General features: G+C 59.0%; 1 protein-coding gene across 1 annotated transcript; it reads left to right on the top strand.

The window, feature by feature from the left end:
- The first annotated feature begins 3836 nt into the window (after positions 1-3836).
- Positions 3837-31568, top strand: MAP2K3 (mitogen-activated protein kinase kinase 3). Its single transcript, XM_087440252.1, has 12 exons — positions 3837-4022; positions 17798-17864; positions 18225-18273; positions 19296-19409; positions 19598-19717; positions 21132-21248; positions 22233-22284; positions 23391-23518; positions 24026-24103; positions 28679-28818; positions 29857-29902; positions 30458-31568. The coding sequence occupies exons 1-12, from the start codon at positions 3974-3976 to the stop codon at positions 30539-30541; spliced, it is 1044 nt and encodes a 347-aa protein (XP_087296378.1). The 5' UTR covers positions 3837-3973; the 3' UTR covers positions 30542-31568.
- The last annotated feature ends 31139 nt before the right edge of the window (positions 31569-62707 follow it).

The following is a 62707-nucleotide window of genomic DNA, read 5'->3' as shown; positions in this document are numbered from 1 at the left end:
CGCCTGCAGTGACAGGGCGGTGTGGGCACAGCTGTGCACATGGAGCGTGGCTGTGAACATGCCTGAGACGGCGTGGCCACTCCCTGTGCACATGTGTGCACGTGCTTGTGCACCCTGCTGTGTTCATGAGTGTGTGCGTGTGTATTTGGGGGTATGTGGACTTACACAGATGTGAAAGGGGGCACGTGGGGGTGGGACCATGCAAGGGTGTGAGAGCAAGCAGGTTCAAGGGGCGCATGTAGGTGAGAACAGGGGCCCTCTTACCTCTCACTACTCCAGCTGTGCTCTTACTCACCTACAAACCATCCACCTCGGGGCCCTTGCACATGCTGTTCCCTCTGCTAGGCATGCTCTTCCCCCAGAATCCTCATGACTCCTTCACCTCCTCAGATCTGGGTTACACGTCACCTTCCAGGGAGGCCTCTCCCGACCTTCCTCTTTAAAATTACGGCCCCCACCTCCAGACGCACTCCCTGCTGCGACCCTCCTTGTCCCCATGCACTGATCCTCTGATGGTCTGTAATCTGACTCAGGCATTCTGCTCGTCTGGCTCGCCCACCAGGCGTCACCTCCCGAGGGCAAGTCCTGTTCAACTCTGTGCCCTCAGCTCAAGGCACACAGTGAGTGCTCAATGAGTGGTTGTTGAACGAATGAATGAATGAATGGACATCCCCCGTCCTGGGCTCAGACCGTCTTCTCTCTCCAGCCCTCTGTCGCCCCAGCTCACACTCACATCCCGACTTTGGCCAGCCCCTTTCCACGCTGTGCCTCGCAGTTTCCCTGAGTGTACAGAGGGGCCTGTTTGGGACTTTTCTCCTGGGAGTCAGGGTTGGAGGCAGCCTGTTGTGGTCGTGTCAGACGCCCTCTGGTTTCCGAGGGTCGCGGAGGTCCCCAGCTTCTCAGTGCTCCTTAGAGGCAGAGGGAGGCCGGCAGATGTTGCTGCAGCCAGCTGGGAAGAGAAACAGGCGCTGCGGGGGTGCTCCCCGCCCACAGCAGTGCAGCTCTGCACCCCAGCCCAGCCTCACGCGGGGCCCCTTGCGCACCTCCCACACTCTCTAGGAGACTCGTGCTTGCTTCTCTGCCTGACAACTCCTACTGGTCCTTAAAGACCCAGTCTCAAAGTCACCTCCTCTGAGGAGCCTTCCCTGACCTCACCCAGGTGGAGTCCGGCACCCTCCTCGGACTCTTGCTCATGCATCTATTTATAGCACCCCACACAGAGTTGTGTGACTCTCGGGCTGTCTGTCAGGCTCCCTGACTAACCGTCAGCTCCTCCGACTGGAGGGCCTCGTCTGAGTCAGGCGGGCGCCTGGGAGGCTGGCCCGGAACCAGAGTCATTTCGTAGATGTCTGTGGCATGCTTTCCGTCCTCCCTTTGTTCATTCCTCAAATATTTACTAGGCGCCTACTATGTGCCAGGCCCTGGGCTGTGCATCAGGAATGCAGCAGAGAAGGAGTTGGCAAGATTCCTGCCCCGGAGGGGCCGCTGGTCTAGAGGGAGAGCTGGGTTAAAAGCAGAGTCAACAGGAAAGGCACCGGCGGCACCAGTGCTGTGCAGAGAGTTAGAATGGATTCGGGGCTTGACGGAAAGGCCTCAGAGGGGAGTTCACTGAAGAGGAGACCTTCAGGATGAAAGGGAACCAGCCCCAGAAATCACGGTGGTGGCGGGGGAAGATGTTCCAGGCAGAGGGAACAGCAAGGGCAAAGGCCCTGAGGCAGGACCAGTATTGGTATGTCCAATGGGCAGCACTAAGACTTTTGAACATAGTGAGGAGCAGAGAGGACGAGGGGAGGATGGGAGGAGCAGAAGTCCCCGAGGTTGGCGGGGGCCGGAACCCAGACCACCCGCCGGATCAGGCCTGCAGTCCTGGTAGAGAGGCAGCTGCTGCCGGGTGCCCATTTGACACAAGGACGGGCAGCAGGTCTTGGGGTGAAATGACTGGCCTAAGGTCACACGGCCCATTTTGTACAGAGTGCTCTGGGCCACTCCAGACACCCAGGAGCGGTAAGGTTGCAAGGGCTTCCTGTAGGAGGTGGCCCACAGTGTGTTTACAAACATTTCCTGGGCACCTAGTGAGTGCCAGGCCCTGACCCAGCCACTGCCAAGCCTGACCTCATGAACCAGTTTCAGAGAGGCCTCATTGTCCCCACGGGCCAGGTGAGTAACCCGGGCAGGGAGCTGCTCAGTGACCCTGTGCAGTGGCAGAGTTGGCACTGGAAACCATACCTGAGTCCACAGCTCATGACTTCCTGCCCACTGCCTGGAAAGGGTGAGCGGGGGATGCAGGAAGAGAATAATGGTAATTATGAGGTCCCCTCTTATCTCATCTGGCCCTCCCCATCACTGTGTGGGCAGGTCCCGCGGGGAAACCCCCTGTTTTGTAAACACACAAGCAGAGGTCATCCCCCTGCTCTAAGCATTTCTGGCAGGTGGTTGCACCTGCTTCCCACAGGTGAGCACTGGAGTAGGACACACACTCATGCCTGCTGGAGGTGAGGGACTGACCCCTTGACCTTTGCCAGGCACTTCCTGTCCTCACTAGCCCGTGGCTTTCCAACCGAGTCACCTGGTCTCACTGCCAGATTGGTCAGTAGCTCCTGAAATCCCTGGAGGCCTGGCCCGGTCTGGCCACTGTATGGATGAGACGACTGAGGCCCCACGAGGGAAGGAGAGAACCTACGGAGGGAGCCGGGATGAGACAGTGGTCAAGGCTTGCCAAGTGGAGGAAAATGCATTGAAATACCATTTTCCTCCCTCCGAGACTCAGTTTCCCCATGGGTAGAATGGAGGGCAGTGACGACACAACCATTAAAACTACCTTTACTGACTTCTCCCGGGGTACCCCACGTTCACAACTGTATCCCCACCCGCAGCGCGGCGCCGACACTGGGTGGGCGCTCGCTGGCTGTTTGCTGAAGCGCACAGCCGGGCATTGTGCTAAGCCCTTTGCGACATTCAGTCAACAAACGTTTACCGAGTGTCCGCGAAAGCCCGGGCCCCTTCTCACCGGCGCGCCAGGCTGCAGGGCTATGATGGTCACTCTTACAGGGGCGAAAACGGGGGCTCGGGGGTTACCTGACCTGCCCAAGGTCATCCCGCTAGCAAGCAGACAGTCGGGGTCTGAACCCAGGTCTCACCCCGGCGGGGCCCTTTTAACCCCTCCGCAGGCCCCGTCTGCACACACTTCTCGCAGTGGGTGGCCCTGGGGCCACCCGAGAGGATCTGTGGCTTCTCCGGATGAGGCACCGGCGAGGCTCGCGCGGGCTCTGCGCGCCGGGGGCCGGGGGGCGCGGAGGCGCGGGGCGCGGGGCCGAAGGCGGGGCGCGGGATCGGGCAGGGGCGCGGGGCGCAGTGCCGGACGCAGGGCGCGGGGGTGGGGGCCGGACAGGGGCGCGGGGCGCGGGGCCAGGCAAGGGCGCGCGGCGCGGGGTCGAAGGCAGGGCGCGGGGCCGAGCAGGGGCGCGGGGCGCGGGGCGCGGGGCGCGGGGCCGGGCAAGGGCGCCGGGCCGGGCAAGGGCGCGGAGCCGCAGGCAGGGCGTGGGGCCGAAGGCAGGGCGCGGGGCGCGGGGCCGGAGGCCGGGGGACACCGGGCTCTCCCGGGAGGGGCGGAGCCCGGCCGGCCCCGGTTTCCCGGGTGGAGGCGGGCTTGACAGGCAGCGGGAGGAGCCGGATCCGGGCCCGCGGGGGCGGGGCTCGCGCTTGACGGGCATGGCCAGGCCGGCGTCTGATAGGCGGGGGACGGGCCCGGAGACGGGCGGACCAATGGGCGCCCGGAGGCGGGACCTACGTCGGCGCCGTCCGGCCGGGCCCCACGGCGCTGCCCAGTCCGGCCCGGCGCCGCCCGTGGGAGCGCGTCTCCGCTGCCTCTGCCCGCCGCGCCCGGGCCGTCTGCCCGCGGCCATGAGCTCGCTCCGCCCGGGCCGAGCCCGCCACCCTCTGGAGTAGCCCCCGCCGCCGCGGACCCGCCCGCACCATGGAGTCGCCCGCCTCGAGCCAGCCCGCCGGCCTGCCCGCGGCCAAAGGTAGGCGCGCCGGCCGGGCCCGCGCCGCGAACCCCGGCCTCCGGGTGGTCCCGGGCAGCGCCGCGGCCCAGAACCTCTTCCGATTCGGGGGCCGCTCCCAGCCGGGTACCTCACCTGGACCCGCGGCTTAGGCCTGGGGACTGCGCCCAGGCCCGCACCCAGGCGAGGATCTCGTTCTGATCTCCCCGCTCCGGGTCGGGAACCTCACTCTGACCTCCTCATTTAGGCCTTAACTGCACCCTGGACAGGAACTCTCCCAGTCTGGGGCCCTCAGCTGGACCCAGGTGGGATTCACTCTGATCCTGCACCCGGCGCCCTTCACTCCTGGGGCTGGATTTAACGGACTCCCCATCCGGGCCCCAGTGATGCTCCGTGGCAGGGGATCCCACTGTAACCCCCCCATGTGGGTGCCCTGGCTACACTCCAGCTCAGAACTCCCTGTTCTTCCCCAACTCTGCATCCTTGCAGGCCCCACATTGCCCCATCCTGGCCCCGCCTGCACCCCATCCTGCAGCCCCCTGGCCTCTCTTGGCTCTCACCCACCCTAATGCACAGCCCCCCTCCATCAGCTTCTCCTGTCTTCACTTGCAAGCCTCCCTCTGCACTTGGGGAGCTCACCCCCTCCTGTGCCCCAGTGTCTCCAGGGTTGATTGCTACCAGGCCTGTGTCTGTTGCCCATGGGTCCTGGGCCAACTGCCAGGCCGGGTGCTGGCTGGGCAATGGGCTTGCTCTTGTCTTCTCCAAGTAGCCGGCCTTCCTGGAAATTTCTGTGAGGTGGCGGCTGCGGCAGCAGGATTTGTCATGCAGAGGGGGGAGGCCGAGACTTGGAGGGTGAGAGGGGGATTTTTTGCAGGAAGAGGAAAGGATGTTTTTGGCCTGCCGAAGTCACAGCAGGCTGGGTTGTGGGAGCGATTTCCACACCAGACATAGCTGCAGTGAATGGGCTGCCTCCTGGCTCTCTCAGCCTGCTGCTGCCTCACCCCAGTGACACGAGTGTCTGTGGCCTCAGTCTCCCTGTCTGTGAAGTGGGGGTAGTCACGCCTCCTTTCTGTGGACTTCTGGAGTATGATGTGAGGTAGTGAATACTAAGGAGTTGTAAGCAAGTGAGGGTGGTGAGAGGAAGAGCTCAGCGTGGCTCCTGGCGCATAGTAGGTGCTTAGGAAGGGACAGGTACCAGGCATCTTGTTCTTGTTACCATTTTCCTTACTGGAAAGGCCTCAGCCATGCATGGTCAAGGTCTTGCCTCTGTTTGGGTTGCAGCTGCAGAGTGAGGGGGAGAAAGGTAACAGCTGGCACTTAGTGGGCCCCTAATCAGGGGTTGTCCCTACCTCTCTTTCTCTAGAGGCGCCCAGGCAGTGGGAGGGCATGTGGGGGCCGGGGGAGGGTGTGGGTCCTTCCCTGCCCCTGCTGTGGGCTGTGGGCCAGAGCCCAGCCGGCCGGCGGGTGGGCAGGATAATTATGTCTTACATAAGTGGGAGGCCTGGGAGGCCGGATCCCTGACCATTGCCCAACCACCGTGAGTAACTCGGGAGGCACTCACGGGGGGAGGTGGCTGGGGAGGGACTTGTCCTGCGCAGACCTCGTGGAGCCTGGGAACCGGGAAGTCGCAAGCTTCTCCACTGTGCAGAACTGTGAAATCAGACACTTCTCCTCCTCTCCAGCTTGGGGTTTACTCGTGGCTCGGTCAGTGCTGTGGGACTTAGGGCAGGTCCCTCAGCCTCTCTGGGCCACAGTGTTTTCATGGATGGAAGGAAGAGGTTGGAAGCAGTGTTTGTTTTTGAAGGCCCTTTTAGCTCTTCCAGGCAGGGAATGCTTCATCCAAATAAAAGTTCAAGTTGCAGGGTTGTGAAGGGAGGGTGATCATGGATGTGAAGGGAAAAAGCACTTTGGGGAGACGCTGCTTGATCCCCGTATGCTCTGTGACTTGAGTCCTGGCATTGCCCTTTCTGAGCCTCTCTGCAAAGAGAGGACCAAGATGAATTTCCAGTTTGTGGGTCCAGGTAACACATGACCCACAAACTGGAAATTGGGTGGGCTGGATGGAGGGTCAGGGGCCTCCCCAGGACCCAGGGACCCTCTCAGCCTCTTTGTGGTCTGCGGAAGGATGTGGTGGGGAACCACAATGTCCCCTTGCCCAGAATCCCAAGAGCTCTACTTACCAAGTTGTTTTCCATGTGTCGTGCGCTCTCCCGATTATTCCTTGCAGCCCCATTTACGATGAGGAAACTGCGGCTCAGAGGCGTTCAGTGCCGTGCCTGAGGTCACACAGCTGTGACAGATGGAGCTAGGGTTCCATCCAGGGCTGTGTGTCTCCGGAGGTCTCCCCAGTGCTCCTCTGTGTCCCATTACCGGGCTGGGTACTTGAGTTGGATGGATGGGACACTCCCCTGCACCCTATTACCCCTCGGTCCAGTCAGTGTCCCTCCAGGCCCTGCCGGACCTGGAGGATGGACTGAGCCAGAGGTGATGCCTCTTGGGTGCACAGCCCTGTACGGTTGGCACATGTCATACTTGTTTCGGTCTGACCCATTTGACAGATGACAAAACTGAGGTCAGACAGAGGCAGTGGTGGGACCGAGTCCACAGAGCCAAGGCTCATCTTTGTCCTCCCCACCCTGGCCTGGGCCCCGGCCTCGTGCTCTCTCTGCCTTCTCAGAAGAATTTGAACAAAGCCGGGCGTGGTTGGCACTTTACCTTTGAGCTTCCTGCCTGGCAGCAGGGGCCCTGCCCGTCCCGTCCGGGGCCATGGGCCCGTGGAGTTTTCCGTGAGTGCACAAGGCCGCAGGCCCCAGAGCCCGGCGGGTTTCCCCGGCCTCCTCACCCACATGTCGTCTTTGGCTGGGGTTGGAGGCCAAGGGCAGCTGGCGCGGGGCCAGGGGCAGGGGCACATTGGTTGGCGTGGTTTGGGTCTGCCGCCTCCAGCACGTTTGTCCCTGGGGGCCACACACGTCCTGTCGCTGCCCCGCTGCAGGGTGAGCGCTGCCACGCCGCACTTCATGGTTGATCCTCACGTGGCTCCTGGCTGCCGGACAGGGACACCGAGGCTGCAGGGAGTGAGCGCCGTCTGTGTCCTAACCCTGCGCCCCCGCCTGTCCTGGCTGTCGGAAAGACTGGAGGGTGGCACCTTGGGGACTTCCCCCACCCCTGGCGTGACGCACAGGAAACTCTCTATCAGCCAGCCCGTGGCTCGGGGCCTGAAGGGAGCAGAGTTCTCCTCGGCCCGTGTGGGGAGAGGGCCGGGGCAGCGGGAGGCTTCCGGCGGTGACTCAGCGGGCACTGGGCGCTGACTCACCCACCGGGCACGCCGGCTGCTGCTGCTGCTGCTGCTGCTGCAGGGGCGAAGCTGCTGGCGGGTGGGGGAGGGTCTGTGAGCCCGGCCTGCAGGTTGCCATCTGGCCCCGAGCTGGGCACCGGAGGTGGCCCCCTTCCTGGACCCCGGACTGGGCCGGGACCCCCAGGCAGGCCCTCCTGGCCCCGTGCCCGCCCCGCCCAGGAACTTCCTCTGTTAGGCAAGGGCCCTGCTTCCTCTTGCTGGTGGAGCAGCGGCAGGCGGCAGTGGCTGTTCACTGCCCCTGGCCCAGGCGCGATGCGCTGCTGGGGGCTGGGGGAGGCGGAGGAGCGGAGGGGGTGCGGGGTCCACCTGAGCTCCCGGGAGAGGGGTGGAGAGGTGAAGCCTGTCTGTGGTCGGACCCCAGCTCAGCCCCTTCTGCTGTGTGCTGGTGGACGCTCCCTGCACTCTGTAAATGGCTTCAGGCCCCTGGGCATGGCCCAGCTCTCAGATGAGAGGCCTTGGTTTTCTCACCCGCAGAAAGGGAATGGGGCCCCTGCCTACCTGTCTTGCTTGCAGCCACAAGGATAGATGGAGACAGCCTCACTCTGCTCTTGCTAAGTGTCAGGTACTGGGCACAGCAAGACTGCTCTCTCTCCACAAAGAACCTTGGCAAGACAGGAAGTGGGGGCAGAGCCTGGGCTTGGGGGCTGGATGGGCCTGCGTTTGAATTCTGACTCACTCCACTGCTTGCTGACTTCCTCACGTGCCCTCTCTGACCCTTGGGCTCCTCTTCTGTAAAGTGGGAGTAAACACCCTCCCTTGCTTGGCGGTGGTAAAGATTGGAGATAGTGTTTGTCAAACGACTGGCATCCGTTATTATTTTTTATTGTTATGGTCATGGCGGTTGTTCATTGGTGGACCGGGACCTCTGATGACGGACTTGTAGGCTCTCTGACATGAGGACTCTCTGGCTGCGGTCCTGTAAGGCCAGCCAGTGTGTACCAGGCTCTTTCCCACTGGTCCCCAGGCGGGAGCTGGGGGCTCCCAGAGCCTCTTGTGCCTTCCTGGGGAGGGCCCTTGGGGACAGAGAGGACTGAGTGCCTGCCTCTTCCTGCAGGTTTGCCTCCCCCGAAGCATGGGGAGGTGTGGGGCAGGGGTTCAGGAGGATGGCCCTCCTCGGCCAGCCTGGTGGGACTTCATAGTGCCGGGCCCGGTGCTGGCTGTGGGGCTGGGGTGAGCGAGCAGTGCCCTGGCTGTTGGGGAGCTCTGCCTGGGGAGCAGAAGGAGGCTCCTCTTGGGAGTCATGGTTCTGAGAGTCCAGATGCAAGGTCAGGTGCGTTGGTGGACGGCAGGGCCGAGCTGAGGGGGAGCCGCTGGGACGCAGGGCCTGGCTGGGTACAGGCGGCCAGGGGAGCGTTGTCAGTGTCTCAGGAGGGGTGCAGTGTGTCATGCTGGGTCCCAGAGGAAGAATGCTGGGGAGCAGCATGGAGGACCCACACCAAGAGCCCCGTCCTGGCCAGATGGGGTGGTGAGGCAGGTTCACAGCCCCCAGCGACCGTCCATGCCTCCCCCTCTGGGTGTTGCCCACGTAGGTCAGGCCTGCCTGCCCTGCTGCTTCTGTAGATGCGCCCCCACCAATGGCCATGGAAACCCCAAAAAGCTTCGTAGGAAGGGCATGAAGAGCAGACAGGGCTGGGCAGGCCCCTCTGCAGCTTACAGATGCCAAGCCTGGACCTGCACCCGACTGCAGAGAGGGTCACCAGGCTCACCCCTAAGTGCTTTCCTCCCCTAACCCCAGCCACAGGTCCATGTCACCCTCCCCCTGCCCTGAGGGTCCCTCTCTGGGGTGTCCCGGCTGAGCTGGCATTCCAGGGCCTGCCTGGCTTCTCTGGGGAGGCCATGTCCAGCTGCGCCCCCAGCTGATGCCCTGTCCTGGCCGCACTGCATGGACCCCCTGCCATGTGTGGGCTGGGCCTGCGCCCTGCTCCGCTGACGCCTCCTGGCTGAGCCCTGCCCGGGAGGTGCGGCCTTCCATTCCTTTTTAAGTTTTTAGTTGAGAATATATCACAGACATCAAAAGCACATATAGAATGTACCTCTGTAGTTTAAAGAACAAAAGTAAAATGAATTCTGTTTACCCAATACCCAGCTAAAGAAGTTGAGCATTACCATGCCCTCCAAGTCCCCGCAGAATCGCATCTCCCTAACAGCCGTCCTGACTTCTGTATTAATCGTTTCTTTATTATGTTTTTAATTGAGCTCTGACGCATGTGTGGTGTATTCAAGCTCAGTCTCCTGCAGAGTCAAGTCCGCCGTGGTCCGTGGGGCCAGCACTGTGGCGGTGCGGGAGGCTCCAGCCAGCTGCCGGGCTCAGGCCTGTCTCCTGCACTCATGAGCTGTGTGGCCTCGGTTTCTTCCTCGGCGTCCTGGTTGATACTGGGACCTAAGTGGCGGGGTTGTGAGGAGGACCCCGCGTGTTAGCGTGGGAAGTGTGAGTGTGGGGCCGGCACAGGGAGCGTGTGTACGAGTTCCTGTAGACATCCTCCCGCTACATCCTGGACGGGGTGAACTCTGCGTGCGCTCTCTCTCTGCTCTCTGGGGGCCCACCCTATGGTCTGGGGGCCCACCTGGTGACTGGGGGTCTGGGGGCCAGGGCAGCCGCTGATCCGACCTGTTTGTGCCCGGTGTCTCCAGTGCCTGTCTTGTTTTGCCGTCTTCATGCCAAAGCCCGTGTGCAGCTACTGTCGTTGTTGCTTTAAGTGCGTCTCAGATCCCCAGGCCCGAACTGCAGTGCCCGGCCTGCGCGGCTGCACTGGCAACCCTGACTTTTCTCATCTGCAGCACTGTGCTAATGCTGCCAGCTTCAAAGCTTTCTCCCAAGGATTGCCTGAGCCGGTGGCTGTGAAGTGACATGTGAAGGGCCTTGGATGTCAGCGGAGGTGTTGGGGCACAGTCAGGAGTATACAGGGAGCTGAGAAGCATTGCTGTGCACCCAGCAAGCAGGTGCTTCATCAGTGGTGGCAGTCGGTGGCTGCTGAGGCGTGGGATGGACAATGTTCCTTACCCTCTTTGTCCTTCTGCGAGTCTGTGACTTGGCCTTCTGGTCTAGGTGCCCTCCTGCTACTGGCACGGTTCGCCCCATCCCGGGTTGCCTGGGGCAGACCCCAGGATGGGGCAGTTGGATCCTCCAGGGTGAGCCTGTAGGGACTTCCAGCTGGGAGGGGCTGGTTCTAGGCCCTGCTCTGCCCCAACTCCCTTTGTGACACCTCCCCACCCCGACCCCCCAGGGCCTCAGTGTTCTCGTCCAAACAGAGAATGAAAACGCCCATCTCTCAGGGCTGCTGTCGAGGGAGAGAAGCTGTGAGACCGGCAAGGCCAGGGGGATGGTAGGTGCCCAGTCAGTGCTGAACTTGAACCTAAGCTACGTATCAGCGTTTTTACCACCAAGAATACCTTTTTAGATGTTTCTGCCCATCAATCCCATTTTTATAAGATTTTGTTTCGATACTAATGATAATAAAAAGAAGAACGGCATTTGTTAAGGAAAGGTGCTTTTACTGTTTTCTCGCGCAGGAGCACGGGGCCCATCCGTGCCCCTGGGGGCCTGGGGTGGCCTGAGTGGAGGCCCGTGGGAATTCAGCCCCAGCCTAAGCGCAAGGAGTGCCCGCTTCCCCGAGGGCCTGGGAACATCGGGCGTCACTCAGGGACCATCCCTCCACTCGCAGCCTCTCGAAGCCTGGAGGTTGGGCTCCGTGGTCTGGGGCCCACCCTGCCCTCTGGGGGCCCACCCTGTGGTCTGGGGGCCCACCTGGTGACTGGGGGCCCACCCTGCCCTCTGGGGACCCACCCTGTAGTCTGGGGCCCACTCTGCCCTCTGGGTGCCCACCTGGTGACTGGGGGCCTCTGGGCCGGGGCAGCCGCCCATCTGACCCGTTGGTGCCTGGCGTCTGCAGTGCCCGCTCTCGTTTGCGCCACGGTTACCCAGCAGCGTGCTGTGTTGTCGTCACTGGGTTTCACGAGGGAGCACGTGGCCTAGAGTGGGTGTTACTTGCCTGAGGTCCACGTCCTGGAGCATGGTTTTCGCTTGACAACCCTGACGCCTCCTCGTCCTCTCCTGGACGTCAAGGCCGTTGCACTCTCTGATTGTCAAGGGAGGAAATTGAGGCTCAGGGAGGGGGTGTGGCTGGCTCACAGCCACAGAGCAGCTCAGGTCTCTTGATGCCAAAGCCCGTACTTCCCCACTCAGTTTCTGTCGGCTTCTGCCAGAGTGGCTTGGGGGACACTGCCGTGGCCGTGGCTGAGGCGTGGGGAGCCAGGATCTGGTGGCCCCAGGAAGAAGGTCGGGGCCTGTGCTGGAGTCCTGGCTCTGCCGCTGTCCTGGCGTGTGACCTGGGTGAGTCCCCGGGCCCTTGGCCTCAGTGTCTGCACTGGACAGTCTCTGGGGCACCATCCAGTTCTAAGCAGGCCTGCTGCTGGGAGCCCGTGGGAGGGACGCCCAGCCACCTTTAGACAGAGGAGGACATGAGGCCCAGGCCCGCAGCAGCCCAGGGCACGGGGTCAGCAGGGCTTCTTCCTTTCTTATTTATTTTACTTGAGTTACTTACATTTAGGCGGCTGATAGTGCGTGTAGTTAGGAATCCCAAAGGTACAGAAAGGTAGTTTCTTGCTTCTCCTTGGAATCCTCGGTGAAGAGCCAGCCTTCGCTCTCGCAGATCCTGACCTCCCCTGCCTGCTCCTGCTGTGCGTGCCTGTGGGGCCTCGACTCCGTCACCGCAGAGCGCTCGCCCGCCGCCCTCGCTGCTTCCCTGGGCCCCTCTCGGATTTTCCCAGCCCCGGGCCTCAGTGTCCTCCCCAGTGGAACGGGGATCCCGCTCGTCCGGCCTCTGGGGGTTGCCGAGGGGTCGAGAGAGACGTGAGACACGCCAGCGCAGGCCTGGCGCTTGGTGTGCTCGGCCCTGTCGGCAGCTCTTGCCTCCTTCTGTCCTGTGGGAGCTGGATCTTGGGGATGGGTTCTGCGAGGGTGACTTCGGGACCTGGTGAGCTCGCCCCTCCAGTGCCGAGGGGGCCCTGGGCTGCCCTCTGCACCCGCCCTCCCTGCCTGTACCCCACTCCGGCCCCTCTCGTCCTCTCCCTCCCTCTGAGCCTCTGCTCAGCCTCTCCTCATATCTCGCCTCAGAAAGGGCCGTGTCCCCGCTGCCGTATTCTCTAGAGCACTGAGCATGCAGGGAACTCTTGGGGACGTCTGGCCTCCCACATCTCCACAGTGGCGTGCAGTTCCTTGCCTGACTGGCATGGACACTCGGGGCCCAGGACCTCTCTAGTGGAGTCGGAAATCACGAGAAGCACTCGAAATACCCAAAAGTAGGGGGCGGGAATAATAAATTGGGAAACCATGGGCTGTGATTGGCTGTGTGTGGTGGGGGGGTTCCCTTGTTGAGCGGAGGCCCCGCAGGGTCCGTGGTGAGGGCTTGTTCCGCCCCTGCCTCCCGCCCCTGGACGGGCCTGAGAAGAGAGGGGCCCAGTCCAGTCCAGGTGGCTCTCCCCAGGGCCCTGGGGCGGGGTGGTGGCAGGGGGCGGGGAGGCCCCTCTCTCAGGCTCTGTCCGTGTTTGATCATTAGAGCAAACAGACCTGTATTCTCGTCTGCTCCCTACAGACACTCACTCTGTGACCTCTGTCAAGCGCCTCTCCCCTCTGACCCCCTGGGTACAGCAGGCCCATGAACACACTGCCCTTGTGGGGCTGCTGAGAGTGTTAACAGAGTGGCTGTTTGGGGCAAGATACTGCGGGTTTCCAGATGGCTCAGTCTAATCTTCCTCGGTCAGACCTGCTAAGGCATGGCGCTGATAACCTCATTGGACATGCCCGATAACCCTGGGAGGTTGGTCCGTTGTCCCCATTTCACAGTTGAGACCATGATGTGCAGAGAGGTTAAGTCACTTACCTGAGGGCACACAGCTAGGAAGTGCTTGAGTTGCAGTTTGAGCTCAGGCTGCCTGGCTCCAGAGTCAGTGCTCATAAGCATTTTGCTAGCTCCCTCTGAGATAGTAACTACAGAATGGTGACTTGTGAGAAGTGACAGGAGAGAAGCCGGCTGGACACAGGGAGAGCCAGTAACAGGGGCTTGGCTGGAGCCATCAGGAGAGCCTCTCTGAGTAGGCGACAGGTGAGGATCGTGTGCCGGCCAGGACAGAGTCGCAGGAAGAGCATTCTAGGCAGAGGGAGCCTGAGGTGGGAAAGAAGGTGACTTATTCGAGGAGCGTGAGTGGGAGGAGAAGGGCAGGGCTGCCCCTGCGGTGGGACGGGTCGTGGCCGGCTCCTCTCTTTACCGTCTGTCCTGAAGGTCGGTGGTGAATTCCTTGCTCCCTGCCCGTGGTGCTGCGGGGAGAATGGAGCCACCGAGGACACAGGGATGCCTGGCGCTGTGCCCGGAGCCCCGCGAACTGAAGCTGGCGGGCTTGTTGTGATTTGCTGGTGGCGGCCTGCGCACCTCTGTTTGCTGTGGTGATGGTCGCCGTGGTGGCCCCACCTGGGTGGCCTGGCCGGCTGGGCGGGCGCTGACGTCCTGGGCGGACAGTGGCAGTGGCAGGTGGCCTCCGGCCTGTCTCTGGGCCATCTGCAGGGCGGCCTCGCCCCTCCCTCTGACAGTGGGTGCAGCTGCCCCCTGGAGTCCATGTCACTCCAGATGCAGGTCTGGTGACCCTGATGGGCAGGTGGGCAGGAAGGCCGGGACCACTCTCTTGCCACCTGCCCAGCCCCTGTGCTCGCAGCAGCCTCTGTCCTTCCCCAGCCTGGGAGGAGGCCGGCTGGGGGCCCACCTCGACTGCGCGCCTCGGTCCCCCTCACACACTCCTCGCCCACCTGGCCCAGCTGTGGGCGCAGAAGCTCCCTTGGCAGATGAGGAAACTGAGGCTTGGTGAGGGGGCACATCTTACGATGTTCCCAAATCCCAGGGTGGGAGAAGGGCGTGAGGCCAGAGCCAGAGAACAGTGAGAATGGGGCCAAGAGCAGGGAGAGTGCGAGGGCGCGGCTGCGAGTGGATTGCTAATTTTTACATAAAATGTTTTACTTTCTGGTTACAAAAAGCATCAAGTCAAAAATAAAAGCTACTCGTAATTCTCATTACTTAGGAAGGATGTTTTCCCCTCTGTGGAGAGCTGATAATAACTGTGATGACCATTTATGGGCCATTATAGGGCCACCTACTGTGTGCTAAGCCCCGCACCTCATGCCTGGCAGGGGATACCTCGCCGTGTAGGGCAGGCGGGCAATTCTCCGCACCCCTATTCGCAGGTGTGGAACCTGAGGGGCAGAGAGAGGGGTGCCATGCCGGGTCTCGGCTGGTGCAGAGCTGCACTTCCTCAGGCTGCTGCCCACCAAACGCAGTGTTGGCAGCACCGGCTTGGCCAGTGGCCTGTGCAAGCCTTGGGGCCCCTGCCCTCCCCAGAGGTGGGTGGTGACCTCTAACGCAGGGGCAGCCCCGACGTGGCCTCAGGAACTGATGGCCTGGCGCGGCTCGGCGTTCCTCAGCATTCCTCTTGCTGTGTGGAATGTCTGGGCCCAGGGGGCCGGGGAGGCCTGGGTGCCTGTTCTGCATGAGACCCCCGGTCCTGCCCGTTGGGGAGAGCAGCAGGCCTGTCCCCGCGGCTGTGAGGAGAAGCTCCTGCAGGAGGGCTGCTGTGAGCTGCTGCCCAGCCTGTGGGGTCTCCGAGTCAGCAAATCCAGGGCTGACTCCCGGGGGGACCCCGGACTCACTGTGCAGTGACTTCACCTCGCAGCCTCGAGTAAAGCGAGGCTAAGAGCTCCCCTCTGGGTGCCGGGCACCTGAGATGGACGGGAAGGGCCGTGGGTGGGCCGCAGGCTGCTGCTTTGGTGGGTGAAGGAGCTTTGGAGTGCGACCTGCTGGCCCCTGACGACCAGCTGCATTGTCTCTTCTGTAAAGTGGGATGAGGTGCGTCCCACGTGAGGCCATCGTTAGGCGACTGGGCCTCCCCAGGGCCAGGGGAGCAGATGGTGGGCGCCCAGTGGTGCTGCTGCTGCTGCCGCCAGTGTTTGTGGAAGCTGGTTTCCTAAGGCCTTGGGCCGGGCCGGACAGGCGTGGGCTGGGTTCAGAGACGGGCAGTAGCTGGTGCAGGCGAGCGCCGTTCGAGCCCTGTACATGATGACTCGCCAAGGTTGCTGCTGTGTCCTTCCCCGTTGTGTGGACGAGGACACTGAGGCTCAGAGAGGCTCAGAGAGGGCCTTGCCCAAGGTCACCCAGCCTGTAAGGGGCCAAGGTGGGATTTGAACTTGGGGAGAGACAGCCCACGCTTTTGGCTACAGAGTTGCACCAAGAGCCGAACGGGGTCCCCACCTGGCTCTGGGACCGTGGATGCGCCATTGGGCATGGGGGCCGCCAGGGTCAGGGCCTTTTGCTGGGACTTTGGTTTTGCTGTGGCCGCCAGAGCACAGGTGGACACACCTCGGGGGCCTGGCGTCTGGTGGTCCCTGGGGTGGCTGTTGTGGAGAGGCTACAGGTGTCTGCCTGCATCACCCCCTGCAGACACTGGGACCCCGTGCCCGCCGGGGTTGTTCCGTTTCCTGGTCGTTCATGCAGCCCTGAGGACAGTTGGGTCTGGGCCTCGTCTTCCCAGTGGCAGTAACAACCCCACCCCTCACTCGACGTCAGTGCCTGGCACCACCCACGTGGGCCCCCAAGCTGGGTTCGCATGTGGGGCACTGAGGCTGCATGGGGGTCATGGCAGAGGCTGGGTCTGAACCCAGTTCAGAGGTGGCTGCAGAGGCTGGGGTCTCCCAGTGCTCTGTGCACACCCGTGGCAGGTGGCGTGGGGCCTTGGGCAGTTCCCAGTCCCCAGGTGGCCAGAGCACGGCGGGGTGGGGAGGTGGGTGAGGAGGTCAGAGCGAGTGGCAGGGCCATGCCCAGAGGCGGGAAGGATCCTCCTGCAGGGCATGCATGGAGGTGGCAGCATTTCTGCTCTGGGTGGTTTCGAGGAGTCCAGGTCCAGTCCCAGCTGTGCCACCCACGTGCTTGATGACCGGGCCAGTCACTTTCTTCCTCTGGAGCAGGGAGCCCCTTGCCCAGCGCCTCGGAGCAGGTGCTCCAGACTCAAGCCCGCCCACCGCACTCCTCACCACCAGGCTCCCTGGTCTCCAAGCCTTGCTCTCCCACCTGTAAGATGACCCCATGCCTTCTTCAAAGGGAGGCTCCAATGGAAGCCCTCTCCATGAGGCCCAGCCCGGCTGTGTCCAGTGCCCTGTATGCTGATTCCCTTTTAGCGCCGGCTGCATGCTGGGCGCCAGGCCACGCTCTCTCAGCTAGTGCAAGAGGTGTGGACTCTGGGGCTTGGAGACGTGATGCCCCTCGCCTGTCCTCAGGGGTCAGGGTGAGGGAGGTGCTGCCTTGAGGCTCAGGCCCGCCCGGCACCCTGGGAAGGGAGCAGTCTTCCTGGGGCGCCCTCGGAGAGGGTGGCAAAGGCAGGAACTTCTTGGGGGTGGGAGAGAAATGGGCACCAGACTTCAGCCAGGGGCTCTCCAGCCTGTGTCTACTCCAAGCCTCCCAGCCACCCCTGAGGTGGGCATCCGTTCCAAGGTGACAGATGGGGAAGTCAGGGCTCAGAGAAGTGGTGGGCAGCACAGCTGGGACCTGAGTAGAGCTCTGTCCACCTAAGATGCCCCCCACCAAGGTGAGCACCACGGGGGGATGAAGGTCGTACCAGTTTCCTAGGGCCGCCAGGACAAAGCACCACAGACCAGGGGGCTTGACAGAAGCTTCCTGTCCCCCAGTCCTGGGGGCTGGGGGTCCCGTCCAGGTGTGGGCAGGGCCGTGGGGGAAAGAGCTGCTGCAGGCCCCTCTCCTTGGCTGGCAGATGGCCGTCTTCTCCCTGTGACTCTTCACATCGTCTTCCCTCTGTGTGTGCCTATCTCTGTGCCCACATTTCCCCTTTTTATGAGGACACTGGTCATGTTGGATTAGGCCCACCCTGGTGACCTCATTGTGACTTGGTCACCTCTGTGGTGACCCCATCTCTATTAGGGTCACACTCTGAAGTACTGGGGCTTAGGACTTCAACAGGTGAATTTTCAGGGGGCACAATCCAGCCCTTAACAGAAACTCAGGACATAGGACTTCTGCGTGGGCTGGGAGCCTGGGGGCCTGCCGAAAACCTCGGCTGCTCAGACTCGGCCCTGCTGCCTGGGATGGGCTCCGTGGCGGCCTGCGTGTGCCTGTGGGGGCAGATCCGTGGTGGGGGCGTCTCCTTGAGTGCGGCTTGAGGTTCCGTCCCTCCTCAGGCGGCGGTGGGGGGACCACGCGCGCCGGCTTCCAGGAGGGCTCCGGGGCCCCTCCCGGCACTGGCCACACCGACCTCAGCCTCTGTCTCTGTGCCTGGGGCCCCTTGAGGGCAGGGGGCCCGACATCTCTGTCCCCAGCTTTGTCCAGCCCAGGGGAGCCCAGGGACGTGGACTGACTGAGCACTGACCCGAAGCTTCGCCTTCGCTCCCTTCTAGGAAAACCCAAGAGGAAGAGGGACCTGAGGATATCCTGCGTGTCCAGGCCGCCTCTGCCGAACCCCACGTGAGTTGGCTCAGTTTCTCCCCGGGCTCAGCCTGGAGAGGCTTCCTGAAGGGGCCAGCGGAGGGGAGCAGCAGCAGGTGCCTGTCCCAGTGGGGCGGCTGAGGGGCTCGCGGGTGTCGCGTGTCTGCCCTGTGCCCCTTCTCGCCATCTCAGGGGGAGGGTGAGGCTGCGCCCGTGTCCCTGTGGCCACACCTTGTCCTGGTGCAGGCAGGTGCTCAGCGGTGGGGGAGGTGAGGTGCCCTGAGGAGAACGACCTCCCGAGACAGCATGTGCCTCAGCCCCCTGCCCGGCCTGGTCACTCCTCCTGGGGAGTGGGTATGGTTCCCTTGGAGGCTCACGGGGTCTGCCCTCTCCCTGCAGCCCCCCCCGGAACCTGGACTCCCGGACCTTCATCACCATTGGAGATAGGGTAGGTGATGGCTGTGCACCTGGGGTGGGGCCTTGATGTCTTTGAGCCTCAGTGTCTTCATCTGACAGGTGGGCCCAGGCTGACCCCATAGGGCCACTGGGGGTGGCTGTGGGTGACAGACAGAGCTGGGCTTTGGAGAGGAGCCTTGCTCCCTGGACGCTGGCTGTGTGGCCCTAGGCCACCCACTCACTGGCCCTCCCGTCTGGAACGGGGCTGCCTCCTGGGGCCCTGGTGAGCCAGAGCTGGCGTGGTTTCCTGACCTCAGAGTTTGGGTTGCGGGCCACTTGTGCCCATGTCACCTGTGGGAACAGTGTGTTGAACCTGCATTCCTGGCTGTACCCTCAGGGCCCCCTGCCTGGGAGCCTGCATTTCACATGCACCTCCTGATGGCTTGGCATCGGCGATTGAGGCCCTGGCTCAGGGACCGTGCGTCCCCACAGGATGTGCCAAGGGTCTCCAGGCAGAGACCCCACCCTGGGCCTCTCCTCAGCTGACAGCCCCTCCTTGGCTTATTTCTCCCCTTGACACTTGTCACTGTCTGGTGTCCTGTTCATCTACTTGCTTATTCCTTTTTTGTTTGCCTCTAGCAAGAGCGAGTGGGCGGCCCAGGGCCACACGGCCCCTGTGAGGGCAGGACCTTTGTTTTGTTACCTTTGCATCCCCAGTGCCTAAAACAGGGGCTCGCGCATGGTGGGTGCTTCATAAGGAGTGTTTGAATGCAGGACTGATTCTAACCACCTGAGTGGTGTGGGGCGAGAGGGAGGGGCACCCCAGGGCTCCCTGTGCCGCTGGGAATGTTGCACACACTGTCTGATTTATGCCTAGCAACGGCCTCTGGACATCTTTGATGTGAGGCTCAGAGAGGTGAAGGTCACACAGTGGGAAGTGGTTGGTGCAAGCTTTGGGGACAGACCTGACTGTCTGTCTTCTCTTTCTGCTGCCCCAGCTGTCTTCACTGGGCCAGGTGTGCGGGCTGGCTCCTGGCCTGGCCGCCACCAACCCTCTCTTTTCTGTCTTCCAAGAACTTTGAGGTGGAGGCGGATGACCTGGTGACCATCTCGGAGCTGGGCCGCGGCGCCTACGGGGTGGTGGAGAAGGTGCGGCATGCCCAGAGTGGCACCATCATGGCTGTTAAGGTAGGCAGAGCCCCTCCGCCCCCACCCAGCCCTGCCAGGGCTAGGGGGCACCTGGGAGGCTGCCTGGAGGAGGCATAGGGGCTGGGCCTGCCTGTGGGTGCCCCTCGGAGCTCCTGGCCTTCAGATAAGGGACAATAGGGTGCTCGCCCCGTCACGTGGCCCCTGAACCACAGCCCTCTCCCCTGCAGCGGATCCGGGCCACCGTGAACTCGCAGGAGCAGAAGCGTCTGCTCATGGACTTGGACGTCAACATGCGCACGGTCGACTGCTTCTACACCGTCACCTTCTACGGGGCCCTTTTCAGAGAGGTGCGGGCCTGGGGGGGGTGGGAGGTGGTGCTGGGTGGGGACTGGGAGCTCAGGCCGCCCTCCACCCGCCTTCCGTCCACGCACTAGCCCGCAGCCCACCATCGCTCTTCTGCGCCCCCAGCAGACGCCTGCTGAGCGCTCCGTGTGCCAGTGCTGGCGCAGGGGAGAGGGAAGCGGAGGCCTGGCCTGCTCGAGACGGCGGAGCTGGGCTCTTGGGAGCCAGACCACCTGCTCCCAGCTTCCCGCTGTCACGGCCCCGCCCTGTGCCGCGTTTCCTTGTTTATGAAGTGAGGCCAGTGATCGTACCCATTTCACTAAGTCGTCGTGAAGGTGAAGTGAGGGGCCCGGGGCGAGGCACTCAGCAAGCGTGCCACATGGCCCTGCCTGCGTGACCACCTGCTTCCCCAGTGTCCAGGCTGGTGGGGTGGGGACCAGGGGCAGCCGTGGAGGTGGGCGAGGGTCCGCTTCTGGTCTACTGGAAAGATCCCCGGGTGTGGGATGAGAGAGGAATTGAGGGCTAGGCCAGGGAGTGTGAGGGATGGGCTCATGCCGGGGCGGTGTGAGGCTGTCGTGGGTGTGGACGGAGACCTGGGGTCCAGATTGGACGTGCTGTTTGTGGTGGTGATTCACCTCCTAGAGTTGAGGGCTGAGGTCAGGGCTTCCCTGCCCAGCTTTGCTCCCTGAGCACCTGCGGGTCCCGGAGCTTGCTGGGTGCAGTGGACACGGGTGGGTCAGCCCCTCATCATCCACTCGTCTGATTGGCTAAGCACCCGTGGTGTGCCAGGCACAGATGTCTGTCCCTGGGCCGCTGGGGGACAGACACACACCCAGGCCTCACCACATGCCAGCTCAGAGCTGCCAGGGAGGCCCAGGGGCCTGCGGGTACCCCAAGGAGGTGCTGCACCCGGCATCCTCAGAAGGTGTCCTGAAAGATATGTGGGAGTTTGCTGGGGGACTAGGGTGGGGGTGGGGGGGCAGGGCATCATGGGTGGAGAGGGACCCGTCCGCCAAGGTCAGAGCTGGACGAGCCGTGTGTGCTAGGGGTGGTGGGGCTGGGTCATGGAGCTGAGCTGGCCCATCAGGGTCCCAGAAGCCCCTGTTGGAGGGACGTAATCAGGCGTGTGTTTTAGTCACTTCTCCCTGGAAACTTCCATGGAGCTGGGGATCAGGTGGGGGACACTGGGCAGACCAGAGGTGACAGAGCTGGGCGAGGCTGGCGTGTGGACCTAGCAGTGTAGGCACACCTGGAGGGTGGAGAAGCGGGCGGGTTGAGAGACTTCAGCAGGCAGTGGGAGGAGCTGGGGGCTGAGTGAGTCCCTGCGGGCTGAGGGGCGGGCGTGCGCGGGCGCCGGGCAGCCTGTCCCGTCGCAAGTGCAGCCCTGGCGGCCCGGCTGACCTCTGGTGTCCACCCCAGGGAGATGTGTGGATCTGCATGGAGCTCATGGACACGTCTCTGGACAAGTTCTACCGGAAGGTGCTGGACAAACACATGACCATCCCAGAGGACATTCTGGGGAAGATCGCTGTGTCCGTGAGTGCCCTTCGGCCGGGTGTGTGGGGGTCACGGTACACGGCCAGAGACCCCAGCCCTGCCCAGCAGGTGCAGAGTCCGGCCTGATGGTGTGTCTTGGGCATAGCTGGGCCCCCAGCATGGCTCCCAGCTGTGGCCCTGAGCCTGAGCACCTGTCCCACCCTGCACCAGAGCCTTCCCGCTGAGGAGAGCCTGGAGCCCGGGGCTCCCAGAGCCATATAGATTTGGCAGATGCCGCATCTCTAGGTCTTTGTATGCAACTCCGGAGCTTCCTAGGCCCTTGAAAAAGGGACTTAGCATTTACAACTCCCTCCTACTAAAAATGCCCTGAGGAGCTCGCAGAGGTAGCAGCTAAGCTGGGGGAAAGAAAGGTTATCATTCCAAATGTCTGCCTTTTGAGGCTGCATGTTCCTAGAGGAGGGCAGCAGCCCTGGACTTGAGCATCCCGGCAGCCAAAGCACAGAAGGAAGTGGGATCAGTTATTGCGGGGTTCCCAGTCCTGACTGCCTCTGGGGACGTTTGAAACACACCTGGCCCGAGTACTGAATCGGAGTCTGTGGGGTGGTTCCTGAGAAGAGTGGTTCTAAGCACTGGCTCTGCTGAGGGTAGGGAGGAGGCAGGGAGGCTGCAGAAGGGCTGGATTTTACCCAGGAGGCCGGTAGGGGGTGGTGACAGCCCCCAGGGGGGGTCACAAGTCTAGACTCTGCAGGGGTGTGGGGTAGCTCCTTTCCCTGGTGAGGGCCTGGGCCTGAGACCCTGGCCCACTCGGAGCAGAGTAGGAGGCCAGCATGTCTGCACCCGGATCGCCAGGACGGCAGGGCAGTGCTGGATGCGGGCAGGAGCCAGGGTCATGAGGGGCTGGGGTGTGTATGTGGGAGGAGGAGACAGATGGGCACGGCTGGGGGGCCTCACAGCTCTGTCACTGTTGATGCAACTGGGACTAATGTCGGTCCTGTCCCCCCTCGGCCCTTTCCGGAATGCCAGATCGTGAGGGCGCTGGAGCATTTGCACAGCAAGCTGTCCGTGATCCACAGAGGTCAGTACCCAGCCCCAGGGAGGGGCCCCCGGCTCCTCACACAGTCTCGCGCAGCCTGCAGGGCGACTGGGCCTCTCCCTGCTCTCGGGGGTGCCGGGTTGGGACATGCCTGTGGGGTCGGGAGCCGAGCCTGTTCAGTCCAGGCCACTCTCCCCCTCTTCAAGCCCTTTTCCTTGCCCCCACCCCCCAGCCCCTTAGGGCTGCTGGTACTCAGAGCAAGGATTGCATGGATCTTGTCCTGGGGAAGGCTGGCTGGTTTTGTGTTGACCTATCGTCTGCGTGTCGTGAAATGCACAGACTGTAGTTAGCCCTCGCTGGGTCTGATCGGACTTCACCCCCAGTGGCCCCCGCCCTGTTGAGATGCAGTGTTTCCCCCTCCACCCCACCCTAGAACGTTCTCTCGGCCCTTCCTGGTCAGTCCCTGCCCTCACCTCCCCCATGCCCCTCGTCTGATTTTTCCCATCCCAGCCCCACCCCACATCATCACTGTTGGCAGTTGGTCATGGAGCCTTCTGGCCCTTTTTCTGTGCATGTCTGTCCTCGTGCACATCCCCTGGCGAGTAGCTGGGGTGCGTGTGTGTCGTGTGTGTGCCTTTGCCGGGAGGTCCCTGCTGTGCACTGGCACCTGCTCTGTGTCGGCCTCGTGTCCTGAGGGGCTCGTGTGCACAGGCCGGCCTCCTGTGCTTTACCTGCTGCCCTGAGCTTCCTGGCCGGACCTGCTGACCCTTTGGTGTGGACATTTGAGTGGTTTCTGGGTTCTCACCCTGTCACTGATGCCCCTCCAAGCCCAGGAGGACCCCAGAGCTAGAGGCTGTGCTGGGAAGCAGAGGCCGAGTCCCGGCTGTGGGGCAGCAGAGCTGGGATGGGCCTCTGCCTCTAGACCTCGTGTCCAGAGCGCCGGTGGTCGCACGGGGGGGCGTGTCCTGTCTGCACCACCACCCGCTGTGTGACCTTGGGCTGGGGCAGTGCTTCTTGGAGCTTCAGCCCTCCGTCCGCTCCCTGGGCCCCAGCGGCCTCTGTCCAGGGCAGGGGCCTGGGAGGAGCCCGCCGGCCTGCCGTCAGGGCCCCACAATAGGAGCTGACTAGGGGTGTCCTGTCCCTGGCAGACGTGAAGCCGTCCAATGTCCTCATCAATAAGGAGGGCCATGTCAAAATGTGCGACTTCGGCATCAGCGGCTACTTGGTGGACTCTGTGGCCAAGACCATGGATGCTGGCTGCAAGCCCTACATGGCTGTGAGTGGTTCCCGCACCCCGTGCCCTGGCTGAGGTTCAGGAGAGGGCACACCTGGAGAAAGCCTCCGGGTCTCAGCCCTCCGGCCGCGTCCTCTGTCCCTCACCTGCCCTAGACTCCACGTGTCCTGCCACAGAGGGGCAGCCTGCCGCCCGCCTGCCCAAGCGGCTCCTTTTTATCCCTGTTATTAACTGTGCTCCCAAGTGCCCGTTTGGATGATAAGTTTCCTGGACACCCACACGGAGGTGGCTCGTGGGGTCTGTGCAGGTCCCGCCCCTCCCCCAGTGTCCTGCAGGTGGGACCTCCCCGGGGGGTGGCTGGGAGGCCAGGCTTGGGTCTTCACTGCAGGACCCTGGGCCTCGCTGGCCTCGGTTTCCTCATCTGTTCCATGGGGGTGTGGGACGGGATGAGCACTGACCCCTCAGTTTGGGGCGGGGGGGCCAGACTTAGCTGAGGGAGGCTTGGGCGGCCCTGGGGTGGGTGTTCACACCTTCCTGTCCCTCTCACAGCCCGAGAGGATCAACCCGGAGCTGAACCAGAAGGGCTACAATGTGAAGTCGGATGTCTGGAGCCTCGGCATCACCATGGTACCGTGGGGGTGGGGTGTGCGGGCGCCGTGCCCGGCCGTGAGCTTTGGGAGGCCCATGAAATGGTTTAGGCCTCGGACAGAAGTGTCGGCTTCACAGGCTGAGAAGCACGCGTGCCGTCAGAGGCGACGGCATCTTTAGGGAGGGCCTGCAGGTGACGTTATGGCCCTGCCTGGCAGCAAGCCGTCCCTTCCACGAGAGGTCTTGACGTCTGTGGGAACTCGTCCACTGGACTCTCCTCAGAGTCCGTGGTGCTTGTTGAGAAATCACAGTAATCCCAAATTAAGGGAGCCTCTGGTCCGCACATCATTTCAAAAGCAAAATGGTAAAAATCTTAAAAAATGTTTTTCTCAGTGAGAAGCATGTTGCCTGGGGTCCTGGTGCGTTTCCACGGGCGTGGCGGGGTGGGTGGGGTGGGTGGGCTCTCAGTCCTAGGCCTGTGGGGACTTGGGTGAGGCGGGAGCAGGTGCCCGGCCCTCAGCTTGGGTGGCTGCGTCTGAGGTCCAGGGCAGGGCTGGGCCCGTGTGCCTCTTGTTCTTTTTAGAGCTGCCTGGCAGGACCCCCGCTGGCCTGAGTCGGGGCACGGCCCCAGTGTGGGGCGAGGTTTAGTTAGTGAGCGAAAGCCCACTCTAGCACCCACATGGAGAAGGGGCTGGGGGGATAGGGTGCCAAGTCCCCCTGCCAGTGCTGGGAGTTTGGCCTGAGACCGGGGTGCATGAGAACCTCGGCCGTCACGGGCCTGGCATTGGGAGTCAGTCCCTGATGGGGCAGCCTGTGTGCTCATCGGCCCCCACCCCATCCAGCCTCTGGAATTCCTGGGGAGTGCCCGGCTGTGGATTTGCCCCTGAGGTCCCCGTGGTGTCAGCGCCCTCCCTGCCCCAGTCCCTCTGGCTTCCCACTGTGGGGGCGGGGAACAGTCGATCATCAAACCAGTCAGGAAAATGTGGGGGGGGTGTGGAAAGGAGCCAGGGGTGGGGGGGCAGGGACTCTGGGACAAGGCCCTGGGGGAGTGTGCCTGAGGGGCCAGATCCAGGGGAGGTCAGGGTCGGCGTGGTGTTCTGGGTTTACTGCCACTGCGGTTGTCATCGTGGTCCTGTCACGGTCACATGACTGACTTGAGCTGTTTCTGTGCACGGGGACACGGAAAGGACAGAATCACAATCATTCTCTCAGAGACGCGGAATTGGGTGATATCTTCCATTTTCCTTAATACTGCTGACACGTTATTTTCAATTAAAGTTTTTTCTTTAAACCAGAGAGGCATATCCAAAGTCTGAAGGTGGACACTACCCCTGCAGATAAGAGTTTTCCAGCTCCTGAGTTAAAAAATAATAGGGGGCTGGCCCCGTGGCTTAGCGGTTAAGTGCGCGCTCTGCTACTGGCGGCCCGGATCCCGGGCGCGCACCGATGCACCGCTTGTGCGGCCATGCTGAGGCCGCATCCCACATACAGCAACTAGAAGGATGTGCAACTATGACATACAACTATCTACTGGGGCTTTGGGGAGAAAAAGGGAAAAAAGGAGGAGGATTGGCAATAGATGTTAGCCCAGGGCCGGTCTTCCTCAGCAAAAAGAGGAGGATTGGCATGGATGTTAGCTCAGGGCTGATCTTCCTCACAAAAAAAAGAAAAAAAAAATAATAGGAACAAGTTCTTGCTGTAACTGCAGCCTCTCCAGACCTGGCTGGGTGTCAGAGGCCACGCTCGTGACCTCTGCACTCATGCGTTCACCCTGCCCCTCCCTCCGCCTGTCGTCCGCTGTCGTCGCCGGGGACCTTCCCATGTCTCTGGTGGAACGTGGACACGTGTGTGCTCCTTTCAGTTACCACGTGCTGCGTGACAGACCACTCCAGAACCTTGTGACCGAAACCAACAACTTGTTGTTTCTCGTGTTTCTGCAGCCGGGGCTGGACTCAGCTGGCCGGTTCTTCCACTCCACCTGGCTCCCACTGGGGTCACAGCTGAGGTCAGGGCTTGGCTGCTGGAAGGTTCAAGAAGGCTTTACAGACGTGGGGCCTCCACACCGCCGGGCTTCCTCCTGGCGGCGGGGCGGGCAGGGGAGGCTTTCGTGGTGGCTGGCTTCTGCAAGGGCAGTGCCCTTGCGTGCTCAGCCTGGACTGGCCCAGTGTCACTTCTGCCTCATTGTGTTAGTCAGAGCAGGTCACAGGCCAGCCCAGGTTCCAGGGGAGATAGACTGCAGTGTGGGTGGGGCCTGGCGGGTGCACCCTGGAGGAGGGCTGTGGTGGCCCCAAGGGAGACGAGCTGCGTGCTGCGGGTTAGGTTTTTCCCCACAAACTGCACAAGGAATAGAAACGCTCTGCAAACATAGAGAGGAAACGTCAGAGGGAGAAACATGTCACATGCTGTCGCACTCAGACACAGCCCTGCTCCCCAGTGTCAGCTGCCAGCACAAGGCGTTTCCTTCTAGACATTTTGGCTTTTTTTTGTGAGGAAGATTAGCCCTGAGCTAACATCTGTTGCCAATCCTCGTCTTTTTGCTGAGGAAGATTGGCCCTGAGCTAACATCCATGCCTATCTTCCTCTGCTTTATATGGGACGCCACCTCAGCATGGCTTGATAAGTGGTGCGCCGGTGCACGCGTGGGATCCGAACCTGTGAACCCCGGGCCGCTAAAGTGGAGCGCGAGCACTTAACCACTGTGCCACCGGGCTGGCCTCCCCATTTTGGCTCTTTTTTAAAAAACATATGCAGTTTTTATTTTGCTTTTTCCTATTTCTCTGGATTGCTGTAACCCTGCAGGCCTCTCTTCCTGCGACCACACCGCTCTCTGCCGCCGTCTGCTCACCGGCCCCTGATGCGGTGGGTCACTGTTTTCCCATGTTTTCTGTCCTTTGGAAATCACAGCCGTCCTGCAGGTGACCAGTGAGGGGCCGTGTGCCAGGCACACCCTTGGTGGTCTCCCCCTGGTCCTCATGGACCACCCCCCCACCCCGAGTCGCTCTCTGGGCACCTGAGCGCAGCCACGGGACGGAGGGGCCCAGCAGGTGGACGGGGGTGGTGCTTGGGGAGGCTCCCACCCTCACACACTGGCCGTGCTGAGCATCCTGGTGCCTCCAGGTCACGGCCACACCCCCTGCCCAGTGGCGGGCTGGTCCCTGGTGCTGGATGCTTAGGCTGCATCTCACATCTGCTGTTACAGGTGGCGCCACATCGTGCAGCTTTGTGCTCAGAGGCTGTTTGTTTTTTCATTTTAGAGCTTTTTAGAAAAAATTACCAGGAAAGGGATTCCTAGGTCAGAGTCTGGACACTTCTGTTTCCTGATTATGAACTCGGGCAGGCTGCTGGGGTGCTCACTTGTGCTTGTTGGCGTCAGGAGGCCGCCCTGGCGCCTGTCCTGTGAAGAAGCACACAGACAGGGCCACAGCCCGCCCTGCTCAGGCGCGTCCTCCATTGGGTGTTGACATCTCGGCTGGAGAGGGGCCTTTAGCCTTGTGGGAACGCCCTTTCTCAGCACGATAATTAGTGATCTGTTCGGGTGCCACCTGCCCACACAAAGTGTTTGAGCTGAGGCCTCTCTGGGTCACATGGTGACCATGGTGACCACGGCCGCCGATGAGGAGCCTCTGCGCTGTTCCAGGCAGGGCCTGGCTGACCCGATGTGTCCTTTTCACCTCGACCTCAAGATCAGAACCCAGATTCTGTCGTAAGCTAGCCAGTCCTTTCCACAAATGACTTCCCGCCAGCTGCAGGCATGGCACGGGGCTAGATGCCTGGCGAATGTGTGGAGGCTGGGTGGTCCTGATGGTGCCCGCAGGGAAGTCCAGGTCTGGCAGGATTGACGAGGCCCCGGGCACCACGTGTCCAGGCGGTCAGGGAGGAACAGTGATGGGGGCTGAGAGGGGACGGCTTCCTGGAGGAGGCAGCACTGGAGACGGGCCTTACCGGATACCAGTGGGTGGGCAGATGGGGGCTCTGCAGAGAAGGAGGGGCTGCGAACTTCAATTCCTGGTGGGCCTGGCGGGTCGTCACAGTAAGGAGCTGATCACATGCGGCCTCACGGTCTGACGTTCCTCTGCAGCCTTGGGGAGAGACAGGCGGAGGAGAATCATGTCATTTCCCGTCTGCTCCTCTGTACGAGCAACAACGGCCCGGATAAACGGCAGCAGACACTAAGATACTGCGGAGACATTAGGGAAGGGAGTGGCCTGCGGTCAACAGGGAAGCTGGTGCCTGCCCAGTTTCTTTGCCGACTGCTGCCTTGTGGGAAGGGGGCCCAAGGTTGCCAGCTCCTTTGATTTTTCCAGATTAGCTAGAACCTGGGTTTTTATGTAAAATCTTCTGAATTCAGATTGAAAACCTGACCGTCGTCAAACCAGTCACAGTCCAGGGCTGGATTTGCTCCATGAGCTGTAGTCTCTGCCAGTGGGGTCAGAGGAGCCAACTACTTGTGTCCCCCTGCCTTTCGTCTTTGGCCTGATGTCACATGTCAGGCCCTTGACCTGCCTCGTGGCCCAGCTGCAGGCACTGGGCCAGGACAGGCAGGTTCCGAACACGCCCTCCTTCTGGGCACAGAGTGTGGGTGCGTCTGACCTGCTGCCACTGTCCCCACTGCAGATCGAGATGGCCATTCTGCGGTTTCCCTACGAGTCGTGGGGGACCCCGTTCCAGCAGCTGAAGCAGGTCGTGGAGGAGCCATCCCCCCAGCTCCCAGCTGACCGTTTCTCCCCCGACTTTGTGGACTTCACTGCACAGTGGTGAGTCTCTGGCCCTGCGGGGCCTCTGGGCCTCCCCGGCCCCAGTCAGCACTGCTGCCGGCCCTGGCCGGATCCCAGCTCCTCCTGGTCTGGTGGCCTCCTCCTCTAGCACATAAACCCCAAACAACGCAGCATCACAACATACAAGGCAGAAATAGAGCATAAGGAGAAGTTGACAAACTGGTCTGTGGGGAGATTTTAATATAGTCCTTCTAGAAATGGACAGACCAGGTAGACTGAAAAAGCAAACAGAAAGCACGTAGAGGATCTGAATAGCATAAACAAATGTGCTTTTATTGATGTTTAGAACTTTGTGCCAAATTAAAGAATGCCCTGGGAGCCTTATGAAAATTAATTGTATTTGAGGTTACAAAGGAAATAGGGAAAAAAGAAAAAGGCAAAGACATGTTCTCTGTGCATAATTAAATAAAACAAGAAGTCCATAACAAAGAGGGAAAAGCTCCATGGAAAGTCAAAGTAAATTCTTCTAAATAACTCCTGGGTTATGAAAAAGATTTGAAAAATAAAATTACAAACTATTTAGCAGTGAAAGACAATGAGAACAGAACATAGCAACATCTGTGTGTTGTGGGCAAAGACACACTCAGAGGACAATTTGTAGCCTTTGTTTCTTTTATTGGAAAATTAGAAAGACTGAAAACAGATGAGCCTGGCAGACAGGGTCATTGGTCACCTCAACCCCTTTTGATCGGGACCTCCCCTCTCCCCGAGGAATTTCCCCTGAGATATGATTGTTAACTGCAGTGTTTTGGTATCATTTTGTTGTCGGCATCTTTGGGAATTCCCTAGATCACTATGGAGACAAGAAAGCAACAACCCAAGAGGCAAAGAAACTGGGTCCTGGTCTCTGTAGTTTGCACCCACGGATCCCACTCCACCCTTGGTAGCTCCCCAGAACAGCCCCAGCCTTTCCTCCTCGAGCCCCGAGCACGTGTGTCCCCTCACTGCCCGGGCGGGTGGGGGCTGGACTCACCTCCTCCTGCCGCCCTGGCCCCAGCCTGCCCTGTTCTCTCCTAGCCTGAGGAAGAACCCTGCGGAGCGCATGAGCTACCTGGAGCTGATGGTGAGTGTGGGGCTCTCTGGGGAGGGAGCTGCATCTCCCTGCACAGAGGTGGGCAGCGTCTCTGGCTTACCCCTGCATTAATTCATTTAGGAACTCAGTCACTGATTCATTCCATGCCAGGCCCCATGGAGGGGCACACAGGCAGTGCTGTGACTGATGGTGCAGAGGGATGGGGAGGTGGCGGGCAGGTGGACCATTTTATCCAAAGACATCAGGAAAGGCTTCACAGAGGAGGTGCCATTTGAACTGGGCCTGGGAGGATGAATAAGGATTTACCCACTGATGGAGAGGGCGGATAGGGCATTCCAAGTGGAAGGCCCAGCATGGGCAGGGGCCTGGCATGTGTGGGGAAAAGGCAGTTCAGTGTGACCAGAAGATGGCTGCAGAGGGCCAAGGAGGAAGCCGTTAACGCTGTCTCTAAGAAGGAGGGCTTCCTGGAGGCAGAGTCCTAGAGGGATGAGTAGGAGTTTGCCAGGCAGGAGGAGCACTCAGGCTGGGGCTGGTTTGAGGAGGGGGAGGCACTTCCACCTCACCCCTTCTCCTGTCCCCCACCAGGAGCACCCTTTCTTCACCTTGCACAAAACCAAGAAGACGGACATTGCTGCCTTTGTGAAGGAGATCCTGGGAGAGGACTCGTAGGGGCAGGGCCTTGGACCCCACTCTGGCCCCCCAGCGCCCCCCAGCCCCCTCTGGGGGAGCAGTGCTTGCTCACACCCATAAGCTGCCGCCCTGGCCTGAGACGTTCCAGGAGGAATCGAGGGGGTTGCTCCCACCTGGCTCGGCAACAGGCCATTGGTCCCAAGTGCCAAAGAACCAGACCACTGGGGCCCCCAGCTGGGCCTGCGAGGGCCCCATCAGTGCCTCTGCCCCTGCTGCTCCAAGGACCCCAAGTCTCTAGCCCCCAAGACCCCGGACTTGGAGGGGCTGGGATGCCCCCCGCCAGACGCTGCTGCCCCTCACAGAGAAGGCAGCTGGTGCCGTGTGCAGGCCGCTGCTCCGGCCCAGGCCTGGAGGCCACCCAAGTTGTATATTTTTTTATCTCTTGACTGAATGGACTTTGCACACTTTGGCCCAGGGTGGCCACACCTCTGTCCCAGCATCGGTGGGGGATGCACAGGTGGATGAGCCACGTGAATCCTTCTGAGCCCCCACAAGGGAGATGCCAGAGCTGCCCAAGGCCTCTACCCCAGCACTGGCACACAGGGCCTCCGGGGCACCGGGGCCGCCGGGCCACCTGCCACCTCTAGGGCGTCGTTTCACTTTTTTTTTTAATTTATCCTCTTGAGTTTTTCTTCCGCTTTGTGGGTTTGGCTTGTGTTTCTTGCATGGTTTGGAGCCCATCACTTTTCTGCCACCCCCCGGGAACCAGCAGGCCAAGACCTGCCCTGTCTGCTCAGGCGGTTGTCTAGGGGGATGGACCCAAGGTCTCTGCTCAGAGAGGTGCTAGGGGAACCATCCAGCTCATTCTCCTTGGGGACTGGCTCGACGGGAGCTGTGGATTTGCTTTTGGTGTTGTTTAAAAAAAAAGAAAATATATTTTTTTGAAGAAAGGACTGCCCGTCCTGGGTCCTATCCCTGATGGCTTAGGGCAGTTACCTGATTGCTGTTTTAATTAAAAACAAAAAACAAAAAAAAGAGGTGGCACAAAAGGTTGTGTGTAACTGTGTCACAGCGGCGATCCCCACTCCTTGGGGAAGGTCTGTGGCCCCAGAAGGGCCGCCTGCCCCTGGGACAGGCCAGTGCAGTGTGATAAAGGGAGCAGGGCCTGCCCACTCTCCCTTCACACACGAGGACACCAGAGCTCCCAGAGGGCTGTGACCAGGCGCCAGGCCCTGTCTGGGTGCTGGACAGAGCAGTGGCACAGGCCCAGTCCACTGGTGGGGCCGCCTGTCCCACTGTCATTGAAGGTGCACTGCCAGATGCACCGAGTGAGGAGCACAGGCCAGGCGCTGCACCAGGGCCGACACTGTCACCTCATTGAGAAGACAGGCCCAGAGGGCTGAAGTGACTTGCCCTGAGCCTTACAACTTGTATGAGAGAGAAACTGAGGCTTGGGGACAGGGAGCATCCTCCTGGGAGAGGGCTCTGAGGGGAGTGAGCGCAGCCTTGCCAGGGTCCAATCTGGCTCTGTGATCCTTGAGGCCTGGGCTGGGGCAGAAACCCTCCTCCATCAGAAGGGAATTTACGGTATTCGCTCATGTAAGCAGAACTCATCTGGCTTCAGGCACAGTTGCATCCAGGAGCCCGGTTAATATCCTGAAGAACTTGTGTCCATGTTAGCTCAGTTTTCTCCGTCTCAGTTTCACACTCCCTTCTTGGGGACAAGTCAGGACCCAGTAACTCCGACGAGCTTAGCAAAGGGGCCCAGAGCTTCAGCAGGAGTCCCAGGACTGGCTCCTACTGGCTGGGAAGGGTCACGTGCTCATCTACAAGCTAATCACAGGCCAGGAGGCTCAAACCTGGGAGAGTCAGCCGCCCACACGTCGAGGTCTGAGAGCAGGACCCCCCACGGTCCTCCAGGGGAAATGGGGTCATGTTCCCAGAAGGAGGGCATGGATGCCCTGGGGGTCCGTCTCTCCTCTGCTTTGTCCTCCACTTCTCCCATCCTCAGTTCAGCCTGTCCCCAAATAGCCCCCAGCCTGGGACAGGCCTCTGTCCACCAAGCCTTCCCTGGCGCAGATTTAACAGCTTCAAGGCGCTTCGTGCCTCCCTCCATCACGAAGGCTTGTTCTCACCTCGGGGCCTTTGCACCGACTGTGCCGTCTGCCCGGAACCCCCACCCCCATTGCTGGTCTCCTGTGTCACCTGCTGGCCAGGCAGCCCCGCTAGCCTGTCCGCCTTACCTGGGCAGCTGTGACCTGCAGCTGTCGTGGCCCCGGTGCCGGCTCTGCGAGTGCTCAGCCAGCCTTCGTGGAATGAGAACACGAACGAATGAATGAACACGGAAGGATGAGGGAGCGAATGAATCCCGAAGCCTGTGGGTGGATGCGCACGTGGACGCGTGCGCGTGCGCGGATCGGCCGGCATGCCAGTGTGCGCGCACGCGTGTACATGCGCGCGCACGTGTCCTCCCGCGGGCGCGCTGGACCGGCGGACCCGGTCCCGGGGCGCGGCCCGAGTCGTTCCTGCTGCGGCCGCCAGGAGGCCGCAGAGCCCCGGCTGTGGCCCGTGTCCCCGGAGGCCCGCCCCCGCGCTGGCGGCCCGGGCCGGGCGGGGTCTCAGGGGGCCGCCGCCTGCGCCCCGGCTCCGCCCCTGCGCCTCCCGCCTCCCGCGCCCTCCTTCCCGTGCGGAGGCCCCGCTGGGAGCCCTGGGGCTGATGCTGGGAGACGGGCGCTGGTCTGACTCATCCACAGGTTCTCAGGTGCACAGCCCTCTACAGCTGGCAAAGCACTCGACAGTTTACAGAGCGCTCTACAGTTTACAAAGGACTTTGTAGTGTGCAAAGCTTGGGGCTGTTTACAAAACAGCCTACGAAGGAATTTACAGTTTGCAAAGCCTCCTACAGGACTACCACGCGAGTTACAGTTTACCAAGTAGATTACAGTTGCCAAGCACTGGCCAGAGTAGAAAGCACTTTAAAGTTTGCATGTTCCTCTACACGTTAATGCCAACACCGTTGTTTCCAGGCTCCATTTCTATTTACGGAACCCTACAGCGTTTACAAAGGGTGTCCAGGCATCCAAGCCAGGGGAGCCAGTGTGCTGATCACTGACATTTATGAAGTAAGTGCCCAGTGCCCGGGCCCTTAACAGTTTATACAGCCCATGACCTCAGTGAAGGAGCCCCACTTGGAGTGGCAGTGCCCCCTCCTCCCTGTCGTCTGTGATGCTTCGAGGCACTGGACCGGGCCCCTTTGCTGGGGTGTTGTCTCTGGTTCCCTCCAGGCAGCAGGGTCTGGGCAGGCGCCTATCCCAGACCTGGGCCGGACGGTCTCTGGACCTACAGCCGGACGGGGGAGGCGCACGGACTTCCTGTTCCAGGCACAGCTGTGAGAGCCTCCTCCTCAGGCAGGTTCCAGATGCAGCATTTGGGCCTGGTGGGGAGTGGGGAGGCAGCCTCCCTCTTAAATATCAGTTCAGCCTCCTCTCCTCAGAAGCCTGCTGTGGCTCCCACCTGCCCCAGTCCAAGCCTCTCAATGGCCCACAGGGCCCACACCCGCCGGCCCTCCCAGACCTCCTCTCCCACCACTTTCCCACTTGCTCCCTGAGCTTCAGCCACATGGTGCTCAAACACACCAAGCCTGGACCTGCTTCAGGGCCCTTGCACTTGCTGTCCTCTCTGCCCAGAAGGCTCTCCCTCAAGACGTCCTCCTGGCTGGCTCAGATGTCTCTGCTCAGATGCCACCTCCTCACAGAGGCCTCCCTGATCACCCTGTCACTCTGTCCCCTCACCCGGCTGTACTTGCCTTGTATTTATTTATTTATATTCTTGTCCACTGACTGCCTCCCCACTGGACTGGGAGCTCTTCTGGGGCCGGGATGGGTCTGTCTTGCTCAGAGCCTGGCAAGGGGGGGTTTGGCAATGACAGGGGAAATGGCAGGTGCAGGGAAGATGCCCCCAGCCCCAAGGCTGATCCCAAACCAAGGCAGGGGGGCCCACAGAGCTGGGCCCCACCACAGCTGGGCCAAGGTTTGGGCCGAGGGTGGGGGTGGGGGCTGCAGTTCTATTTATTCTGGGCCATCAGTCCTGGGAGGCTCTCTAGGGACAAAGCAACCCCCTTGTTGTACTGACTGGGGACTCGGTGCCTCAGAGAAGGAAAGCAATGAGCTCCAGGCTACATAGCAAGCAACACCAAAGCTGGGGACTGAAGGCCCGCCTTGCGATGTCCCCGACATCGGCCGCCTCGCTCCGCGTCTAGGGATGGGGCTCCTGGTGCTGCTGCGGACTTGAGCAGTCTCAGGAACCACAATGAAGGTTTCTCTCTCCTCCGGCCAGTGTTTTTAAGCCTGTCCAGGAAACTCGGGCCCAGGGAGGGGGAAGGGGCCAGTCGGTGCTCAGCCTTACCTCTGGTTGTGTCCCCGGCTGCTTTGAGGGCAGGGCGGTGACTGAGCGAGCAGGGCTGGTGTCCTCTGTCTCCCTGCAGGGATTTAACAGCCGCTGGCCAAGATCTGTCCCCAGCCATACCCCCACCAGGGGCTGTGGCCTCTGCTTGCGCAGCCCCCCAGTGGGGAGCTCATTCCTATTCAGACGTGCTTCCTGGAGGGATCAGAGGTTCTCCTTGTCCTGGTTCCACTCCGGAGGCCTGTGACGTGAGGGCCTCGTGTACAAACCCTGGCACTCTCTGAGTGCCCATTTCTCTGCCTCTTGCGGAGGCCACTGGAGTCCTTCTGGGAGCCAGGTGGGAGGGTCTATATATACACCAGCTGGGCTATGTTTGTCTCCTTGCCGTTCGTCCTCACGCCCGGGCAGTCGGGTTCTCTTGGAGGTTGCAAAGGCTCGGTGAGGGTCCAGCCCTTCCCAAGGCCCCCAGAGGGTGAGGCAGAGCTGGGTGACCCAGAAACCCAGGAGTCCTGCTCGCCCTCTCCCCAACCCGGGCTCCGCCCCCAGGGAGCCACCTGCCAAGCTAGTCTAGCTGCAGAGGCCGCAGCCCTCTGCTCCTGTCCTGGGCTGGCCTCCTAGAGGGACCCGATGGCAGGAGGCTTGGGAGGCCTTGTGTTCTCCGGGTGGGGATGTACCAGCCCAGGAGGTTCTTCCCTTCCCGGCTCCCAAACCTTCCATGGCTCCCCACTGTCCAGGGATCCAGGGAAAGGAGGTCCAGTGTGGACTCTCTACAGCAGAGCCTTGTCTGGGTTGTTCTCTGCAGGGCTTGGCACGTGGAAGGTGTCACCTGAGCACCTACTGTGTGCCAGGCAGCGTTCTAGAATGGGGGTTTCGGCAGGACCAAGCAGACCTAGGCCCACCCTCGGTGCTCGGTGAGGGAGTCAGACGCTGCAGAAGCAGACTGACGAAGGCTTAAAGCGGCATTTCCCACATCTTTTCCATGATCGCTCCCTAAGGAGAAACAGTGAATTAAATTCAAATCAATTAATTAAATCATTTAAATTAATTAAACTTAATTACAATTAAGTAATTAAATTTGATTAATTAAGTAAATTACTTAAATTTATTTTCTCGCTACTGAGAGATACAGTACTAAGGAATAAGATTTTGTCATGTAGGGCCACAAATAATTGTAACACCTAAGTTTTTTTCACTCTCCCAAGAACCAACTTTTGCCTCCCTTGAAGATGCGTGACTGAGAGGGTTATAACCCGTGCTCAGGGCCATGAAAGAAAAGGGGGCACGTGAGAGGGGACCCTTAGTGAGTGTGTCATGGCAGATAACCCACAGCCTCAGAGGACTCCATGGAAGGGGAGCAGGGAGGGGGATGGGAGTGAGGTGGGTGAGGACTGGAGAGAGCATGCCAGGAACAGCCTGTGCAAAGGCCCTGAGGCAGGAGGGCACTTGGTGCCACTGAAGAGACTTAGGGCTTGGAGGCAGATCACACGGGGCCCTGCAGGCCGTGGCAGAGGCTCTAGACTTTCTTTTCAAGGCATGAGGGAAGTCACGGGGGGAGTTTGAGCAGGGGAGAGATGGATTGGATTTACACGAAGAACAACTGTAACAACAGGACCGCCTTTCTGAAATGTCCTCGTCTCTGCCCAGCCCATGCCTTTTTGCCTTTGCAGCCCCGCTCCAGGCCCCCACCCACATAAAGGTTTATCCACAACCCCCACCCCCCAGCTCATGGGACAGAGAGCCCTGACTTGACTCTGTCACCCTGGGCTGTGTGACCTGAAGATGTCACAGAACCTCTCTGAGACTCAGTTTCCTCATCTGTGAACTGGTAGGATTCGCACTGATCTTGCAGGACAGCGGGTGGCTTCAATGAAACCCTGGAGGGCGCAGAGGCCCGTCACAGGCCGGCACACAGCAGGGGCTCAGTTAAGGAGCCTGTGCCTCTGGTTCCCGCCTCCACCATCCCATCTCGGGCATCTTTGGGCCCAGAGGGTGAGTGATGCTCACCAGGCTCTGTTCCTCGGGCTCTAAATTCCTTCTTCTCAGAGTTGCGTGTAAACCAAAACCTCATTCCCTGTGGTCCCCTCAGGACACGGTGGCGTGGCCAAGATGGGCTTGCCTTTTAAACTTCGGTCTCAGCGTCTGTCCTGGGACTGTGACATTCCACAGGCTGCTGTGGCAAGTGGGGACAGAGCTGCCCATCTTGTCTCCAGGGACCCTGACTGGAGTGAGGGCAGAGCCCGGCCGGGTGTCTGCCCCCTGCGGGAGCCCACGTGGTCCCCTCTGTCTCAGGGCTCAGTTTTGCGGTTGTGAGCTAGAGTGGAGAGCCACCCCCCGCCTCCCTGGGATCTTTGTGTGAACACGTGGGGAGGGCAGGGCCTGGGGGCAGAGCCAGGATGACCCGAGCAGTTGCTCCCTCCATCTCCTGCTCATTCCGGTCTTTCTGCCAGGAATTCCCATCAGGATTTTTGGTTGCAAGCGACAGAGAAGTGACTCTGTCTACCCTCGGTAAAGGAGTCCTTGGCTCAATCTTAGGACTTACGGAGTGGGCGGGAGAACTCCCAGGGGCTAGGGAGGCTGCAGGGGCCTGGGCAGGACTCCGCTGTGGCCCTGGCCCCAGATGTTGAGCTTCAGAGTCCCAGGCAGGAGTGGCCTGTTGACCCCACCACAGTCTGGTCCTTCAGCTTCTGCAGTGAAACAGGACGCTGCCCCCCGGGACTCTACCTGGCCTCCCTCCCCAATAGGAAGGGGTGTGAATGCTGGACAGCTAACCCCCCCAACACACAGAGTCACTGCACCTCCCTTTTCTGCCTGTGATCTACACATCCCGCAAAGCTCACTTCCACTGGCTCTGCCTTTGTGAGGTTTTCCTGGATTAGTCACTCCCTTTTCGGGGTTCCCACAGCCCCTTGTTTCCCTCTGTCCAGCCCCATCACCCTGGTGGCCGTGTCTGTGTCCAAGTCTGCTTCTACACCAGACTCTGCACATCCAGCATTTATTAAGCGCTTGCTGTGTGCCTGGCACTGCTCCATGCACTTGGCGCAGGTTAGCGCATTGAGTTCTCTCAATGGTCCTGGGAGGCAGGCTCTGTTGCCTTTCCCATTTTACAGATGATGAAATTGAGGCGCAGAGACGCTAGGCGATCTGTCCAAGATCACACAGCTGGTGAGGGGCAGACCTGGCTCTAAGGGCAGTGAGTGAGGCGGCGCCCAGCCTTCCCGGAGCCATCTCCATCCAGGGCGGGGTCTGGCCACTTATCTGGTCTTCTTGTCTCAGTTGTCTGAAGACAGTGACCTTCTTCGGCTGAGAGTGGGTTCATGGAGCGGAGTAAATAAATTGCCAGTCTCTGAATGGAAAGCTCTGCGTCATTTGAATCCTGAAGTTGTTAAAATAAAGAAAGCACACAGGTCTCAAAACACTGGCAAATGCTATTTTCAGAGCTGAAAGGGAGGCCGAGCTGGAAAGAGTGAAAAGATCTTGTGCCCGGGTCAGACAGGCCTGGGAGGCCCTGCTTCATAGCCACGTGGCCGAGGGCGACTTCTTGCCTCCGTGTGGGGGAATGGAGGTGACCACTGCCCCCCAGGCCCCACCCTGCCCGGGCGCCCCAGGGGAACCGCGTTGAGAACACACCCTTCGTTGGCCCCTTCCTGCCCGTCTCTCTTCCCTGTGGTGTTTCCCGGGGTTTCCTTGACCCAGATCCTTCTCTCAGAGTCTGTGATGGCAGAACTTAAGGAGACGGTGCCTCCAAGACCGCGGTAGGGACGGAGGAGCTCACAGAGGTGGAGGTGCAGCCCGTAGACGTGCTCAGGACACGGGATCCTCCCTGCCCACTGGGGCCGCCCAGCTCCCATGAGCTCTCCTGTCTCCCCACAGAGTCGCGGTCTACTTCTCTCAGGTTCTGTCACAGCTTTAGGTTTTTCTGTAATGTTGCTCCGCCCCCTGCCCCCCCACCTCAGTCCCTCCACTTTAGCTGCGTGGTCTTGGGCAAGTTGCTACACCTCTCTGATTCTCCATATTCTCAGCCCCATGCACTGGGACCTGTTGCCTTCTCAGAGCAAATGCCACCGTGGTTTACTGGGCAACCGACTCCCAGGTCCCATGGCATCTGCCAGCACTCTTGGCTAAGGGTCCTGGGGGGTATCTTTGGGGCTGTGGTTATTCATCTCATCCGGGGCCACTGTGTGAGGTGGGTGGGCGGAGGCTGGTGGAAGAGGTTGACAGGGTGGGAGGCACAAAAGGCCTAGAAGGCTCCCCCATCCTGTGTGTGGAGCACTGTTGGCGCCTTGCCCAGGGCCAGCAGACCTTCTGGGGACCTCATACTTAATCCCCCTGCTCTGTGCTCTGCAGCTGACCACTCACATCTTGGTCCTGATTCAGAGAGTTATCCTTGGGCCTGCTTCCCCTCGTACTGCAGAGTTGGAGTGTCTGGGAGATGACCCCCACATCTCTGGGCACCTCCAGCCCATCAACTGTCGCAGGCAAGCCCCGTCCCTTGCTGTGGGACAGCCGTCTCCACTCCAGGGCTCAATCGAGGCCTGGCCGGAAATGCACCTTATTTGGCCGCTGCTCTCTCCTGTTTCCCTCGGTCCCTTACTGGTTTCTGCCGGGAGAACTTCCTTCATGAAGCCCTCGCACCTGGATCCGTACCTCAGGCTCTGCCTCTGGGGGGCCTGACATAAGACAACTTGCTAGCACTGGGCACCAAGGGTGCGTTTTAATGGAGAAGTTTACAAGTCAGGATCTAGGTTTGGCTTCTTATTAAAAACAACAACAACGACAAAGCCAAGTTGACGATGGCCTAAACCAGGGAGGTGATTTTTCTCTCTCCCGTGATGGTGTGAGGGTCAGTGGTCTGCAGCAACTAGGGCGGCTTCACGGTGCCAGGGCCTAGGTCCCTTCTGTCTTGTTGCTCTTCCTAGAGTGTTTGACGCCTGGTCCACATGACCCAGGAGGGTTCCCTGGTGCCAAGCCCACGTTCTGGGCAACAGGAGGGGGACGAGATGAAGAGGCGGCACACCCTCCCCTTGAAGGGCAGACCCAGAAGTGGGTCGGCATTGCTCCACACCCTGTTGGCCGTGCTTCAGCCCCATGGTTATCCGTAGCTGCCGGGGACGCTGGGAAATGGAGCCTTTATACAGGTGGCCCATGCCATTTAGACCCCAGGGCTCCATGGCTGTAGGAGGAGGGGAGGAGAAATGGGGGAGTCTAGCAGTGGCCCCCGCAAATGAGGAGGACAAAATATTACTTTAAAGCTGGAACAAGATTCTTCCAGAAAGAACGGTCTTTGTTTAAGAAAACATGCTGAGGATCCTGTGGGTGTGTCATGGGGGCTCCTGCCAGGGAGGGGTGGCGTGGCACCGGGAGCTGTGGGAGCCAGGGCGACGCTGGAGATGTTTGGCGCTCCAGGGCATCCTGGGGCAAGGAGTTGGAGGGAGAGACAAGGAGTGGCCAGGTGGAGACCCTCCTGTGAACCTCGACTTCTCCATGTTTCGGTTCAAGTCTGGCGCCCGCAGCAGCCTGGGAGGGGTTGCCGGTCCAGGAAACGGAGCCGGGGTCGGCGGGCGTCCCGCGCAGCCAGGGGAGCGGTTGTAGAAGCCCAGGCCGAGCTGAGAGAGACACAGGCGCAGAGCACGTGGGGCCTCGGGCCAGCAGCCACCCTGGGTCTCCCGGGAGCTGTGAGAGAGCCCAGGTCCCCCTGGGGGCAGAGCATGTTAATTTGAAATATTAACGGAGTGGCCCATGAGGCTGAAAACTGGGTTCCATTCATTGTCATTCACGTTTGCAAAACCGGAATCATGTCAGACGCGTGGATGTGCATCCTCGGCTCACATGGTGGCGAGTCTGAGGCCTTCTGTACAGTAGGCACCATTTTGGTGGCTGCTTAGCATTCCATCGCATGATGTGCCGTCCTTCACCGAGGCGGCCCCCGGTAGCTGGACGTGGCCTCTGACTCCAGCTTTCACTCCCAGAGCTGAGCTGGGTGGATGGCCTTGAGCAGTCAGCTTGGGGTGTTTCAGAGTTTAGACAGTTTCCCTGGGCACGGTGCCCAGAGAAGTGGGGCCAAGGGCAGCACATTTGCCTGCAAGGGCCACAGTTTGTGCCACCAAGTGGCTTCCTGGCCCCCTTGTGCCAAGTTCCCCGTCCACCTGCGGAGCCCGAGAGAAACCTTCGCTCCCTGGGAAGCGGGGGCTAGTTTGGCTGAATCTTTCTTTCCCAGATTTTTAAAGTGCTATGTGTTCATTAGAAATTTTAGAAGATGTTGAGTAATTTAAAAAGAAAACTTACCTATAATCTCATCTGCCAGAATTATTTATGGCTAGCATTTTTTAAAATTTATTTTTGTTGAGATATAATTGACATACCACATTGTGCGAGCGTAAGATGTCCAGCTGGCATTTTGATTTCCATCCTTCCATCCTTTTTTCCTCTACATAAATTTTTTATTGTGCAAAAATTTACATACATAAGCCTTCTATTATGAAAGATTCAAACATATACACAATTAGAGCCAGTAATGAGCCCTCAGGTACCCGGCAGCCCATTTCAACAGTGACCAATACGTGCCGTCGTTGCCCTCATGTCATCTCTACCCTCACCCACTTTCCCTCCCAAATTATTGGGACATTCATCTCACTCATCCCAGACATCATACAATTTCATCCACGAATGTTCAGAAAGATTAGGACTTAAAAAACCATGACAAAATCATTCTTTAATGCATTACATATAACGATCATTTCTTAATATCGATAAATATCCAGTCTCTGTTCAAATTTAGAATTGTCTCATAAATGTTAAAATGAACAAAAAAAGGTTTGAATCACGGACTGAATAAGGGTCCCACGTCGCCCTGGCTGGTGTTTCTCCCCGGTGTCTTTCCTCTCGAGGCTGCCCCTCCGTGTGGTCTGCCTTCTACTTTATCTGTTGAGGAAACTGGGTTGTCAGACCTGTGGAGCTGCCCACAGCGTCTGTATTTCTGTGACTGGGAGCTGGGTCCAGAGACTTGAGCAGATTCAGGTTGGATTTTTTTTGGCAAGAACACTTGGCAGAGAGTTCTGTGCTCCCCCGGTGGGAGGTGCGGTGTCCTGCCGTCTCTGCAGTGTCAGCAGCTGCTGATGCCCAGGGCCTGGGTGCGCTCATTCCTCGTGGTTGCAGACGGTTGGTGTCCCGGCTCTATTATCAGCTGAGACGTTTCCATGGAGAGATGTCCCCTCCTCTACGATTTGGCCCCCTGGTGGTCCGGTTTGTAAAGGAAAGGCAGGATATATGTTTGCCTTGGTCCCTTTAGCAGTTCTCTAAGTTAAACTGGTCTTCCAGTGATGACCAAGTAGGGATTAAACAAATAATTATGAACTCAGATTCAAAGATATTTTATTTGTTTCAATCGATTGTGGTAATCATCCTTATTGAATGTCTCTCCCCAGTATGTAACCAGTAAAAATATACGTGGTTTATCTTTGGTGGCAGTTGTAAAACATGGCCCCAAATTCTTGGACGTTCATGCCATTGAGAGCTGTGGTCTCTGTCCCCCCGACTCTGGGGGACTTGTGACTGCTCCAGCCACCACAGAGTGTGGCACAAGTGACGCTCAGGGACTGCCAGGCGAGGCTTTGCAGGGCCACAGAGCCTCCACGCGGCCTGCTCGGAGCTCTGACTCTCAGGCCCCGCGGGAGAGGCCACGTGCAGGCACGCCGGCCCACAGGCCCCGCGAAGCCCGCCACACACCAGTTATGTGAGTGGAGCCAGGCTGGACCCCCCAGACCAGCCGCCTCTGACTGGACGCCAGTGAGCGGCCTCCATCAACGTCAACGTTGTGTGGGGAAGACAAACCCAGCCGGCCAGCCCCGCCTGAGTTCCTGACCCAGAGAATCGTTGAATAATAAAGCGACTGTTTTAAGGCAACCCCTGGAGGAGTTTGTCAGGCTGCAACAGGTAATCAGAACACTCTTCCTTTCATGTTTCTCGTACAAAGCGGCTCCTGGCCGTGGGGCTCCTCCTCCAGCAGAGCCGGCAGCCGGCCGGCGCGGTCCCCGCTCTCCCCTCACGCCCTCCGCTGGGCCGTGTGCCCTGGCCGCCAATCCGGAGAGCTGCAGAGCGTGGTGCTGGAGTTTCCTTTCTTAGCCAACCTGAAAATCTTTTTTCTATTAATAGGTGAGTAAAGACCATGGAATCAATATGTGTGGCCTCAGCTCTGTCACGGTGTTTGATGTCACGTTGTGTCTATGTAAGTCCTTCAGGCAAACTCTCTCTCAGTATGGTTCTTGTTTTCTCTCTGACTCTGTCTTTTTGGTATTTAGGAAAGGGTCGTACTTCTGCCCTAATCGCTACCTTTCTGCTCATATCTGTGCACCGGACTTTTCGTCTTCCCTCTCTGTCTGTTGGTTCTACTATGAGCAATATTGAAACTTGATACCGTCCTCTCCCCACAGCATCTGATTTGAATGAATGTCCTTTTGATCCCAGACATGAACTACGAGGCAGTCAGCACACTTGTTCTATTTTCATGTGCTCTCCCACTTTCCCTCAGATACTTGATGGTCGTAGTGCACCCTTCTATACTACTGTCCGTTATAACCGTTACTTGATCTGAACTGTACTGGTGACTGTGTTCTCTGTCTCTACTCACCATCAGCCCTCACGTGTGTGTCTCCGGTCATTTTGGCTGGAGCTTTCTCTGGGCTTGTCTTCTGGTAGGATCCTCAGAGGCCCGCACAGGAACATGAGTTGTGGAGTTCTTACGTGTTGATAATGTTTGTCTATCACCTTTACACTTGAAAGGCAGTCTGGCTTACGCCTTAATATTGTCCGTGTGCACCTGCGCTTCTGGCCCGAAGGGCTGGTGTCGGTAAGTCTGGTGACGACCTGACTGTCCTGCTAGGTGACTTCATCTCTTTCGCCTGGATTCCCAAAGGCATCCACAGAACGTGTGGTAGAACGTGTCTCTCGCTGGACATTCTGCGTCAGTGTTCCCAGGCACTTGATGTTGTTTCAGGTTATTTATTTCAGGAAAGTGTCTTTTGAGGTACGGTGTTGGCCTCTGCTGAGCCTCCAGCACTGGCCTCCTCCACAGTGACCTCTGCTCTACGTACGTTAGATCCTCCCGCCTGCACCTGCTTCTTTTGAAGCTTATTTATCTCTTCCTTTTTTGTTTGTTTGTAAAAATTACCCACCACGTCATCTTCCGGTCCTCTCCGGCATTGTCTGTGGCCTTTATTCGCTCTTGTGTTCCTTCTAGTGTGGTCTTCACTCTCCAGTGAGTTTTCTGCTTTATTTCTAATTCTTTCCTCAGTTCTAGTACATCTTTTCTGAAGTCTTCTCATTTTGTCTTGTTATTCTTTTGCATCTTTTATTACTTTCTTAATTTCTGTTGACTTATTTTAAAATATGTGGAGACAGTTTCTGTGTTTTGGGCGCGTGTTCTGTGGGCATGCGTTTCCGGAATGCCCTCACTATCTGTAGGGACGTTGCTCATTATTCTCGTTTTCTGTATAATCACTTTGTGTAGGATTTAACTACAGTCTTTTTCTGATGCTAATTTTTATACGGAAGGAGTTTTCTGAACTTCCAAGCGGGGCAGCGGGGCAGAACCTCCTCTCCTGCGTCTTCCCTCTAGCCTTTCCTCTTCTGCTGCTTTCATGAAATGTTAAAGAAAGGGCCCTGCGGCCCCTCTTCCCCTTCACCCCGACCTTCTCTTCCTTTGTTTCTTTCTCTCTCTCCCTCTCTCCTTTCTCTCTTTGTTCTCTGATTTTTGGTCCCTGCTGTCTCCGTTCTGGCCGGTTTGGCTTCTCCTCTCTACAGAGCCTTCTCAGTGCGAGGCCCTGGCCTGGAAGGGAGGTTTAGTTGATTAGCACCAGGACTTCCTAGGGCCTGCCCTGCTGCAGCCCCTTCGGACCCTCTGTGGACCCTTGCGACCACCCACCCCTGGGAGTGGGGAGTGAGTCCTTCCAGGTTCCGCACTGCGTGTCACCTCCTGGCAGACGCGGCTAGGACCTGGTGCACCTCCTCCCCCGTCTCTCTCACTGCTGTAACCGTCTTGGAAGACAGCGCTGCACTGAAGAAGGAGGGGCCTGGACCCCTGACTCCTGGATCCCCGTCAGCCCACATCAGACCGTGCGTGAGCAAATAGTCACCTTTCACAGCGGTGAGCCATCGAACTTCTGGGGCTTATTAATACAGCCTGTCCTATTCCGACTCATACAGAAGTTGATGTGGAGGAGAAAGGCTGCCATTGCAAACTCTGAAAGAGGTGGCACTGGCGCAGCAGTGTAGGCGCAGATGGCAAAGAAACTGACATCAGAGACTGGAAAGACAGAGAGCCCTGTTACACAGAGGCAAACCATTTCGCACCCCATCTCCTGTGAGAATTTGGAGGCGTGCTGAGCGACTCCTGAGTTGATAGGCCTAGGGAAAGAGGTTGGAAAAGAGGATGTCGGTCATGTTTCTTTGCTGCTGTTGGCTGCGTTTGGCAAGGATTACAAGAAAGAAACCAGCTCCAGAAGAATGAAAAGGAGTTGGGATAAGTCAGAAGCTCAGGACAGAGCAGGGCTGACACACGCAGTTGCTTCTCGACCCCCAACGGTCAGAGACGGTATTAGACGGCTTTCGGCCAGAGCTGGGCAACGCCTCTCACTGGATTCAGGTGCCTGGGGGTCAACATTAGATGAGGCTGTGGCCTTCGCACCTGTTGTTTCAGGCAGATTCAAGGTTGGACTGAGAGAGAGGCCCAGAGGTGATAAAGCAAAGGCGCACGGACGAGAACCATTTCTTGTCAAGAAGGGTAGGTGTGGTACCTGGCACACAGAACAGACCTGGGGCAGGGAGATCCGACGCCTGCCGGTCCTCAAAGGGAAGAACATCACTCCAGCGAAATCCCTGATCTACAAAAGCCTTTGACAATCGGAAATGTCAAAGGGGATGAAATGACGTTTGGCCTTCGTCCTCCTAGGAGACAGGAAGTGGGCCGAGAAGGGGAGCAGCTCACTCCAGATGTGGCCAAGAAGGAAAATGAAATGGGAAAAAGAAGGGCACCTCCAGAGGCAGAGTGAGGGGCCGCGGGGGACACCGGACTGGTTTCTCTCAGGGAGGACTGGGGGCAAATTCCAGAGCCTTCTCCCCTCAAGGTGGGGTCTGTGCAGTGTGCTGGTGGGTTCTCAAGATTGCTATGATTCCTGAAGTTCTAGATGCTTTTATTAGAAATTCTAGATGAGTTTTGACATGTCTTGGTGGGCTCCCGATGAGAATGCTTACTGTGGTGTCTGACCCCTGTTCCACTGGGGTGTGTTGGGTGAGTGTGGACAGGGTAGCTAACTCGTGGTTTCAGTTCCAAGGCTCTGAACTAAGAGGAGCCACCCACAGATGGTGACCGCTGCACGTGGCCCAGAGACCCCGAGCTCTTGGGACACCTGTTCTTTGCTGAGTAATACTCCACAGTGTGGGCCCCTCACATTTGTCCACCTACTCGCCAGCTGGTAGACACTGGGATTATTTCCAGTTTTTGATTATTGTGAATACAGCTGCCATGAACATTTGTGTTCAAGTTTTGTGTGGTCAGGCTTTCATTTCTCTTGTGTAGACATCTAAGGGTAGAATTCCTGGGTTGTGTGGTCAATGGTGGTTTGACTTTAGCGGAAACGGCCAAACTGTTCCCAAGTGGCCGGACCGTCTTGTAGTCCAATCCAGCGTCTGTCGGAGAGGAACCCGCTCTCTCGTTTAGCTTGTGTATTGCCGCTCCTTCTCTGCTGGGGTGAACGTTTTTCTGAAGCACGGTCTCGGTGGTTTTGGTCGTTCACACTGGCCCCTGCGCTGTAGTGTTTCGGTAGCGTGCGTTGTTTCCTAACGTAGACGCGGCTGTGAAGGGCTTCTTATACGTGGACGTGGGTGTGCGTCTCTGGTTAGTGCCTAAGGCAAACTTCCTGACGGCGGACTACCACTGCAGAGGGTGTGCGCTTTTCTTGAGACTTTTGAGAGACGTGCGTGTATAGTCAGTGCCTTCTTCAGCTCCGGTACCCGCTGCGTCGGGACCAGCCGTGTGGACTCAGGTCTGCCCTCTCCGTGTCTGGCGTGGAGACCCCTTCGTGTAGCAGGGACGGCAAGTTTTTCTGGTCTTGCACGTTGTTAATTCTCGTCACAGTTTGTGCCTTGCCTATTTAACTCTGCTTAGGGCTCTTTTTATCCACAGACAGTTTAAACTGTTTTGTCATCCAACACGTCAGCCTATTCTTGTGTGACTTCTGTCTTTGGTGTTTTGCTTGGAAAGGACTTCCTCATCTGAAGATTCTAAAAGCAGTCACCTAGATTTCTTTATCTTTTTAAGAACTTCAATCTTTACATTTAGCACTTTATGTATTTATTTTTTTAACTGTGAAATTTATAAGATGTACCAAAGAGTCTATGACACGTATGCAAGTTTAACAATAATAATGCGCACCCCAAAATAATCAGGGAAAAAAGAAGTCACAGAAGAGATACAGAGTTTGCTTTACTTATTTCATTGACGTGGAGGCTACGACTGAGCAAGACTGGACTAGATAGCGTCTCAGAATATACCTGGCAAAACTGCAAAGGAAAGCGACACCGTGACGGACGCCGCGCTCCAAAGGGGAGCTGCCTCTGTGGGGAGGCGGGGGACCAGGCACACCCGGGGCTGCGAACGTCCAGTGACGCACTGCTTCTTCAGACGGGCCACTGGCGCTCCTGTTATCACTCTGGTTTAAACTGGACACAGGCATTTATGTCTGCCTTTGTATATGTATATTCCACGAAGCAGTTAAACATTTTTTAATTTTGGTAAAATACACAATATAAAATTTACCATTTTTGGGTGTACAGTTCATTATTGTCACGCATATTCACACTGTTGTGCAGCCATCACCACCATCCGTCTCCAGAACTCTTTTCATCTTGCAAAACTGAAACTCTGTCTCCGTTAAACAACTCCCCATGCCCCTCCCCCAGCCCCTGGCAGCCGTCACTCCACCTTCTGTCTCTATGAATTTGACGACTCCAGGGGCCTCATACGAATGGAATCATATAATATTTGTATTTTTGTGACTGGCTTATTTCAATTAGCATAATGTTCTCAAGGTTCACCTATGTTGTAGTGTATGTCAGAATTTGCTTCCTTTTTAAGGCTAAATAACAGTCTATTGTATGCATATACCACATTTTGTTTATCCATTCATCCATCGATGGACTACACATGGAATTTTAAAGAAATAAATAAAAATGTCAACTCTGCTTCTGCATTTGACTCTTTAATTTACTAGGAACGTGTTGGGTTATGCTGTGAGGTAGGGGTGGGCAGCCCACTTTGAATTTCTCCACTTCTGAGAACTGTGAGAGATTCACTCCTTCACTTCACAAGCTTTAGCGTAAACTTAGGCCATGTGTAGGGCATGGTGGGGATGCTGAAATAACGTATCGACAGTATTCTTTTATTCACCAAATATTACCTGAGTACCTGCTACTTGCCAGGCACTTTTGTGCAGCCTGGAGCTCCAGCTCCGTGAAGATGAATCCAGACCCTGCCTTCACTCTGCCAGTGACTGATGCCAAGTCCTGGAAGACAGGGACCAAGTTGGGATTACAGGAGGGGGCAGTCCCTTCCAGCGTTGTGGGGGATGCTAAGAGAATGCCTCTAAGAGGAGGTAGCCCTTGATCTGGGCCCTAAAATATGAACGGAATTTGGAAAGAGATGAGAAGAGAGATATTTCACTTAGAGGGAACAACTTATTCAGAGGCCTGAAAGTGGAATGCAGGTATTGTCTCACAGTTTATCAGTTAGAAAGCATTCAGCTGCAGGTGACAGAAATCCCCAGCTACAGTGGCTTCAATAATAAAGACATTGAATTATGTCATATAAAGAAAAGTTCAGAGGCAGCTAGTTTCACAGCTCATTGGAGCCTGAGGCTCCTTTCATCCTTCTGTTTTGCCCCCTTCAGTGTGTCAGCTTTTGTTCTTAGGCTTATTGCTTTATAGCTGCAAGATGGCTGCCTCAGCTCCAGCTATCACATCCTTTCACTATGGCCTTCAAAGCCTGGAGGCAAGGGGGTAGCCAATGTGTAAAGAGTCTGTTCCTCCCACATCTATCTCTCTGTACCAGGAGGATCATCTTCCCAGCCTTCCCTTATGTCTCACTGTTCAGAAGAAGTCACATGACAAACACAGACCCACCACTGCAATGGGGATGGGATTCCACGGCTGGTGTAGACCGTCAGGATTGATCCTCTGGAGCGGAGCTGTCTAGGACTGTCTGCAATGACGGCACTGCTCCAGATCTGTGCTGTCCACTAGGGCAGCATGAGCCACAGGTAGTTATTGAGGACTTGATCTTTGTGTAGATGGTGACTCTGAGGAACTGAATTTTTATTAAATTTAACTGTAATTAATTTAAATTTGAACAACTCCATGTGGCCAGAGGCTACCGTAATGGACAGCAGAGCCCTAGAAGCTAGGCACTCTGCTGAGTTCATTCTGAGTTCGGTTATCCAGGGAGAAGGGAGATGGTTGTTGAGGGGGTAACTGAGGGGTCTGCCTGGTGCCACACCATAGATAGCCAGGAACCAGGTGTATGTAGGGGGAGGACAGGCGTGGGAAGGAGGCTTTCACGTGGCCTGTGTGGCCCCAGTCCTTCTGGTTCCTTCTCCAGGAGGGGAGCTGGAGAGGACTCGCTCCCTGAATCGCCGGTGCGCTGGGTTCACTGCTTCCAAGACCTTCCGCCCCACCCCGAGCACAGCTTCCTCTCCAGCATCTCCGAGGACCCTCTGGCTCGATTTCCTGCTTCTGCTGAGTGTCCCGATCCTCTCAGGTCTCTCCTGCCGAGCCCTACCCCAGAGCTCAGAGGGACTGGCACAGCAGCACACCGTGCTTTATCTTCTCCTGATTCACACTCAACCTGCCCTCGCCCCGCAGGCCTGAGTGTCCCTACTGGAGGAGCCAGTCCCAGACGCTCCTGGGGACACGTCAACAGGAGCCCACAGGGAGGGCCCGCTAGCCCGTGTCAAAGGTGAGACGGCAACCGGCCCGCTGGCCTGGGGTGGGACATGCCGGTCTGTCCCCTCCAGAGCGCAGCCTTCCTGAGGCCTTTGCAGTCAGAGCTGGAAGCAGCCGCAGGCGGCAGCGGTAACTCAGGGAAGGTCGATGGAAACGTCGTGGGAGTGTATTTATAACCTCGCTGGCTGTGAGCTGAGGGCACGGCTGCACTCTGCCGTCCCTGAAGATGGATGGGCGAGGCACAGGGAGTCAGCGCGGGGCAATGAGCCACGACTTGAGGGTGGCAGACTGAGGCTCAGAGGGCTGGTGACATGGCCCAGGTCACACTGCGTGGGGTGGGGGACAGAGCTGGGAGCTGAAAGACCACCAGACTGCAGTGCCCTCCCACCTCGGTGGGGCCACGCTTGGGCTCTGCAGTGAGGGCCTGGCTTGAATCCGAGCTCCGCCTCTGGGCAGCGGTGTGACCTGGGCCTTTACTTCACCTCTCTAGCCTCAGTGTCCTCATCTACAGAACGGCATCACAGCTCTACGTCGTGGGGCGGGCCAGGACCCAGAGACGGCCCAGCAGACACTCACACACAGTGTCCGCCGTCTGTGCGCTGGCTCTGTTCTGAGCGCTTTCCGCACCAGCCCTCGGCGGAGCTCCACGGCGATGGCACAGGCTGCACCGTCCTCGAGGGGATGGCGGGCACAGGGCTCACACGTGGAGTGGGGCAGGTGAGATCCGAGTGCGGGGGTCCTGCTTCCCGGCGGCTGCTCCTCGCCGTCTCCCTAAGGGCAAGGCTGGCTCTGGGCCGGTACTGGCAGTGCTGCTTCCCTTGTCTGGGGGGCTGGCTCGTCCGCGGCTCCCGTCCTCTGCTGAGCCCCAGCCCCCCCATCTGCCTCTGCTCCCTGGAGACTCCACTCCTGCTGCGACCTCAGGAGCTTCTGAGTAGGGCCATCCATTCCCTTATTCACTTACTCGTCCTGCAAGTAGCTCCCGGCCCCATGGTGAGCGGACTGCTGCAGATGCAGTGCTGACCACGACCTGCCCCTGTGGAGCTCAGTCTGATGGGGCTAACAGACATCCAAGAAACAATCATAATTACAGTCATAAGAAGCACTCATGGAGAGGAATGAGGGCAGGGGCTGCTTTTCCAGTGTTTGGCTGAGCAGTCTGGGAAGCGTCTCAGAGGAGGCGACGTAAAGTCAAGACTTGAATAATGAGAAGGAACCAGCCATGCGAGGAGCTGAGGGACAGTGATCCTGGCAGGGGCATGTGCAAAGGGCCTGTGGTGAGGTGCAAGCAAGGTCTATTGGAGGAATGGAGAGGGACCAGTGTGGCTGGAGAGAGCAGGCCACTGGCGCTTCCAGGCTGGCAGGACCTCGGGGCTGGCTGAGGGTGGGGGAGAACAGCAGGGCCTGGAGGTGCCACTGGAGAAACTCTAATGCCCTCTCCAAGTGCTGCCTCAGCCTAACCTGGCCCACTGCAGTCTCTGGGCTAGAGGGAGACCCGGGCACCTGTGGACACCGGCACGAGCGTCACAGACCCCTCACCCTCGCGGCCCTGAGAGTGGGGAACCCCATCCCGTGGTTCAGAGTCACCACGGAGCCCGGGGTGGTGAGGGGCCTTGCCCACGGCTGCAGGGCTGGTGGGGTGAAGCCAGGACTGAACCCGCATCTGAAAGTCTCTGAGGTCGGAGTCTCCTCCTCAACACTAGCGGCTGTTATATGAGCTCATTTTGTCAACCTCTTTCCAAGACTCGGCTCACACAGAGTATAAACCTCAACACAGCTCAGGGCCTGTTACATGTGTCCACCCGCGTGGCCTCCACCCCTGTCAGGAGCTAGAGGGCTGCCAGCCGGCTCCCCCACAGGCAGCACCATGCTGACCCATGTCCCCAGGTGTCATCTGGCCTGTTCCTGAATCTCACGTCAGTGGAGCCATACGGTTTGGGCTGGTCTCACCGAGAATGGTACCTGTGTGGTTCCTCCGCCTCGCTGCTGTGTCTGCAGCCTGTTCTCCTTCTTGGCCGTGTCGTATTCCATCACACAAATAGGCACCATGTGTTTCCCCGTTCTCCTCCGGATAGGCTGCTCCCAGCGTAGGACGGTTCCGGATAAAGTGCGAAGAACACTCTGGTGTGTGTCTCCTGGGGGACACAGGCCTTTGTTTCCCCTGGGTCCACACCCGAGGGTGGACTTGCCGACCAGGGGCTGTCTGTATCTTCAGATGCTGTCAGATTGCTTTCCAAAGCGGTTGTCCTGCCCACACTGTGTGGAAGTTAAACAAACCACCTGAGGGAAAAGGAACTTGCCCGCAAACCCTGGTATGTGACGTAGGCTGGCAGTGAGGGGCCGGGTTCAGGGCCCGGGAGCCCCGGCAGATCCTGGGCTGCTCTGGGCCTCAGCTGGGAAAGCCCTGTTCCAGCATGGCCATCCCCACCCCGGCCACGTGTAGGAGTCACGGGCACAGGCAGAGAGGGCAAGACTTGCTAAAATATGAATTCCAGTGCCCCATCCCCCTAGGGTTTGATCTGCGGTCTGAGATGGGGACCCACGATCCGTAAGTTTTCACAGTCTCTGCCTCCCTGGACCCTGCCCAGTGACCCAGACTCACCGCTGGGTGTGAGACGGCCTGAACGGACACAGCGCCTAGGAGATGCGTTTTCCCGGAGAAGTGCAGTCTGGGTGGTGCCTGAGTGGATCTCCCCTCACTGACTTCGGTTCAGGTCAGAGCGAATGCAGACGTTGCAGGATACCTGCCGGGACCCAGCCCTGCGTGGGGCTGGAGGACACGGTGTGAGGGCACAGCTCCTGCCCTCAAGAGCATCCCGTATGGCAGGAGAGACGCTGCTGGACGGATCATTTTAGCTCAGGAGGGGAAGCCAGGGGGCCACCGAGAGATGGAGCCCACCTGGAATCAGGGGACAGTGAGCAGGGCCAAAAAGGAAATACCCTCGGCTGGGCTTTGAGGGCTGCACCCGAGTTGGCTGCAATCTAGCAGGGGAAGAGGGACAGGTGCACAGGGCAGGGGCAGCAGCTGCAGGGGTGCAGCTGGGGCTGCAGGAGCACGGGGAGCCCCTGCCAGCCTGCGGAGCCAAGCTGGCTCTGAGCCCCTCCTCTCCTGCTCTTTGCCGCCATCCAGAGTGCAGCCGACTTTCTGGACGAAGGGGAGCCCCTCGCCCCCGACTCTCAGCCCCAAAGTTGGTCGGGAGGTGGCTGATGCCAGCCTTGTAGTCCCTCTGGCGGGGGCCGGGCAGCCCGCTTGGTCCATGAACAGCCGGGGCAACAACGTCGGGAGCAAGTAGAAGGCACGGTGGGCACAAGCTTTGTCTGTAACAGTATATCTTTATTAAGGATGCGGCCGAAACTGCTGGCAGACACTCTCCCAGTCGCCCATCCCCGGGGCGTGCACTTTTCCTTTACTGCTGCTGTAGCCTCTGACTTCCTCCTGATGGGAGAGTGGGCAGAATGTCCCTTTGCAGATGGAGATGAGGCCTTGAGCTTTGCCCCTGAAACCTCAATCTCCTCACCTGTAAAGTGGGGATATGGTGTACATCAATTAGCTGTTGCACCGAGACAAACATCCCCTAAACGCAGCAGTACAAAACAACAGTTGTATTTAGCTCACAGTCCTTTGGGTTGGTGATTTGGGTTGGGCCCAGCTGTTCTCTGCTGAGCTGCCCATTGTCTGTGACCTCGGCTGGGACAGCGGGGCCTCGCTTTCCCACAGCAGGCCAGCCAGGCCAGACCGTGTGGAGGCAGAAGGGTCTCCAGCACAAGAGTGGCAGTCACAAGGCCTCTTGAGACCTAGTCCTAGATCTAGCCCAGCGTTGCCTCTGCCTTATCCCATTGGCGTTGCAGAAAACACGAGTCCAGGGGACGGGAGACAGATTCCATCTCTTGATGGAAGTTGCTGCAAAGAATTTGCAGCCAATTTACACATGGCGAAAAGCATTCATACGTTCAGTTACTAAACATGTTCTGAGCCCCCAGGCCTTATGCTGGTGTTGCTGGGGTCACAGAGAGAAATCAGACTCAGTTTCTGCTCTCCAGAAGCCTCTGGTTTGATGGAGGGGGCAGATACTGACAGACGGGGGTACCTACAAGGTGCTAGAAGTCAACGGAAGGTTTGGCCTAACACAGAAATGAGGCCGTGGAGGTGGGGCGTGGGGCATAGACTCTAATGGGCTTTATAAACTATGAAGGGCCCTGTGACTGTAGGGACAGGAGCTGCCACTGGTTTTGCACTTATTATTCACCAGACATGTTTGTGATGATCTTGTCAGCTGCAGGTTCCTAGGCGAGGCTCAGAGTGGCTGAGGTCACACAGCCCAAGGTAGGTCTGGGATTGGAATCCAAGTGTGTCTGGCTTTTTGCACCTGTCCCAGGCCAACTGGCTTTCACCTTGATGATTCAATAGGTGAGACAGTCCCAGGTGAGCCAATGATGCTTGTGTCCTGACACAGAGATGTGTGTGCAGGTGTGTGCAGCTGTGTGCAGGTGTGTGCAGGGTGTGTGTGCAGCTGTGTGTGCAGGTGTGTGTAGGTGTGTGTGTGTGTGTGCAACTGCGTGTGCGGGTGTGTGCGGGTGTGTGCAGCTGTGTGCGGGTGTGTGCAAGTGTGTGCAGCTGTGTGTGCAAGTGCACTCGCAGAGGTGGGAGGCGGGGGCTCAGGCTTGGAGGCTGGACCGGACCCACTCGGAGCTTCCAAAATGCAGGCAGTAAGAGGGTCTCCAGGAGACTCACCCCGGGGTGGCGGCCAAACTCTGCTCTGTGGAGCCCCTGCCCCCGCCCCCGCTCTGCCTGGCTGTGCTGCTGGCTCCCTGTCTCACAACCTTCCTCTCTGTTCTGACATGTTTGTCATGTCTGTCGTGCTGGGAAGGGAAGAGGGGGGCACACCCATCGGCTGCTCCTTGACCCCTGGAGAGGAAGATTCATCTGAGGAGACCTATGGACCCTGAGTCTGCCAGGCTGGGCCTGCCCAGAGGAAACCTCAATGGGTGCTGGCGTCTGCCTGCTGGTGGGGACCGCGGCAGCCGCAGTAGCAGCAGTGACCGCGTCATTTGCTGAGCGTGGTGCCGGGCCCACCTCCTTTCATCCTCAAGACAACGTCCCAGGGCCGGCGTTCTTAAGCCTCTTTTGCAGATGAGAAAGCCGATGCCCAGAAAGGTGAAGCGGCCCTCCCGAGCTCACACAGCGAGTGAAGACGCTGCCCTGGGAATGTCCGGTTCTGGCGGCCCTGCTCCTCCCCGCTATGCTGAGCGGCCTCAGGAGCGGGGCGCCAGGCCCCGTGGGCCCAGCCAGCTGATTCTTCTGTGTCACGGCACTGCCCATGATGTGGGCTGCTGTCACCTGCATCCTAGAGATGGGAAACTGGGGCACAGAGGGGCAGCAACCCGCCCACGGTCGCACAGCCGCCAAGTGGCAGAGCCAAGAGTCAGCCCCAGGCAGCTGGGACTATGGGGAGTCCTGGAGAGGAGCTGCCTCTGGGAACGTTCCAGGCTCCAGGGCCGGTGGCCCACCACTCGTGGGGAGCAGGGCTCCGCGGGGCCAGCGAGGCCGTCTTTCCCTCTGGGGAAGGTCCACTCCTTGAATCTTCGCTTCCTTGGGGTCCCCTCCCGCCTGGTCAGAGGGAGGAGAGGAGAGCCTGTGAGCAGCTCCAGCAGAGGGGAGGCTGGGGGAGGAGTGACGGGAGGCCTCACCGGGCCCCAGACCGTCTGCTTGGAGGGCCACCAGCGCCCCAGGCCTCTGTGGTCGCCGGCTGTCTAGAAGCACCATCCCTGTCCTCCAGTCAGTCTCAGGGCAAGGAAAGGTCTTAGAGACTCCTCACTTCACAGCGCAGCCATCATAAGAGCGCCACCGTCTCTCGAGACTTCCGCACGCCAGGGGCTGTGCTAAGGGCTTCGCGCACTTGTCCTCACGGGCCCTTCGAGCAGGAGCCACCACTGCTCCCACTTTACAGAGGAGAAGACAGAGGCGCAGAGGGTTGAGGACTCTCCTCCCCGCCCGCAGGTGGAGGGGTCAGGGTTGGACTTGGATCTTGCTCTCTTCATGTCAGATCCGTCACCGCTGGGGAAACTGAGGCCTGGGGAGAGAAGAGGTCTCACCCTGGTCTCCCAGAGATTAAATGGAAGAGCCAGGACCCAAAATGCTGGGTGCCAACGATGACGGAGGGATAATGATGAGGCCCCACATCCTGGGCAAGTTCCTTCACCTCCCTGGGCCTCAGTTTCCCCATCCGTAAAACGGGACGCTAATGACAGCTGCTGTGGAGGAGTGGTCTGAAGATGGAGTTGACACACACAGAGCATTTGGAACAGGGCCTGCCTGGCACATGGTGATGCTCAGTGGAGCTGGTGGCCATGATCATACCAGTAAGTGGCCCGGATGTGGTGCTGGACGTGTTAACTCCCACCACCGCCTCACGGGCTGGCTGGTCCAGTCTCCGCAGATTACAGACCAGGCCACGGAGGTGTGGGGTTAAGGGGATGGTCTGAGGTCCCCAAGCTGGGAACACAGGTGGTGGGTGCAGGTGGTGGTGCCCCGCAGAGCCCTGGGGACACGAGACTGTCAGCCCTGCCAGAGGGGACAGCGGGACTGACTGACACCCTCACTCACCGGGGCCGGTACCAGTGTCTGAGTGTCCCCTCACAGCACTTCCTGTCCTCAGCCAGGGCCAGCTGGCCCGGTGGGGACCGGACATGTGGCTTGGACACTTTGGGGTGGCCCCCCTGGTGGCGAGTGGGGGCTGCCCAGCAGTGACTTTCTCTGGTTATGGACAAGGGGCCCCCTCCATGTTTCACTGACCAAAAAATTAACAACAATGGAGACTAACGCTCACAGGGCCCTTCCGTCGTGCCAGGCTCATTCTCCATGCTGTCCACGCTCGCCTAATCCTCTCCCCGCCACACAGCGTCAGCCCGTCCTGCGGATGGGAATGCTGAGCTGGGAGCAGCGGGCGGGGCCTTGAACCCGGGCAGGGGCCCAGAGGCGCACCTGCACCCCCGCCCTGCGGGGTGGGTACTGCTGTGATTTCATTCTGTGTTTATTACTGGGACCCTGGGGCACAGAGGCTTTACTGTGTGTGTGTCTCGTCCAAGGCCACCCAGCCGGGCAGGGGTGGGACTGAGGCGTGAACGCAGGCTCTCCAGCCACAGAGGCCGTGGAAGTTGCCGTGACACCATCAGCCTCACCCCGGCCACCCCGAGCCCCCTGCCCGCACCCCGCTGGACCCTACTCCCTGGGCCCAGCCAGCCCCTCTCTAGTTGTCCACTCGTCCCTCCCTATTGCTTGATTGGGCCACATTCACCTCAGGCCAGGGTGGCGTGCGTGACCTTCGGTGGAGGGCGACCTCCCCAGGCTTGTGTGCCCGTCTGAGAAATGGCCTCATGGCCCATCTCATGGGCCTCACAAGGGTGGGGGGAGGATGGGGTCTCCAGGAGGCTCACCTGCCGCTCCAGGCTCCCGGATCTCTCCCCGCCGCCTGCCACCTCCTCCTGGGCCCAAACTTGGAAGCCTTCATGGGGCTGTGGGGACCCCTGTGCAGCTCACCCCTGGACTTGGAAACTCGCCTGGCCCTCGTGGGACGCGGTGGGAGGCCATTCCCATCCTTCGGCAGCCTGGTCGCAGCCCCGCCCTCCTCGGCCTGCATCTCAGGAACCTGAGGTAGGATTCGGGGTGCATCTCCCCCCTCTCCCGCCCCGGCCCTTCTCTTCCCTTTGAACTGCCTGTCTTGCTGCGGAGGAAGCTATTCATAGCCAGACGATGCAAAATTTATAAACTATGGCTGGTAGAGCCGAATCCGCCCCAGCACAGGCCACGCTGCCCCCCACTCCTCACTCTGGGCGGTTCTTCCCGCGTGTGTGGGCGTGTGTGCATGTGTGTGCGTGTGTGTCAGGGCCGGCTCCCTCCCCTGCCCTCTCCCTCCACCCCCTTTCTTCTCGGCTTCCCCTCTTCCTGCCCCACCAGGCTGAGTGTCCACTCTTGGGGGACAGGGCTCGGCACAGTTGGTCCATTTAGGATGGAGGGGGCATGGCCCCTTCCACATTCCAGCCAGCTCCACTCACGACCCTCTGTTTCTTCACCCCAGAGTGGGTTGTTGTGAGGATTAGACACGGCAAGAAGCCACACCCGTAGAGACAGGCTCTGCTCGAATGGACTCATTCTATCCTCCAGCACCCCACACAGTGTCTGCAGTTATCATCGGCATTTTATAGATGGAGGACTGAGGCCCAGAGAGGCCCAGCGTGGAGGGCGGGGAAGTGGTGGAGCTGGGATTCAAACGCTCGCCTGTCGCTTAGTCACCGCTGCTGACCAGTGCCCGACCTCACCTCCCTCTCCATCATGTTGGCCTTGCCTTCCCCTGGAGATTCCCGGAGCGGAAAGGCTCTGGGGCTGGGAGCTTCCCAGAGGACTGATGTCTCTCCCTGCCCAGAAGGCCAGGCGGGGCCCAGGGAAGAGATGCGAGCTGACTAGGGACACAGAGAGATGGCCATTCTGGCTCAGCTCTCAGCCACTGTGGGCCTGTGGCCCCAGCCGTGGCCTGGGACAGCCCAGGCACCTCCCCAACCCGGGCAGCCAGGCTTGCCTCTTGGACCCCTGCTGTGCCGTGGCTCCTGCGGGCAGCGGCTCCGGATTCTCCCCAGGAAGCAGAACGAGGATGTGTGGTGCTCTTGGTACCCCCAGGCACTCACTCAGCCCTTGGCCACCCTGGGCCGCACCCTCTCACCCTGCCACTCAGATGGAGAGCCTGGGGGTTCAGGCAGCTGAAGGGTCGCACCCAAGGTCACACAGCTGGCGGGTGGCCGCAGTGGCTCACTGTGTCAGCAGCTGTTTCTGCTGTGGTCCTGCTGTGTTCCTTGTGGTTTTCCTCCTTTTATTGAGGTAAATTCACATAACACAAAATTACCCATTTGAAAGTGTAAATTCAGTGGCATTGAATATATTTGCAGTGTCGTGCGAATGTCTCCACTCTTTAGTTCCAGAACATTTCCATCACCACAAAAGAATACTTTGTACCCATTTAGCAGTCGCTCCCCATCCCTGTCCCCCCAGCCCCGGCAACCCCCAGTCTGCTTTCTGTCTCTGTGAATTTGCCTATTCTGGACTTTTCATATAAGTGGAATCATGCAGTGTTTGTCTGTTTGTGTCTGGCTTCTTTCACTCGGCATAACATCCTCAAGGTTCATCCACATTGTGGCATATGTCAGAACTTCATTTCTTTTTATGGCCGAGTAATATTCCATTGCTGGAGAGACCACATTTTGTGGATCCGTTCTTCTGCCCATGGACACTGGGGCTGTGTTCCCCTTTGGGCAGCTGTGTACAGCGCAGTCACCAACATTCACGTTCCAGCTTTGTGTGAACACTGGTTTCAGTTCTTTCGGGCAGAGACCTGAGAAGGGAGTTACCGGGTCCCAGCCCCTGGTGTTGTAAGCATGCATTTTCTGGCTGGCTGAGGCCTTGACAACAGTCCTCGTGACAACACCCCCACTTTGCTCAGCTGGAAGCCCCCAACTCCCCTGCTCTCCGCGCTGGTCTGACCCTGCCTGTGTCCTCCCTTCTGGTCACATGCCCTCCTCTGGCCCCCAAAGGCTGCGCTTTGCTCCCTCCCTTCCTTATTTCCCGAGGCTCTGGCCAGGGGTCCAGGTCACAGACAGGGAAGCAAAGCCCACAGGGAAGGGGTCTGGCCCCACGAGCAGGAGCCGACTGGGGTGTGGCCCCAGGGCCACGGGACCCCAGTCCTGGTTCTTTCCATTGTCCCCACGTGTCTCAGATGGGCGTGTTACCCCTGGAGAATGCCAAGCCACAGGACACTCCCAGCCTGTCTTCCTGGGGCACTGCTTTCCTAGAAGTCTGGGGCAGGACGTGACACATCCTGTGAACACAAACCCCATGTGGACTCTGCAGTGAAAAGCCAGCCTCACGGGAATTTTTCTTCCTCAGTCAGAGGCGTCCAAGAAGTGTCCTGGCTTAGCTGTGCGGGGGCCCACCCCACAGTCCTGCTCTCCACGGCCAGCATGTGACAGAGAGCCCCAGACAACCTCCCCAGGGGGGCATCCGGGAGGGGTCTTTGCCATCCCCCTGGTCCCCCAAGGAGAAGCGGCCACCTCCTGCAGCTGTCTGGACGTCCCCTGCCCCCCGAGCCTCTCTGAACCCCCAGGCAGCAGGGAAAGAGACCCACTGTCCGAGCACGGCCTCCTGCCGCCGGCTCTGGCACCACCGAAGCTGCGGCATTGATTTTTCTTCCAGCAGGGACCCTGGCTCCACTCCGTTTGCAGCGTCCCCATCCCTTCTGGGCAGCTGTGGATGCTCCAGAAATACTGAACCAATCAATGGATCTGCCCCCTGGCCTGGCTAAGGTCACTGGCGATGGTGGCCATCCTGGGACCCCAAGAATGCCCTTGAGATGGTGATATCTGCCATCCCCCTCACTGCACAGGGGTGGAACCTGAGGCCTCCAAGTGGGCTCCGGCTTTTCGAAAGCTACCCACTGAGGCTGGGGGGTGGGGGTGGGTCGGGAACCAGCTCATCCGATGCCGGCCCCAGGCGTTAGCGGCCTTCTCTTTCAGCAGGCCCTGGGCCCAAGGCTGCCACATTCTCTAGTCCTGGATCCCTGATGTCCCCTTGGCCCTGAACCCCGGCCCCTGCGTCCATCCCCCACGAACATCTCAGGACTCTGGGAGGGGATGAACCACACAGCCAACAAATGTTGACGGAGTGTCTACCCTGGGCTAGGCAGCCCTTGTGCATCCAGAGACGCCTGAGACAAGGATCCTGACCTGGTGGAGCTGACGTTCTCACTGTGGAGACAGACACATTAACATGCCTGGTGGACATAGTGCCGGGAAGAAAAATAACGCAGGGATGTGGGCAGGCAAAGGCCAAGGGAGGCCTCTTGGAGGAGGTAACATTTGAGCAGAGACCTGCACAAAGTGAGGGAGTGAGCCCTGAGGTGTCTGGAGGAAGAACTTTCCAGGAGGCGGAGCAGCAAGTGCAAAGGCCCTGAGGTCGGCACATGCTTGGCAGAAACTGGAATGGGCAGAGACCACAGCCTGTCCAGCCTGCAGACACTTGCACTTTGCCCTTCAGAGCGTTAGTGCTCATGGTGGTTTTACAGTTTTGAACGAGTTGCCTACATTTTAAAATCTGAGATTTTTTTTCCCATGAAAAATCCAGATTTCCAGCCTCTCTTAAGAAATCAAACTCTAACTACACTGACCCTTGTTCTTGGGAGTCTCCTGGGCTCACACAGCGTCTGCCCCCTCGCCTCTCGTTTCCCCACTCGCTCTCTGTCCTGCGTCCTGCAGGATCTGTGTTTGTGGCCCCCGGCAAGTGTCACTGTGCATCTTGGGGGACGGGGCATAGGGCACCGGGCGTCATCTCAGGTTCCTGCTTCTCTCTGTTCCAGTGGTGGGACGACTTGTCAACTGAAGCGTCGCGGCACCACTGGCACCACACGAGGCAGGACCGGGCGGGGACACGACGGGACTGTCACAGTTCTCTCCAGCTCCTGGCAATTCTTCCACCTCTGGAAAGTCAGGGGTCCACTCCACCTTCCTGCAGCCATGACATCTTGGGCAGGGCGCCTCGTCACTCAGTCAAGTTACTCCACTTCTCTGCCTCAGTTTCCTTCTCTGCAAGGGGGGGATATAGACACTGCCCTGCCTGGCTCAGGACTGAAACCGGAGCAGTCAGGGCCTTGATGCTTTAGGGCTAAAAATCTTATTTATTCTTAATTTAGGGTCAAAGAGAGACGATCTGGGGACACACCAGCCTTCAGGTTTGAGCCAAACCCATCCTGGCATTCAGAGCCCTGCGATCGGGGATCAAACGCACCCCGTCTGCTTGCCCTCCTTCTTCCTTCGCACCTGGCCTGTACCTCCCATTCACCGTTCAGCACCCTCGTGTCAGCCCCCGGGTCAGGGTCCCTGTTGGAAGCCTGGCTGGCCCCCGCCCTCGCCTGCCCACAGCTTGGAGGGTGGGAAGAGAGCGTTTCGCTCCCTCCCCCTCTGCCTCGGGCGGCCTTTCAGGCCGCAGCCACACCTCTTCCGTGGCTGCACCTTCCACCAGACACCCGTGTCACTGTGGTCCCAGCTCCCTCCCGTGACCCTGCCCTGGGATCTGGTTACCCCGTCTCTCTCCTCTGCACCTCCAGCCTGCTGATGCCTGGTGTTCAGCCCATGCCTGTTCAGCTTCTCAGAACCTTCCTCACCACGTAACCAGTGCCCTGGACACACGTCTCCGTCGGAGAGACCCGGAGGGGCTTCTGCTTCCTGGCTGGATCCTGCCTGCTTCACCTGGCCCACATCCTGGCGGCACAAACTGTCATCTGCGTCTCCTCCTTTGCGCGATCACGAGCATCCTGAGGATGAAGACCATCTGCTTCCCCCCTGGGGCACAGAGTCCAGGAAGGACAGGGAGTAACACTACGAGTATTAGTCATTTCCATCTCACAATCACTCACTCATGTGAGTCAGGCACTCTAGATGCCCTTGCTGCATTTTAATGGTAGGTAAACTGAGGCACGGGGAGGATGAACCATTTGCCAGTGGCCGCACGGCTGCGACATGGTGGCTATGGGATCTGGCAGCCTGGCTGTCCCACCTTCTCTCAGCCCGGGCTCGCTATGCTGCCTGCACAGCTGGGCGGAGAGGCGGCGCTGGCACAAGCTTTCTCACACGGATGGATGGATGAATGAATGAGGGAATGACTGAATGAGAGAAGCAGGGCTTTGTGTATGTCTGGGGGAGGGAGCCAGGCTGGGGCTCAGGCTTGCTAGGGATGTGCCCACCATCGTCCGACTCCTGATCCTCGGGCAGAGCCCTGCACGC

The sequence above is a fragment of the Ceratotherium simum genome, chromosome 16 (genome assembly GCF_057802395.1).
Source record: "Ceratotherium simum simum isolate JZ-2026a chromosome 16, ASM5780239v1, whole genome shotgun sequence".
Taxonomy (NCBI): domain Eukaryota; kingdom Metazoa; phylum Chordata; class Mammalia; order Perissodactyla; family Rhinocerotidae; genus Ceratotherium; species Ceratotherium simum.
Note: the sequence above shows the minus strand (reverse complement) of the source record. Positions and strands in the feature narration are given on the sequence as shown.

Excerpts from the sequence above, each read along its gene's own strand:
- MAP2K3 (XM_087440252.1), top strand. The coding sequence starts at position 3,974 with ATGGAGTCGCCCGCCTCGAGCCAGCCCGCCGGCCTGCCCGCGGCCAAA. Across the intron at positions 21,249-22,232 it reads TGGGGAAGATCGCTGTGTCC|ATCGTGAGGGCGCTGGAGCA; the intron begins GTGAGTGCCCTT and ends CCGGAATGCCAG. Across the intron at positions 28,819-29,856 it reads GTGGACTTCACTGCACAGTG|CCTGAGGAAGAACCCTGCGG; the intron begins GTGAGTCTCTGG and ends GTTCTCTCCTAG.